The 72,089-nt window shown below is 41.1% G+C and overlaps 2 protein-coding genes across 2 annotated transcripts; both read left to right on the top strand.

Moving 5' to 3' along the window:
- Positions 1-9,962: 9,962 nt before the first annotated feature.
- On the top strand, positions 9,963-10,523 carry LOC105701086. The gene has a single exon (XM_012427518.1). It carries the CDS (start codon positions 9,963-9,965, stop codon positions 10,521-10,523), a length of 561 nt encoding a protein of 186 aa, XP_012282941.1.
- A 28,961-nt stretch (positions 10,524-39,484) lies between these two features.
- LOC105698953 lies at positions 39,485-64,915 on the top strand. Its single transcript, XM_023432997.1, has 3 exons — positions 39,485-39,675; positions 62,428-62,563; positions 64,840-64,915. The coding sequence occupies exons 1-3, from the start codon at positions 39,538-39,540 to the stop codon at positions 64,869-64,871; spliced, it is 306 nt and encodes a 101-aa protein (XP_023288765.1). The 5' UTR covers positions 39,485-39,537; the 3' UTR covers positions 64,872-64,915.
- The last annotated feature ends 7,174 nt before the right edge of the window (positions 64,916-72,089 follow it).

Raw genomic sequence — 72,089 nt, 5'->3', positions numbered from 1 at the left:
CCTACATTTTGACGGTTGTTCCATGAAAATTGGTCGAGTGCTTCTATATGAAACAGCAAACTCACCCCCTTTCACGGCCAACTTTGAAGCCTGATTTCACCCCCTAAAAGTGTTTATCCGCCGATAAAAAAAAAACACGGGTCCCTTAAATTTTAGTCCTCTATAACATATTTAAAAATGAACAAAATCGGAGGGGGACACCTCAGGTACCTTCCTTGTAAGTTGGGCGCCAGGCCTCCCCGGAGGCCAAAAATACTCAACGGCAAACTCTCAATTCTCGAAAATCTCAACGACTCAAAATTTTAGAACTCTCGAACGAATCTCGACAATCTCAAAATTAACTCAACGGACAAGGCTCGAACGATCTCCGCCTCGACGATCGTCGCGGCGCGGCCGACTAGCTCAGAGCGCGCACGCGCCAAGGTTTGGAGAGGGCGAGGGTAAGACCAAGATGCGGGGGAATAAGGGGAAAACCTCAACAAATTTGGGGAATTTATCATATGCTCGGGGGAAACAGGGGAATTCAGCCACTCCTACCCAAAAGAAAAACCAATTCCAATCTGGTATCAATTTGTGACAAATTTATTCTAACAATAAAAAGAAATAGAAAACAATTAGATTAACAAAATGACGTGAGAAAACCGAAATGTGGCGAGAAAATAGGGTACGGCGGAAGGCCGCCCAAAAGACAATTAAATTAGAAAAGTAATTTTCGCGAGACAATTGGGCGAGAAATAATTAAAGCACAATATGAAAAATCAATGGAATATCAGATATCTTAGGAAAATAACTAGTTTTCTCGGTTTATCGCCGGGAAAGACAATTTAACGCGAAATATTCAAGAGGGGCTCCGATCAACGCAAAGTGGAGCGTTCGTCAACTCCCAGAACTTTCTATCTCAATGGGCTCCAATTGGCCACAATTCAAGAACAATTCTATAATCCCAAGGTACTAAAAATACGCAAAAGGTTCGCTGTAATAAACAATATTTGTCGCTTAAATTCAAATCGTACGCAATCAAAATTACAAATTTCTATAATTCAAATATAATTTGCGCTCGCGTTCATGGACTAATTACCTCAAAATTACACGACATATTCTCGACTCTAAATTTCCGCAACTTTACGCAAAAATTAATCGACGGACGAGTCGCAAACCTACTCTCAAAATTATTCTGCAACATAAACTCAACGATCGCAATTGACAAAACACCGGAACAAAAGCGGGTTTTCCGGGGAAACAAAATGGGTCGCGGACGCGGGCGACTACGTGGTCGTCGCGCGGTTTCTCCGCCTCCGACCCCGAGGGAAAGATAATGGACGCTCCTACGACTCGACTTCTGACCGTGACAAAGGACTCTAAATTTACACTATCACAAGATCTCCGCGCCGAAAACGAAAACCATTCACAGATTTTCGGGGGACGATCGCTTCAAAATATCTCGAAAATGGCACTTTTCCCGCCGCGGGCCCAAACCATTCCCAAACCGGCGTGAGAAAAATGACTCTACTAGACTCGAAAACTAGTCTCCGCGGAAATCAAAACCGTTCACAAACTGCTGCCAGACAAAGAAAATTACTACGAAGAAATTCGAATTTCACGGCCAGACAATAGAAAAGGGGACTCGAACAGCGCGCTTTTACTCAAAAGAAGCGCGACCAAAAATTACGAAGAAATTGGCGAGAAAATTACGGGACAAGACTCGAAGAAAAAGAAAAAGTCGCTCTTGTATCCGCTGGAGGAACCCCGCGGTCTCCCGAGAGGCTAACTGAAAATCCGGTTTTTGCGAGTCGCAGGCCCCACCAGGGCAAACCGGAAGATCGTCCACGTGAGACTAACGAAGACCGACTACGAGGTACGCTTCTGCTCACCGACGCGACATGATCCGGGCCCTACGACTTCGCGAATTTAATCGGTGACTCTACCCGGGGCCAACCGGAAGATCGCCCGCGTGAGACTAACGAAGACCGACTACGCGGTACGCTTCCGCTAACCGGCGCGACACGATCCAGGCCCTACGACTTCGCGCATTTATGCGGCGACTCTAATACTTCTCCCCCAAGGAGACAAAGAACACGAAAAGTGGGTCCTCGAGTGAGCACGTGCCACTTACTTTACTACAGAAAATTCACCGCCGCTTGCCGGCCCCTCGGCTAAGTCCCTCGACGAGCCGGGAAGGTCTTCGGGTCTTCAAACACGGGAGACAATTAGATACACTCAGATAATCTTCCTTAGACACAGGTCCGGTAGGTCCGACGATCGTAGGCAGAGAAGGTCGGGGCTCCCTAGACGCTGTCCTATATAGGTCTTCGGCCGGCCAGTCCGAATCCCAATCGGCGCCATTGATTCGCTGAGATGCCCCTTAGCACCAGATTTTCGACGGAATCGGCGTGCGCCGGCTCGATTCCTAGGGCAGGGGGTTGCGGCGGCGCGATCTCCGTGCGCGGTTGTTGGGCAACGGCGTTGCGCGCCTGGCGCACGTCGAGCCGCCAGCGATGCCACGGCCGTGCCGAGCGGTGGTCCGTCGGGTCCCGATGGGCCCTGGTCCTCTGGGCTCCCCATGTTTTCCCCTCCGGGGGATCCTGGCTCACCCGGGGACGGACCCTTGGGTAAGCCCCGGGTTCACTGGCGAGGGCGTAGCATCTACGCCTCGCCTCGTCAGTGGCAGCCAGGGTCATTAGAGCTCCTGCGTCCTTGTCTGGCTCCTGGCCGGGTAGTCTTGCTGCCCCTGCGGGCGGCCGCACCCGAGCCTCCAGGGCCCGTCTACGGCCCGCCCCCGCAGGCAAGGCCACCCGGGGGTGTAGCAGGGCCGACTTGCCACCCGGGTGGATCCGACCAACGGGCCGTGGCACCACGGCTGATGAGCTCGGTCCTGATGCTCTTGGCCGCCGAGGCTTCTTCGACGGCTTCTTTCTTCCCGGTCGGGGCGACGAGCAGTAGCGCGCGCGCGAGCGCGACTTCCGAGAGGTCGCCGATGTTGATACTCCGGCCTAGCGACCGGAGTCTCGCTACGCGATACAGAAATTTGGCGAGCTCTCTATCACCTCGCCAAATATTCATTCCGAATATTTGCGAGTGCTCGAGAGTACGCCCGGGAACTCGAAAAACAAATGAATGACCCCGTATAGGAAATTGGGAAGTTCCCGCGGATCGCTAAATTAGGCTGCAACAAAATACTAAACTTAAATCGGTTATTAATTAGGCATGCTTTCCCTCTCCCCCGGGTCGGTGACCGTTGGACCTCGGACCCTGCAACTAAAGAATGCAAAAAAAAGATGTCGGCAGAACTTGGGGTCGCCGTGGGGTGGCAAAAATATACCACGTCACAATACGTAGTTTATCCATATTGTAACGGTATGCAGTTTGATCCGTGCCTATGCACCGAAAAACTGCATCTTTCGAGGGTTCGAGCCTCACGATTCCTGAGACCGAAATTAATTTATATTCTAACATATAAAAGAGAAAGAGACTGGCGATAGAGCGAGGAGAGCGTTCACGAACGATCAGCTGAGCGCGTAAATATTATGCGAGTCGGCAGGCCTGTCGACCGAATCCGGATTTAGCGAGTTTTTCTATCGTTGGTGCCTTTGCTTCCGCACCGTTTCGCACGAACTGGCGATTTAAATTTCTCGGAAAATTATTCACCGTTCCGGATCACTTTAATTAAATTAGGTGCAATCCCAATTCTATTATCGTGGTTCCGGTTTTTCTGAGGACGGCTGCAGGGAAAGGAAGGATCGGAGTTTGACTCTCAGTGAGAACGGCTTATCCCGTTATCGGTGCGTTCTATGGTTTCATCATTGAGTCATCAGGATTTGGAAAAATGGAATTTCAGGTTTTAGGATAAATTTACACTGTTAAGAGTTTAGGGAAGTTAATCCCTACTCTTTGCCCTAAGTTTGCCGATGTTTCGTTTTTCTCAATCCGCGCGCCGAAATCTATTTCTAGCTCAGGGCTAGTTGACTCTAAGGGAGCGAATCTGAGGTTCCTTTTTGAACCTTGGTCTGAAAACGCTACTCGGCCTGTGGGAATGGCTGATCAGCCTAAACGAAATCTAGCTTTATTTAATGAGTTTTAATGCTTGGGCCGCGGACTAATTGGTTCCGCGAATCTATGCGTCTTCCCGGAGTTGTGCTCTACGGGGGTTAGTATCACTTATTCTAAATTAACCAGTCGCGGACATTGACTGGTAATTGGGTTTGGTTTTTGGAAAAAGGTGTTCGCGAGTTGGTGCAATACCAAGACCGATGGGATAATGAAGGAGTCTCAATTGGAGGAATTTGAGGGGTGAAGGATGCAGGAGTGGCGATTGTGCCAGACCTGTTGGATTTTAAGGTTCCTGTAACAGAAAGTACTCACCTGGAGCATCAAATTCCCCGATCGCAAACGGACGCTTCCGCAACGGACAATTCCGATTATCAATTTGTACGCGCTGCGATCGAGCCGAAGGTTCAGATCTAGGAGAGCGTTCCGTCCGCGGTGCTTCGCACTCACGGTCCGTGGCCCCCTCTTCCAGGGCCTCCGTACTTGGTCTCAATTATTATCGCGCATGCTCGAATAGAGCCGAATTACTCGTCCTTATGTACAGTAGCGCATGTTAAACACCTGAGCCGATACAACTGTCCCCCCGAAGGATTTTAAAGTTTTCCGCAGGAAACTTTAACTTCCTTCGTCTCATAACAAAAGTTCATCTTTTAGGTGTAAAAAAAATCCTTCTTTAATCTTAAATTTTCTTATTCTAATTCTATGATTTGGATTAATTTGTCCTTCTTGGGTGGCACGACTCGTGTTCGTTGGTACGTCCGCACCGTCGGGTCTCCTAGCGCCGTTTTCTGATTGCCACAGCCCCGTCCTTCCATCTCCGCATTTTGTGGTGGCGCGGCTCGGCAAGTCCTCCTCTACCCATTTAAAATCCAGGAAGATCCCCTTTTGAATGCTTTTTATGCTGGCGGTTGGTCGCTTCGGCATGAACTTAATAAATTGGATTTTTGTCCTCCTGCGCTCGCCTTGTGCTTGGGACTCGGGGATGCCTAGCGCTCTCGCGATGTTGGTGTTCTCGCGTGCGAGGCGAAAGTAGGCTTCATCGGTTTGGGTGTGTTTATATCTTAACTGCAAGATTATCACTGATTACTGTTTCATCTGTGTTGATACATCGCTAATGTCTATTCCCTTCTTTTAATTATTTCTTCCTAGTACCTTATTCCATTATCGATTGTCTTTTATTTTTATTTTTCTATTAATAGCGTGTTTTAACGGTACCTTTTTGTTTCGCGGCGGATTATTGTGTATCCGTGTTTTCTCCGCCGGATGGTACGATCGCGGCTGCATTGTTTCGCCCTGCGGTTTCCCTACCGTCTGCGTACTCGCGTTCATATCTTCCCAGTACAGGTTTTCACTTCGTGGCTAATTACGAACTGTCGGTACCGGTTTGAGATTGGGCTCTCGAAGCTGTCTTTCACGAATTTGTCGCGATGTTACGCGTCACCGGGAGATGGGTTATTGTTGTTCAATCGATTTACTTTGTCGCGATAGAACCCGTTATTATTCGCGAGGTTTATTTAACAGTTTGACCATCATTAATACGACCGCGCTTAAAGGCACCGCGCGCTCAGGCTTCCGCACCCGTTACGGATTAGTCCGGGGCGACCGAGACCGTCTGCCGCAAGGGATGCGCTCTTTAGTTCCTTTCGGGACCCTCCGCGTACCGTACTTTACCTTTCCTACGGGCGCACTCCCTTAACAATTTTTACCGTAAACTGCCCTTTTCTGCCATTATTTTCAATGCATGTCGATTGCTTTACAGCATAATCCGTCGCTATTTAATTTCGGCACGTTCAGTTTATTACTTTATAGTTTAACGATATGCTTCACTCCATCGTCTTGCCTTTCTTAGAACGGCTCCTACTTCGGATTGTTATTAACATCCTTTCTCCTGCTCGTGCAGTTTCCCTCTCCAATATTTTTTGACCAATTGTCAAATTTTTGCATTAACATCACCGTTCCTAACTAACCAATCCGCGGTGTTCAAATTGCTAACTCCACCCTCGAAGAAGCCGTTCGCGAGCTCCCGTTTTTCGGACAAGCTTCACCGAGTCAGATCTTCTACAAATCTCTGACGGACACTACCTTCCTTCTTGGACACCGAAATCACACGGGTTTATCTTTCAAATCCGCTACTTCACTTCACGTGCGCTCGCGTCTAGTCCGTCGTACTCAAATCATTCGCGTGTGTTCGTTTCAACCGATCGTAACATTAAGTTCGCTATCAAGGATTACTTATTGTAATAAAAATCTGTATACCACGGTTAACTTTCGCACCCGGCAATTGCTCTCTTAATTTTTCCGTTCGTGCTCCAAATCCGAACATTTATTGGTCCTTCGAGCCGGATCCGCGAAGTGTTAATTCAATTCATTAGCAACCGTACGGCCACTTCCGGTGAGTGACGACGCGCGTGGCCATCATCATGTCCGAAGAGCAGAGCACCTCGGCGACCCTGAAGCCCGCCACGCAAAAGATCATTGCGAAGCAGACGGACTTCATCGCCTACATGGATTGCTGCATCGTTGACATCGAAAGCAGCCGAACTCCGACGCGCGGACTCCCGAATCAACAGCTTCAGGACATCACAACGACTGCTGCCCTCCTCAAGCAGAATCATTTCAAGATTCTAGAGGACTCGCACGCGTCCGCATCGTCGTACGTCACCGAAGGTTGGTTGCAAAAGTTTAAGCAAAGGCACTCGCTGGTGTCTGATATGATTTACCAGCATCTCGAGTCACGTGGATCTCCGACGCAAAGTACCTCGCCGGCCCCCACTTCCGCGCCCTCAGTGCACCTCCCGCGTATTAATTTACCGCGATTTAAGGGCGTTTACATGGAATGGGAATCTTTCCGCGACATTTTCACGTCTGTGGTTCACGAAAACCCGTCTCTCTCTAACGTGCAAAAACTGCACTATTTGCGTGTCTTGAAGGGGAAGCTTTATCTCTTCTCGACGGGACTCCAATCACCAATGATCAATACGAAGGCTCGTGGCTCGCTCTCAAAGCTCGAAACAAACGAGTTCTTCTAGTAAATCATATGGATCACCTCTTTAAACTCCCCGCGGTGAAACGAGAATCCGTTTCCGACCTCAAATCACTTCGCGACGAAACCATGAAAACCTTACGGTGTTACGTCTGGGAGGGAAGAAATAAATTGATTATATTACGAAATAGACAAAGTTGATTTTTATTTCATTCTACGGTTATAACAAAAGGCTTGGATTTTCTGGGGTCCCCTGGTACTAACGCCTGGGCGTTATAGTCGCTGGATTTGGGAATATCGATGGGAATAAGTTCCCAATTGGGGGTACGCACTTCGACGCTCGTGAGTCGATGCGGTTTGGGACGAGGAACTGTCCTCGGAGTGGAGGTTTTGAGGAGCGCCTTGATGATCTCGAGGCGTTCCGCAGAAATTAAAAACACCCTCTCTGGAGATGAAGGGGGTGCTGCCGGGGGTTGCTTTTGGGCCCTTTTCCTTGATCCTCTGTGTGGACGCCTACGGGTTGTGATTTTAGCCCTACCTTCTGCCTTAGCGAAGGTTACGAGGAGTTGATATTTCCTCCCGGATCGTCTGACCATTTGTGTATTAGGTGAAATAGGGCTTAATACTAATATGATTGTAATATATGAAGTATTGAGGAAACTAGGCCTAGGCCCGGACTCATTTTTGAAGATAATAGAAATTAGTTGAAGAGGGGAAGCTAGACCAAGCCCCGCGCCCTCTTATATCCAAGGGGATAGTAGAATTTCTGATACAGAGGGGAAGCTAGACCAAGCCCCGCACCCTCTTGTATCAAAGGAATGGTAGGAATTAGATATAGAGGGGAAGCTAGACCAAGCCCCGCGCCCTCTTATAAATGCGAATGATTGATTTATTAGGACATAGAACAAATGCAGTACCTTGTATAACAAGAAGATTGGCTTTCTTCCTCGCTCGTACTTGTAAAAATTTGTGGTGTCGCGAAATGCTCGTTGTCGTGAAAAAGTTCCCTGAGGACTGACCGTGAAAAAGTTCCTTGAGGACTGACATGAGGGTGCATAGGTGCGTCCCTTTTTATACGGTTCCAAAACTGCGTTGTTTCAAAATTCTAGTAGAGGGAGGACACTGCCCTCAACTTAACATTATCCATTTCTATAAGCTTTCTTACTTGTGTTAACAATATAAGTTCGAAGCCCTAAGTTGGGCTACCACTGGCCCGGGCCATCGTTGTCCTAGAGGATTATGAACAAGGGATTCTAGTTCTTATCACCTTTCGCATGGTGACGGTTACCTATTGTGAGCACGTTGCTAACACGTGATCGCTAGAAAATTGACAGTCGAGCGAGGATGATATTACACGATATTAATAACATAATATTTGGGAAAAGTAATAATTACGGCGCTTAACTTAATTAATATATGTGGTTGGAGGGGTGACGTTACGTGGGACGTAACAACGGTCCATCGACTTGCTCGGCCGTAAGGAATTTTTCGGAAACGACATACGAGTCTATCTCACGGTGCAGAATCTCAACCCGGAATTGCGGAAGGACTGGGAAAAGTCGCTTGGCGACACTCTCTCCCCATCGGCTTTCGAGGAGCTCGTCAAATTTCTTGACGTTCAGATTCGCGCTCTCGACTCTTCCAAACCGTCGAGCGCGGTCTTACAGCCTCCCTCGCGCGGTCTAGGAGCCTCCAAGTCTCGCACTCCGGGCGTACGAGCGCACCTTTCCACGACAAACAATAAAAAGTTGCGGTCCTGCCCCTCCTGCCAAAGGCAGCATTACATCGGCTTCTGTCCGGAATTTGACGCCGATCTCCAGAGCAGCGCAACGAACTGGTCGCGCACCTACAACTCTATTACCAATGTCTCGCAGGGGGGCATTCTCTAAGCTCCTGCAGATCGGAACGCCGCTGTTCATCCTGCAACGGAGCGCATCATTCGATGCTGCACATCGCGCCGAGTGCTCAGTCCTCGGAATCGCGACAAAGTTCTCCCGTCAGTCAAAAATCTGACGACGCGCGTCCAGTCGATTCTCCTGTTGGACCATCGAAATCCGCAGTGACTTCTCATTTCGCTGGACGGCAAACCCGCGACCCATCTGTATTGCTCGCCACCGCGATGGTCACTCTGGAAGCTCCGTCCGGACGCCAGGTCCGCGTTCGCGCGCTTCTGGACCAAGGATCCGAAGCGAGCTTTCTCTCGGAATCAGCCGCTCAATGTCTGAAACTGAAGCGCTCGCGCATTCAAGTACCGATTCTCGGCCTTGGGTCATCTCCCGCCGGCACTGCCAAATCTGCCGTACAATTCCGTCTCCTCTTGTCGCACGATCTCGAGTTTTGGAGGCCCGCGCTCTCGTTTTGCCGCGACTAACCAGCGCAGTCCCGCCGCGACAACCGCAACCCCTTCGGTGGCCTCACTTGGAGGACTTGCCGCTGGCCGATCCGTAGTACGCGTCCTCAGCACGGATCGATCTCATCCTCGGAGCCGACATCTACGGACCCTTGCTCCTCGAGGGTGTTCGCCACGGAGGACTCGGCGCTCCCATCGCTCAGCAGACTGCGTTGGGATGGATCTTGTCCGGGCCCGTCGCACAGCCTCATGAGATCGCTGCTGGACCATGTTCGTGAGTCACGCCAGTAACCTCTCTCCACAGCACATCTCACACCGAACTAAGCACGACGCTTAGACGTTTCTGGGAGCTAGAGGAAGAGGCTGACATCCGCTTTCCGACCGCCGAGGAAGAAGAGTGCGAGAGGCACTTCCGTCGCACTCACCACCGCGGTAGCGACGGTCGGTACACGGTCCGACGACCGGTTAAAACCGCGTCACTGCCCGATTTCCGGTGGTTCCGAGGCCATCGCCCGGAAACAGCTCCAGCATCTGGAACGACGCCTGGAGCGGTCACCTTCTCTCGCGACCGCTTACGCGGCGTTCATGGAGGAGTACCAAGCGTTGCAGCACATGGAGTCTGTCGATGCTACCAGGTCATCTGACATCAATTCCTACTACATGCCACACCATGGCGTCATTCGCGAATCAAGCGTCACCAAGAAGTTACGCGTGGTTTTCAACGCATCTCAGAAAACTGCTGCAGATACCTCCCTTAACGAATGCTTGCACACAGGACCAGCCCTTCAGCAAGACCTGAACTCCGTCGTCATGAAGTGGCGGAACCATCAGTTCGTGTGCAACGCGGACATCGAGAAGATGTACCGCCAAATCCGCATCCATCCCGAGGACGCGGATCTTCAGCGCATCGTCTGGCGAGCATCCCCGAGTGACCCGATGACCTGCTATCGCTTGACCACGGTCATGTATGGAACTGCCGCTGCTCCGTATCTAGCGATCCGAACGCTTCAGCAACTTGCTGAAGCTGAGCAGGCCAGGTTCCCACTCGGGGCGGAGGCGTTGCGCAACGACTTTTACGTCGACGACGCGCTCTTCGGCGCCGACGATATAGCCACAGCTCAGAAGGATCCAGAGGCAGCTGATTGAAATACTGAACGCTGGTGGTTTTCAGCTTCGAAAGTGGGTCTCTAATTACCCGCAGCTGCTGGACCACATTCCAGCCTCCTTCAAACTGTCATCAGCGCTCATCTCCTTAAAACCCGACGAGCACGTACGAACACTGGGAGACTAGTGTGGAATCCGTCCACTGACGCCTTTCAGTTTCAGATCACTATGCCTCAAACACCCGCTGCACCAACCAAACGGACAATCCTCTCGGCTATCGCGAGATTGTTCGATCCACTGGGTTGGCTTGCTCCCGCAGTTATCACAACGAAGGTCATCCTGCAGAAGCTGTGGCTAGCTCGAGTGGACTGGGACCAAACCCCATCAATGGACATCGTCTCCGAATGGTCTCGGTACCACGACCAGTTGAAGCAGCTGGAAAACTTCTCTATCCCACGATGGACCGGATGCCGCGCATCACTAGTCACATGTGAACTGCACGGATTCTGCGATGCCTCTATACACACATACGCAGCCGTTGTATATCTGCGCGTCATCGACGAGTCAGGATCAGCTGCCACCTCGCTCATTGCGGCGAAATCCAAGGTCACCCCGTTGAAGTAGGTCAGCATCCCCAGGTTGGAGCTGTGCGACGCGGTGCTCCTCACTCGCCTCATCAAGTCAGTGCGACAGACTACAGGTCCCACAGGCATCAGTACCTTCGCCTGGACCGATTCAAAGGTTGTCCTCGCCTGGTTACAAGGACATCCGTTGAAATGGACCTGCTTCGTGGCAAATCGCGTTGCAGAGATCCAAACTACAAACCCGGACCTCATATGGCAGCACGTAGCCTCTGCCGAAAATCCCGCCGATTGCGCCTCCAGAGGTCTCGATCCAGCGGACCTTCCCAACTTCGACCTTTGGTGGCACGGTCCGAAATGGCTCGAGCAGCCAGGGTCCAAGCGGTCCCAACCGCTCACACTCACCGGGTTCGTGCTCCAAATCCGAACAATTGTATTTACTTAGTTTTTCTGCGATCTTGCTCCAACTTCGCGCGAATTTCTCTGTGATCTTGGGTCGTCTCGAATTTTAGTTTCGATTATTCCCTTTGATTTACTCTTCTCGTTTAACACTTACAATCTTATTTTATTTTACGTTGATTCTAACACATTTTTTTTCAATTATTTTACTGGCATGTCTAGTTTGAGCTTATTAATATGAATTATTTATAAGTATTGTTATCCTTAGCATTTTATTCAACGTTAATTCATTAAAATTTTTTTTAAGTCTATACCGTTGATTCGCACTTATTTCCTATTAGCGATTTCGTTTCGCGTTCTAACCTATCTCTTTAGACCTGTAATAGTACGGATTAGGCCGTGCAATATGCACCGTCTNAACGGCCCCTACTTCGAATTGTTATTAACATCCCTTCTCCTGCTCGTGCAGTTTCCCTCTCCAATATTTTTCGACCAATAGTCACAATTTTTCACTAACATCACCGCTCCTTACTAACCAATCCGCGGTGATCAAATTGCTAACTCCACCCTCGGAGAAGCCGCTCGTAAGCTCCCGGTTTTCTGACAAGCGTCACCGAGTCAGATCTTCACCAAATCTCCGACGGACAACACCTTCCTTCTCGGCCTTCGAAGTTACTCGGGTTTCTTCTTCAATTCCGCAACTTCAATTCACGTGCGCTCGCGTCTCATCCGTCGTATTCGAGTCATTCGCGTGCGGTCGTTTTTAACCGATATTACAATTAAGTTCGCTGTCGAGGATAACTCATTGTAATAAAAAACTTTATTCCACGGTTAGCCTTCGCACCCGGCAATAGCTCTCGTTATTTTCCCGTTCGTGCTCCAAAACCGAACAGAGGCTTAGAATCGAAAATGAAAAGTTTCAGAACCTAGCTCGAACAATTTAGAGTACCGTAGAAATGGAATATTACAGAGTCAGATTGAAAAATATGGAAAATACTTTCACCAACGATTGCAAGAGAATGCTGGCTTGTCCGGTGGCTAAGACGTGTTTTTAGAGGAATAATTTAGTTACAGTTAAACGTCACAGATGGCGACGTTGGTCCTAAACAGTCGTTAGAATAATGAATTTACGGGATTTCGATAGTTTTACATCGATCTCTTCATTATTGCTTTGTCGAAATGACATATGGAACGCTTCATTTCATATAATTCTCAACGTAGACTGTAAAAGACTTTAAGATAAATATAAATGTCGGTAACGCGACGCGCCAGATTATGTTACCAGTTGAGTATTCAAAATGACGTTACCACCAAAAAGGGTATAGATTAATTTTAATTTATTGACTTCGACTAAATTTCTCAGCGCCTTTTATATCACCATAAGATGAAGTGAAACACGTCGAGGAACTTGGTCGACGTCGATAAAGAATATTTTTCTAAATGCCTACGTTGCCGACGTTCATTTTTATATTGACAGCTGTGTCGAATTATATTGAGTATTGTACCAAATGGCATACTCCACCTGTCGTTTTCGTACAATAATTATACAGAAATCGAAGTAAAACTCCAGAAATCTTCTGGATTCATGCTTTCTGGGGCCCTAATAGACTGCAGAGGGACGCCCTGCGTCATCTGTGATTTCCAGGTCAATTAAATTTTCACTCCGAGACCTTGTATTTCCATCGTTTTAGCATAGAAGCGCATAAAATACTTTTTTTGCCTTTATCCTGTTAAAATGCGAGTTTATGGATTACCAGAGTGTTCTAAATTGTCGTAAAATTGTCCCGACCCTTTTGTTTCGCATATCAGAGTCTTCGATAATTGTATATTGATCGAAATATGAGAGCTCGACGCCATTTTGGTTCTGGTCTGGGCTAAGTTAAAAAGTGTTTTCCAAAAATCCTAATTTTGAATATATCAGGACAGCTGTCAGATGATCACGGGTCATGTTTCAAAGCTTCGGACAGTTTGGTCCAATACTCTTAAAAAAAAGTATTGTATTCGAATCGACTGATTTGAAGGGGGTTTCACTTCACCTTAAACCTTTCGGAGCCGTTCGAGAGGACTTTGGAAGCGGAGGGGCAGATTTCGGCGGGGCTCGAAATGGGTCTCGGGAAGCGAAAGTGGTTCGGAAGGAGGCAGGTTATCCGGTAGTTGGCCCCATCCTCGTGGCAAATCCCACGCGTCCATTCCTAGCCCCTGAAACCGATGCGGATCTAATCCGGAGGTGTCCACTCTCTCGCGCTTGGGGTGGGCATCGATTTCTTCTTTTCCGGCCGGCTGGTTCGTTGCGCAACGGCGAGCTTTCGGCCTCCAGAGGAAAGAATCGCCCTGGAATCTTAAACACTCGCCGGAGCTTGGGCTTTTTAGAGGGGCAAAGCGGGAGAAAAAGAGCGAGGTAACCGCGGCATCGCTCGGCAGGGACTTTGATGAAGAGGAATTTGATTTTTGTGGTGGGAGGGCTGGAAAAATAAAGATACGGAGGGAGGATTAAAGAGGGGGAGAAGGGAATTTTCCGAAATTAAGGCGATTCGCCGAGAAAGCCTCTCGACGCTGGCAGGGCCTTTGAGGCGAACGCCTAGATAGGAGAGATTAAAGTTGTTTAAAAAGAGCCAACCTCCTGCACACGGAAAAAAATTGTCTTCAATTAATATAATCTTTGATGGTTTAACCATGGAATATGGCTATTATACGGACAACCAGGTATATCATTTACGTCACGAAATTGTTTGGTTAATGACTTTTGGTTGATTAACACAAACATTGTAGAAGATCTCCCCAAATATGAAAGAAATTGAGGACGTTTAACCAAAGTATTTGGTTCGTTCAATAAAATATATTTGACATTTAACAAAACCATCCGATTAAACACTTTATATCTAAAATGTTTCAATTACCTAAATCTATCGGAATATATAAGTTTGGTCGAGTGAACTTAAATTCGGTTTACTCAACCACAACACTTTTTTAAGTTAAGCGATTTTTTGTTATACGCGTGCCCAGAAAATTAGGAAAGACTTGCGAGCGAACGTCAGTCAAAAATAAAATATAAATTGTTGGGTGCACGCAAAAACAAACATTTAATTCGTTTACATAATCGTTTGATTGGCTGCATTTGGTTCATATCAGAAAACGTTTTGCTTATGTGAACCGAATTTTAGTCCACTTAACCAAACCGATGTGCTTCGATCAACGGAAGAGTTTAATTAAACTGTTTTGTCAGTTTTAGAAAATCTTTCACTTAATAAACCAAATATTTTGGTTAAATGTGCCAAATTAATACATGATGTGGTCCCCCATAATGCTTGATGCAATCAACCAAAAGTTGCCAACCGATGAATTATGTCATGTCAACCAAATATTTACTTGTCCTTATAAGAGGTACATTCTGTCGTTAAACAAACAAAAATTGTATTGATTTAATCAAATTTCTTGTTGCGGGTGGACGCAATGCGCGTGCGAAATGAAACTTCTAAATTGAATAGAATTAATAAATATTATTAATTGTTCTGCCCGGCTAATTTGTCGCGCAGTTGTTGTATGAATCCCGATGGTTTTTGCAAGTGGAATTGCAAAATGAGATATTCATACAACTGCTCACATGAAGAAGGAAGGTACCCGAATGAAGAGTGAGACTGTCGCGAACAAAACAACTTAAGTTTATTATAATATTAAATTAGACGACTGACTTAGAATTTTGTCAGCTCTTCACGCGTGAATAAGGATAACTGTTACAGAGATGATGGTGAAGGCTGACGAGAGACGTGTTAAATTATCGAGAGACGGAGACTGACAAGGAAGGTACCTGAGGTGTCCCCCTCCGATTTTGTTCATTTTTAAATATGTTATAGTGGACCAAAATCTAAGGGACCCGTGTTTTTTTTTATCGGCGGATAAACACTTTTAGGGGGTGAAATCAGGCTTCAAAGTTGGCCGTGAAAGGGGGTGAGTTTGCTGTTTCATATAGAAGCACTCGACCAATTTTCATGGAACAACCGTCAAAATGTAGGGAATGAAGAATTATGAAACATGCATTTGGAATTTTTCGAAAAAATTCATTTTTAAGGGGTGAGCCACCCCTTTGAATACTTCTTTTACCCCTTACGCGAGCAGTAATTGTTCTATCCAAATGAAACTTTTTTTGTATTGTTCTGGTCTATAAATTAACCAAGTTTCATTTGGATAGAGCAATTACTGCTCGCGTAAGGGGTAAAAGAAGTATTCAAAGGGGTGGCTCACCCCTTCAAATTGAATTTTTTCGAAAAATTCCAAATGCATGTTTCATAATTCTTCATTCCCTACATTTTGACGGTTGTTCCATGAAAATTGGTCGAGTGCTTCTATATGAAACAGCAAACTCACCCCCTTTCACGGCCAACTTTGAAGCCTGATTTCACCCCCTAAAAGTGTTTATCCGCCGATAAAAAAAAACACGGGTCCCTTAGATTTTAGTCCTCTATAACATATTTAAAAATGAACAAAATCGGAGGGGGACACCTCAGGTACCTTCCTTGTGAGTGACTTTACAGAAAAAATACAGAATTCCTCCTCCGGTCGCATTACATTTTTTGAAGAGGTGGTAGCATATTTCTTGCATTGCGATTGGCTGACTGATTTTAAGAAGGGCGGTTAAAATCGAATTGTCAGCCTCGTGATTGGTCGGTAGCTGTCCAATACGGTTGGGTGAAATCGGAAAATTTCTCGTTGCCGTGCAGATGGAAAAACATACTGTATGCACGTGTGCATGTTGCGTGCACGTGTAAGCGGTAAAGTTAAAAAAGGTATGACGGTAAAGAATAGAGACGGTCAACCCGAGAAAATTCTAAAGAACCCTAAACTTTCTCGATGGGACGTACAGGGCAATATAACCGTATCGTAGAAAACTAAAATTTACGAACCGATTTCGGCGTCAGAAAATTGTTAAATTGGTAAATGGCCCGATGGGCCCAAGCGGGCAGTAAGTCCCTTTCTGGGAATTTGTTTGACATTCCAAAGTCCGCGATAAATTTATATATATGAGTGTCACGCACGGAACATTAATTATTCTTACTTTCTTTTTTTCGAAATGCCCTTACGCGTCCGATACTGCATGTTTCGTATTATTTTTATTTCACTTTAAATGTCAATAAGTGTCTAAGAGAATAACGTATTAACGATAACGGAAGCGTTTACGCAAATCGAGTTATTACTAAAATGCAAAAACTAATGTAAATAGTAATTAAATATAAAAAAAGAACAGTGTTTCACTTTCGAAGACTGGCACCTTTCATGCCCGATCTTACCCGTACTACCGTAATATAAGAAGTCTCACTTCAAAAGCTTTAATAAGTTACACTTGAAATAAATTTCTTGCGCTACTGTTACTATCACAAATAAACGAAATAATGCGTAAAAGCATAAAGTACGGTCTCCCTTTACTAATTTTTATCTCATCGAATTCGTTTAATCGAAGCTTTTATTTCGAAAAGAAATTCCGTGCGCGATGTACTTTACGAATTCTCAGTTTTATGACCAATGATGATTAGGAATTAATTGATTCGTAATAAATAAAGAGAGGAATTGTATAAGTAAATTTTTACTCGATTATGGCTGCAGAGCTGGTTGGTAAGACACGTAAAATCAGATTTCAACAAATTCAAATGAAAAATGGAAATTGTGAAGAAAACACGCAATGCAAAGTACGCTACTTGAATCATGCTCACTTTGGAGATAAATTTACGGCTTGAGGGCAAAACCGGCTTTACATCTCGGAAATCTAACAGAAATATACATTCTTATGGATTTATGGTTCCCTCTGTGTCGTTTATCAAAATGTGTTGTTCCGACCGGCATCGAGCACGTTTCCTTCGGAAATTTTTATTGCTTTCTCACATATTGTTGGAATGTTATACCTTCATCGATACAATGGCAGCCAGAGGCGAAATAAACCTTTATAAATATTTTTATTAAAAAATCAGCGAAACAAATTAAATTACAGTAGATCCCGCGTAACGCCATTAATATGTTACGCGCTATATTATTTCGCGTTATAGGAAATCGTGCTGTACGGAAACTTTTTTCGTATAACGCGCATGATGTGTTCTGTTATTCGGCCCTTTGTACGAAGAAACGCGTTATGTGAAAACAATAGTTTCCCGTATAACGCGGTTAATACGTTACGCGCTATATTAATTCGCGTTATAGGAAATCGTGCTGTACGGGAATATTTCTTGTACAACGCGTTTAATGTGTTTTGTTATTTGGTGCGTTGTACGATAAAAACGCGTTTTGTAAAAACCATAGTTTCCCCTATAACGTGTAACGTTACGCGCTGTATGAATTCGCGTTATAGGAAATCGTGCTGTACGGGAATTTTTCTCGTAGAACGCGCTTAATCTGGTTTGTTATTTGGCGGTTTGTTTGGCGTTATATGAAAATAATAGCTTCCCGTACAATACGGTTAATACGTTACGCACTATATTAATTCGGGTTATAGGAAATCGTACTGTACGGGAATTTTTCTCGTACAACACGCATAATGTGTTTTGTTATTTGACGCTTTGTACAAAGAATCGCGTTATATAAAAACAGTAGTCGCAATATCTTTGCTGCGTTGTAGAAATTCACGTTGTAAGAACTCACGTTATACAGAAGTGTACTGAACAATAACTCCATTCTTAATGCATTACACTAAGGCAAATTGTAAGATGATACTACATGAGTCGAAAAGTTTAATCGACGTCGGTAAAAAAGGTTCTTCTGACTGACACACCATCTGAGGTAGTTATCGACATTTATATTTGTGCTGAGTGTTGTATTGTACAATGGTGAGTATTGTACAAAATGGCATATGTCGTTTCGGCAGAACAATTGCAAAGAAAACAAGGAAAAAAGTCCTGGATTCATGCTTTTTATATTTTAACGACCGACGATGCCATCTGTCGCATTTTGCGGCTACTCAATTTTGGTTTTAAGAGAACGTGTTTTTCAAGGGATATATCCGAGAGTTTCACTGCACTCATTAATGAAACTTTCCTATATATTCCCCACATGAGTCTGTAATGTTGAGTTACTAGAGTATTTTAAATTGTTATGCCTAAACCCTGGAAGTTTCCACTTCCAATTTCAAGCTATAAAAGGGGAAAATATAAAAAATATGCGTTGACGACGCGATCTTGGTTCTACGTCGGGGGAAATAGAAAAATCTTCTTTGAAAAATTAAATTCCATGCGTGCTAGAACCTTCCTTATGATCACGATGATTATATTGACACGGTAAAGTTTCAAACGATTCGATGTCAGTTCGGAGAAAAATGTTATAAATAATTTGACGCCTCGAAGGCCACTTCCATATCACCATGTGATATGGAAGGGTCATTCTATATATATGAAACGTAAAGGTATTTATAAAACTTTTCTCCAAACCGAGGGCACTGAATCGTTTGAAACTTCAGCACGTGATTATGAAGGCCCTAAGGAAGAATTTGTTGCTCATGAAATTTAATTGAAAAAAGAAAAATATGTATTCTTGGTTCTAATGAGGGATAAATAAAACAAATTTTCATTAAAAATGAAATGTCACGAGCACCGCGTTCTTCCTTAAGGCCTCCATAATCACACGCTGAAGTGTTCAACGAATCGGTGCATCTAATTTGGAGAAAAGTTTTATAATTATATTGACATTTAATATATATAGAATGAACCTTTCATATCACCTTAAATCCGGCTGGTAACTTAGTACGTATGTTTGCGCCGTTTGAAAATGAGCGCTGAGATAAGTTCCTGGCGGATAAATTCAGAGTTCGTTGAATTTACACCACGCATAAGTTTAAATAAGAACAACGATAACAATTTATTGTACTATTAAAATAACGGATAGAGAATACAAATTGTCGATATGAATTCGCGGTGCAATCGCGGGTCCGGGTAACGCCCTAAGTCCCAGGGCAGAGACGAAACATCCGAATTGTTCGAAGTCCTAGAGTTCGAATATTACAATATATGGAAAGTTGCATTCTCGATGCACTTTCTTCGCTTTCCTCGGTCGAAACCTAGGAAGGGATGCACTTGGAATGCTGAGCCCTGATTGGCTGACTTTAGGCTAGCTGTTCTTTGCACTGCACGCCAGAAGGCGAACAGCTCCTAGTAGTTCTGATTAATTGTTTTTAAACCAAACTTCTACTGGGATAAAGCGTACGGAGGGATGCAGCTTCGCGTTACGTTGTTTTAAATGAGAATCGAGGACTTCCTTCGTTCGTTGTAAAAAGCAGAGTGTCCTTTTGGAGTCACGCAAGGACTCGCGGAAAAATGCCTCAGAAAAATGTTGCCGCGTTGTGGAAGGGATACAAATTTTTTCTAACTTTTACGTGATTGGTTCGTTGGCGGAGATGCCCAAAAAAGTCGCCTCCCACGACTTCGGCAACGGGGGTAGCAAAAGGGTAGCCAGGTCGAGTACGGCCTGACCATGCCTTTGTAAGATCACGTATCGTCCAAGGGTATTTTTTATGGTCTTGTTTACCCAACCCTTCGCGAAAGTTCGGTTCCTTCGCATAAAGGCAAACAACATTTGGCGGCCAAATGCACACCGCGAGAAAACGGAGAAAGTCAAAATTCCCAGGATGGTACGAGGTCTCGTGAAGTTATAACCATGTACTCTAATTACTACACGCATTTTTCTTACGGACGTAACACTAGCCTTTCCGATAGGTTCGTTTCTCCAGGACGGCACAGATTTCTTCGAATCCTTGAGAAAATCCGCGATGTCTGTTAGCCATACGATACCCTTTGGAAATGCGTCGCCATGGTAGACCCTGAAGTGGCCACCTTGAAGACCTCCCTGATCGGGATCATAAATTCCGAGTACTTTCTTTAACTATTTTCTGACCACGTGCAGGACACTCCTTCGAGAAAGAATCCCTCGCATTGTCCATGGCCAAATGTTGCTCAAATGTTCTGCAGGCCGCCTCACTCCAATCACATGGTTTAACAACCTACGCTCAGAAAATCGTACATAGTGACCAAAATATGTAGGCGTAAATAAGCATTTAATTATCGTGTTCATCTGGATGGACTATAAACATTAATCTGCAAAACGCATACGATTAACGCTACCTTTAATCGGGCGATCATACATCTTAAAACCCACTTGTAATGTAGTGCCTACGCATCAGAGACAAGCATACGTATTGGCCAAAATATATAGGTCCAAAGTAGCCGTTTAATTATCGAGCATCCGATCTATATTCCATTTGGTATCGCGCTTGGACCAGCGGCATTCATGGGTTATGGGCTACGGACGAGAGCAAAACCGGAGGCGGAATATCGATCGGACTGATTGAGACTATCGGTACGACTATTGAACACCCTTACACGGGCGTTATCGTCCTTACTTTGAACACGAGTATATGACGCGCAATAAAGTTTTTATGGGAATCATATAAAAGCTAGGTAAGCGATTCGAGCTCGTACTCCTCTACTCCCAGCGTCTGCCAACTGGGGAGGCTGATCACTCGCCTTCCCTCGGGATTCTTTAAAGATTCACCGAGGCTTCACCGAGGACCTGCATTGTTAATCAGCCCGAGCATCGAATTGCGCGGACCGCGTTGAAAAAGAAATGCCCACGTTATCAGGCCGACCGGGTGCGAGTTTTCCCCGGGGCCGAATCAAAAGTTCGCTCGCTGGAAAATTGACCTCGATAATAAACGGTTACAGGACCGACCGTTAAATCAGCACGTCAATCACGGGCCCAATAAAATACTAACGACGTCGATCAAACGACGGCCAAGGGTCTAAGCCGGCTTTGGATAATCCTGCCACCTGCATTTTTCATTTCGTGATTAAATGTGACGTCGACTGATCCCCTTTTAAAACGAGACCGCTTCCATCTTGTACAACAGCGATTAGATATTTCGTATTAGCAACTTCGCGGAATGCGAATTACATTATACGTCAAATGTTTAAACTGGTTGGGTGAGGGAATTTCGATAAATGAAAAAGTATCGAAAGAAATATTTCATTGTTTAAAAGCTCCGCTGAAGAAGGCTGTGTTTATTAATGGTTATGACAACTATCAGAAAGAATACCTCATGAATACAGATTTTCGTTGATGTACGCCTTAAATTGAAGACAAGTCAAACTTTTGAATGATAACATGACTTACGTAATATACGACATAAGTACATAATAACCAAACAGAATTTTTCGTTACGTCCTTCGTTATGGCCTATCTATTTATATGAAAATGGCGTCAAATGTGTCTCGTTTATGAACATTTTCTCCGAACTGGATGTACCGAATTATTTGAAACTTTACAATGTAAATATAGCGGTTATAGGGAAGGTCCTGGTACCATCTTTGCAAATTGCTCTTGAATATCATTTTTCGGAGAAGGCTTTTCTATCGGCACTGTGGATAATTTGGAAAATATTCACGCAAATCCTAAAATATTACCCAGATAAAAACAGATAACTAAGACATGTAAACGTTGGAACGTTAGATAACATCTCAAAACGCATAATAGCTATACTTCTCGGTACAGAAAGGAAATAATGCGTTTTAACATAGAGAACAATTAGAACACGTGTTCTTACTATTTTGCCAGGTTAGTTTGTTGGGCAGTTGTTGTATGAATCCCGATTGTTTTTGCAAACAGAATTTCAAAAGAGAATCTTCATACAACTGCTCACGCAAAGAAGAAACGTACCCGAATAAGTGAGACTTGTCTTGACCAAAACAAAACATGAATTTATTGTAACATAATCGCTATACTTCTCGGTACAGAAAGTACATAATGCGTTTTAACATAGAGAACAATTAGAACACGTGTTCTTACTATTTTGTCCGGTTAGTTTGTCGGGCAGTTATTGTATGAATCCCGATTATTTTTGCAAACAGAATTTCAAAAGGGAATCTTCATACAACTGCTGTCCAATACCGTTGGGTGAAAACGGAAATTTTCTGGTTGCCATGGAGACGGAAAAACATGCTGTGTGCACGTGTGCATGCTGCGCGCAGATGTTGGCGGTAAAGTTAACACATTCGCGAGCGGCAAATTTTTTCCGTTTCAAATACTGAGTACCGTCGAAAATAATGAAATTCTGAAACTGGTTGCCGCAAACTCGTATCGTTAAAGCAAGGATAAAAATGATAAAATTTGTGCGCCGCGCCGGCTAACAATTAGTGAGCCAATTAAGCAGGACGTGATTCACGTCAGCGGCAATCAGGAATAGAATTTAAAATGATGTGAATTCACGTCAGCGGCAACCAGGAAATGAACTTGAAAAGACGTGAATTCACGTCAGCGGTCGCGAATGTGTTGAAGAAGGTACAACGATAAAGAATAGGGACGGTCAACCCGAGAGAAATTCTAAAGAACTAAACCTCCTCGATGGGACGTACGGGACAATATAACCGTATCGTAAAAAACTAAAATTTACGAACGGATTTCGGAGTGAGGAAATTGCTAAACTATTAAATGGCTCGATTGGCCCTAGCAGACAATAAGTCCCTTTCTGGAATTTTGGGCTTCGATATTTCGAAGGCCGCGGTGAATTAAAACATATATCGTCGCGCACGAAACACCTACGACGATAGAAATGTCAGTTGTGACTCTCATTTCACGTGAAATAAAGTCCCTGGTGGTTCCAACCACCCAGAAACGCGGTGAAATTTTGTAAAGTGAAACAGTCTAGGGTCATCCTAAAGTTTGAGCTAGAAACGTTCCCAAATGTCCTCAACAATATTTGAGCCAGTTCTCGCCAGGGTCTCGGCAATTCCCTCCAACTAGACCATTTTGAATGTTTTCAGCCAATTTCTCGCGAAAAGGGGCAAAAACCAGGGAAAATGTCTACATAGGGCATTTTCCGATTTTGGTAAATAGTCGCTTTTGCAGCGGAGAGACGCTTACCGCAGTAAACTGTCGTTTCATTACCTGCTTTCGTAGGATACTCGTGTCTGCAGTGCTTACCTTTTACTACTGTTGAGTGTGCGCTACCGCATGTCTGGTTAACCGCAATCAGTTCAGTGTAGTTCGTACGTTACATTTACCAAGTTCGTAGTAAACGGCGTTTAAAATTGACACAGTAAATACCCCAACATACATATCGACTGCGAACATATTGCGCAGTGCCAAATGAGGTAGCAAATTGCCGCTTTATGTAGACATCGGATCGTTCAATCACACTCATTACATACACGGATACATACAGGGTGTTAGGAAAGTCAGAAACGGTCAAATATTTTGAAAATGAAATATTTTCGAGGAAAAAGTTTCAGACCAACGTTTTAAAGTTAAAAATCCGCTTGACCTTGAGTGGACAACTCAAGGTGATATTAAGGTCAACGAGATTTTTTAACACGAAATATCTCATTCTTTATCAGGCAATGTCCAAGCTGATGGTGCGGTCTTTCTAAAACACTGGTTGATGATCTAGCAGGTTATCGGATAAATCCGTTCGATTTTACTGCAGCTCCCGAACGGACTTATCCGGCAATCCAAAATTTCTGTTAAGGGCGCTCACCACTCCAGCGATTTTGCAGGGCCTCACGGGGACAACGATTCCGAACGTATTTCTAAACCGATCGAGCTTAACGAGTGCTCATATCGAAGATGAAATGTTGACCTGTGTTTATATGGGAGCGATTTTCGATAAGTGGTCATTTTCATATAAAAAAGTGCAACGACATAATTTCAATGCCCTTTTACCTAGGAAGGAGGTGCTCGATCGAAAATCGCTCCCATATAAACACACGTCAACATTTTATCTTTAAAACGAGCACTCGTTGAGCTCAATCGGTTGAGAAATACGCTCAAAATCGTTGTCCCCGTGGAGCACCTTTTTCAGGATTTTCAAGTTTCTCGCGAGGAATTTGGGCATTCCTTAGCAACCGTTGCCGACTCTAGGCGGAGCGTCCAACTTGCGTGTGCGTGCGGCCGAGGGTCACACACGTTTCGGCGCCTAGTCCAGAGGCGTCTAGCCGTTGTGTGAGTTGTATACGTGCAAAATACGCACACATTTTTCGCCCGTTGCTAAACACTGCCCATTATGCGTCGCGTCTCCCTCATCCGAGCGAGAAAGTACGTTTTGGTTACCTCCCACCGAATTCGATGCTAATGCCATCTAGCGGTGGAAGTTATCGTCCCCACTTGGTGGTGAACGCCGTTAAGTATTGCCTGAGTTATGAACTTTAGAATTTTCGGTGCCGCCAGCATTAGCATTATCGTGCACCGCGTGGAGGCTGCATGGTCGGACTTAAAGTGATGTGAAAATGGCGTCAAATGTGTCTCGTTTATGAACATTTTCTCCGAACTGGACGTACCGAATTATTTGAAACGTTACAATGTAAATATAGAGGTTATAGGGAAGGTCCTGGTACCCATAAAATTTCACTTTTTTAATTTTGTTTATGGTTACTTTACAAATTTTTCATAAAAAATCGAATTTCATGGGTGTCAGGACCTTCCTTATAGCCTCCAGGGTGTTAAATTTGTAGCACAAGTAGGAATGTACAAACTGAAGGCACGGCAGCGTGCAGCGTCGCCTGAACACATGCTGCAAACTTCACGCACACACGCGCGCGCGTGCGCACACGCACACAACAGAGAGGAATGTTAAGTCCGACCATGCGACCTCCACGTGATATCATGGATAATGCTAATGCTAGCGGCGCTGTAAATTCTAAAATTCATAACTCATTCAATACTCAAAAAAGTAGGACATCAATCAAGGTTTCGGAAAGACCTTACCATTAACTTGAACACTGCCTAATAAAAACGGGGTTTTGGGCTTAGGTGTGGAATGATGGTGTGTGTGCCCTGTTTGTTGTGTTTCGTCCCGGGTCTGCCTGTGTGTGGACTCGTCAGTAAGGCTATCCGGCAGACCCTGCCTTAGACACCGAAAAATCTCTCCTGAGCGGGATTTGAACCCGAGAGACTACATGGTATGAGCGGTGAGCGTAACCGCTGGGCTATCGAAGGCCCGTGTCGAAGGAAGAACTTCTAATATATATATGCTATGACCGCCACAGGGTATTCCATTTAAAAAAATCACGTTCATCTTAATGGTTACCTTGACCCCTCCACTCAAGGTCAAGGGAATATGACTATTCCACAGAACTCTTGAAACCTTACAAAGCTGGTCTCAAACTTTTTTCTCAAACATATTTCGTTTTCAAAGTATTAGATCGTTCCTAGACTTTAAGACCCTGTATTACCGTAATTATTACTGTAGATGTGATTACATTGTCCTCCAGCCATTTCGGCTATAGCGATAACTGCGGAAATCTTGCAAATTAATTATAGTTGTACTTATAGTTTTCAATGTTACGTATATAACATCAGACATTAAGAACTATACTTGTAAAAGCACGTGTAAGAATGGTCGTCGCAGGTGCAAAATTTAAAAGAAAGACCTCTACCGAGAATGGTAAATTTTACTGCAGCACTAGTATTTTGACGTAGAACTACGAATTTTCTTGAAATGTTGTAGTTAGTATGTAGGTTGCATCGGGGAATTCAGTGTCACAACAAAATGTGCGTGGAACGGCGTGCGACAAAAGTGAAACTTGTCTTATTGTTTCGCGGATAGAGAATTAAAATAAATGATTTATATTTTTTGACGTTTGTTTTTTACGGTCGACATACTCTCGTGCGCGTTGATCCGGACTTTTTGAGTTTCTTTATCTGGTATGGTTACATTAAGTTACGCTAGGTGAAGGGTCGTCGATGCATACTATATAAAATAAATAAACACACTACCTATACTTAACTTTTTACCAATTTTTATTAAAAAGTAAGGCGTACTGTATAGTTTTACCTCATTGGACGTAACCCCATTACACACACGCACTTCGATTACAATTTTGTGACGACTAAAAGCAATTTCTCACACACTTCGTAACGCCTCAACTCAATTTTACCGTCAACGCCCCCAAAGAAGTTCCCATTAAAATTCGACTCAATCGAAAAATTGGTTTAAAAATATAAACATTGAAAGTGTTGGGCATTTCTCAGGTACACGGAATTATACTCGAGTTGTCTTAAGGATTTCACAATTGGAATAAAATGCTATCTGAACGGTCATTCGCGAATAAAACGTGATTCGACCGAAGCCCAAACTTTGGGAAAACTTCACCGAATCGTGTTTGTATGTATGATGATCCGCCTCAAAGGACCAATACATATGTCGACACTGTTCGTGGAATCGCGAACGTCAACGGAGAGAGCGGGGTGCCGGGGGCGAAATGAGTAACCGTGACAATAAGATTTATTAACAAATCGAATTTAATAACCGAATAATAACAATCTGATATGTGACGACGAAACAACAACGATACAATGCTTGAATTCACGCGGTGCCGATATAAGATCGTGATACGAGGTGGAGCAGTGAGGACTTCAGAATTCTCACTGTGGCGGTCATAGCATACATATATCAGAAGTTCTTCCTTCTACACGGGCCTTCGATAACCCAGCGGTTATGCTCACGCTCATACCACGTAGTCTGTCGGGCTCGAATCCCACTCAGGAGAGATTTTTCGGTGTCTAAGGCAGGGTCTACCTGATAGCCTTACTGACGAGTCCACACAGACAGACCCGGGAGGAAACACAACATAAATGGGTACACACCATCTCCACACCTCATCGAAACCCAAATCATAAAGTGGAGCGGTCGAGATCGGTGATCTCTGCGAACCGGAAAAAAGATGATTCACGCGGGAGATATTGGTAGGATCTCGAAAATACCGCGGACGCGTGAACTCGCACGGTAGACCGAAGGAATCTAAGATGCCGGGACGATACTGGCCACGCGGCTGTTAATCGAATCTGTCTTTCTGGAAGGACAATCGGTACAGAGGAGCTTCAGGATGCTGTCCTCGAGGGCGGAGTTTTTTGACGGAGCAACTCCGATAGGTTTAAGGAAAGCAGGGTTGCATTTACTAATCAAGGCGATTGGTGGTAGGAACTTTGGGAAAGGGAAAGTTATGCCCTTTAGGAGTCGTAGGTGGGGAAAGCTGAAATAGGCTACAGGACGAAGAGTTCTAGGAAAGACATGAAGAAGAGTCAAAGGACCGAAGAGATTAATTTTCCTAATTGCGTACGTGATCGAGAAGGCGAAGAGAGTCACGGGAAGATGCGAAACGTATGTGAATGTGATAGAAGGCAGCCGTGGACCCGAAAGAGCGGAACACCCGGGTCGCTGGGAAGGATTACCCTGCCCCGGGTGTCGAGGGTCGCCATTTACCCTTAACGGACGGCCAGGCGCCAGGATGTCCGAAGGGTCGTCTGGGCTGCTCGAGGGCCTCCGTGACTCGATATCATTTTATCAATCGCTAATTGACTTTGCAATATAGATCTTAACAAAATCGTTTCATCCAATTTCTAAGAATTTCATAATCTGAGGTAACCGCGCGAGACACTTAGAGGAGAGGTTTGGCGCGACGAAATGCAAAAAGAAACACAGCAAGGAACCGGAGCCGGGGGAGAGGTAGAGAACTCGCGGTTAAAATCTCGCTGCGGCGTTCGAGTCGACCTTACATTGACGGGCGCGCCGCATGAAAAAAGCCCACTTTCGACCGGCGAGGTTGGTTACGTCGCTCGGGGAAATTTCACCGCTTTTTCGCCCTTTCACCGAACAATAAAAGCTTCCGGCGCTACGGGGTGGCGGCTTTTTCATTTAGTCGAGTTTCGAAGGAAGAAAGGGATCTCATTTCGGAGCGCGAGCTTTTTGCGCCTTTGGCTTTTTCCGGTCTCGCGGCCGCGGGTTATCCACTAAGGATACGCATAATGGTCGTGAGAGGGCGAGAGCCTAAGAGAGCTCACTTCGCGGCCGCGAAAGGGAACGGAGGCGCCCCGGGAGCAAGGGGCGCCCTTTTAGAGAGCGCCGCGCCGGTTTTATCATGCAAATAGATAAGTAATTAAACCCCCTGTAGAAATTCGCGAGCCGACCTCGAGTCCGGCCCGTTTCGACTAGAGGAGAAACTGATGATGCACAAGCACCTGCCAAGACGTTCGAGTCAACCGAGTGGTTGTTTGCCTCCTCACCGAGCATGATAATTTTCACCCACACCGGCAAAATCTGAGTTGACACCAGCTCTGATGATCATTTCACGTAAGATTACATAAAAATCGGCAAGCCGATCGCTGTTCGGGCATCCGACTTGCCGAGTTCAACATCGACGTGGTGAATCGGACGACCGGATCGGCGACCGAGCCGAACCGGAGATTGCCGGAATACGTGTGCAAGCTCCCATTTATTTACACTGCATCCGGGAAAAACGCCGGTACCGGTTTTATAGGTACGTGTGCAAACGGCCTTAGCAGGTCCTGCTCGGGTTCGAATGTGTCTTTTCCATATCATGAATAAATAAGGCTGTTTTTATCGGAATCTGATAAGGATCCTTTCAAGAGAGCTTTGTATAAGAATAAAACCGAGCATATAGAAATTGACCCGATGTTATTAATTATTAATACATACCGACCTGTCAAGGCGTCCTTTGGGTTAGTCCTAACAGGGTAGGCCTTATCCGGTTCTGATCGGGTTCTTTTCCATATCATGAATAAATGAGGTCATTTTGATCGAGACCTGGTGGATTGCCTTTCAGGATTGCGTTATAGAAAAATATTCGAATATAATGAGGCTAAGACTAACAAGGAAACATTCCCAAGTGTCCGCCTCCGATCTTATTGAGTTTCATATATGTTGAAGAACACAAAAATCTAAGAGACACGTGTTTTTTTANATATTGTGTTGTCACAGTCCTTATACAGAATACGTTTATACAAAGTTTCGTCGAAATCCCTCCACTGCTTCTACGAAAAATATTTAAAAAACCGATTTTTCACTAAACTTTGGGGGGTTGTTTCACCCCTTAAATGTGGACCATTGCAAATATAAAAAAACACGTGTCTCTTAGATTTTTGTGTTCTTCAACATATATGCAACTCAATAAGATCGGAGGCGGACACTTGGGAATGTTTCCTTGTAAGATGCATACATGCCCCAAACGAGACCCGGCGAAGTCGTACCTTTAATGTATTAAGGTACCTTAGGGTCATAAGGTCCATGTGGGTAACAAGCCCCATGCTTACTGTTCACTATAAAACAAAATTGCTAAGTTTGTGGCTCCCTCTCCCAGGTAGGGTTTAGCTTTTACAAACCTTTTAAGTTATGGTGGGTCTTATTAACCTAACGTAAGGTACCTTATGAGACTCGCTATGTACACTGGGAGAAAAACAATGCCCTCCCATCCTGCACAGGCGATGTCGTATCTGCAGGGGAGGCATTCATGTCTACAATGTACACTGGGAGACTTCAATGCCCTCCCATCCTGCACAGGCGATGTCGTATCTGCAGGGGAGGCATTCATGTCCGCCATTGTACACGTGGCAAAAGCTAGGAAACTGTCATAAACAGTTAGTCAATAGCACTAGCAACAGCCCGTTTAATAAAGTTCATTCTTTCAAAAATTCTCGGTTATTTCCTACATCATTTAAAACAATTTCAATTGAAAGAAGATACTTTTGAAGCTAACGATCCTCGTATCATTCATGTGATCATCGATATCCACAATGGGTTACCTGAAGATTCTAATGATGAATAAGATAGTATATCCGACAATGACTCAATGAGGATCTCGATCATATAATTAGGGTAAGTTCCTTAAATCGGTTCCTGACAAGGACACTGCGTTAACAGTTTTCTCAGGTCCCGATAATAACTTGAATTTGGCATGATCTGGTCTTGATCGGAGCTTCATTTTCGAAGTATGAGAACATCCCTTATCAGGATATTATAAGACCTCCCGATCGGGTCCTTTTTAAAATAGAGAATAAGAATCAAGGTCTTTTAAGAGCTCTTTAACCAGTTAGTTGTTTTTGACGAGTATAGTCTTGACGACACACTTTTCAGAGTTCAAAACAAATAACTCTTTAAAAATATTTGCACGGAGATCCATAGAAGAGAAACCGGCAAGACTTCGGTTTCCGTGGTGCTAAGGTTTGACACTTGATTACAGTTGTGTATAATATGAACAAATATCATCTGAAAGGAAACATTGATATCTCAATTAGTTACGGAGATATTAATTAGTTTCTTTGATTTTAGATATTTTAATTATTTTAAATATCTCGAATACTATGTGAGATACGATAAAAATTGATATGGCCTTTTCGATAGAAAATATGATTCCCTACAAGAAAGATCATATACATTCTTATCGTATCTTGCATAGTTTTTTAGATATAAAGAATTTAGTTGAAAATGGCTATTGACAAAGTTCCTATCAATTTTTTTGAAAAAATATGTAAAATTCGAGTGAACAACATCCAACCTTTTTTATAAGAATTTGAATTTTCTACAAAACTACTTCTATGTATTTCTTTCGTATTTGTTATAGTTTTATAGATATTGCAAGTCGAATTTCAAAGGAACGTGTGTTTTACAAATTTTACAATCTTGATGCCACCTTTGAATTATGGTCTATGACGTTTCAGTCCGGCTAATTTGCCCTGTTCAAATCAAATTCAAATTAAATAATAGATAGTACAAGAACAAAATGAAAATGACGAATAATAACAATTAAAGAGAGAGAGAGAAAGAGAGAGGGGCTTAACTTTTCCTTTTGGTGTATGTTATGGAACAACGTCGGCAGCAATAAAATAAGTCGGCTTTGTATTCCTCTGCCGATTAAAATCCAATGGCCAATACTTGGCCAGGCCTTCTGAGAGAAATATGGCAACTACTGGCCAGATCGTGCGTCAACGATCTTCCTCAGAATTTGATCACGGGCCTATTATCGTGGCAGCCGACTTGCTTCTCCTCAACGGAACACCTTTGAGTCTCCTGGTTCCCTCTCTCTTCAACTCTCCCTCCATCTCTCTCTGTTTCTCCCTCCATCTCCCCCTTTACATATATTACTTATTATATAGATTCATTAAGAATTACCACTACAGGTTATACAAAATTTTATTCTATCTCGCACAGTATTCGAGATATTTAAAAAAAAATTAAAATATCTAAAATCAAAGAAAATAATTAATATCTCCCGAACTAATTGAGATATCAACTTTTCCTCTGAGATGATGTTTGTTCATGTCAAACACAATCATAATTAAGTGTCAACCTTGGCGGCACGGAAACCGTAGTATACCCAAGAAACCGCATTGAGTGGAGTAACGCGCGTATCAAAAGTACCAAGTCGCGACACCTCGGGAAGCTACCCAGTTACACTTACTTGCTGCTGTTAATCCTCTCGTCACATTCTGGCACGATCCGTTTCGTTTTTTTACTACGTTCAACACTCGAACTTGCATTCTTTGGCCACCGAGAGCTTACACTTGTTTACCCTTCGCTGCCCTGACCTGTAATCCGCTTCCTTACCCTTCGTGGCGTTCTGGTTTTGGTCAACAAAGCGTTTGTACTTATATACATTGCATGACCCCAGTACCCCACGGTTTTCGACCAATCACCTTGTCACTTTCTTTTTCTCCCCCTGTTGTCTTCTTGTTAGGACTAATCCATAATCTAGTAATTATAACGTTAATTTCTAATTTGAAATACTCTCTGCAGTGATCTGGGTGTTCTATTCTTCCTTAGTTCAAGTTCCGTTTATTTCCCTCGTGTCTCTCCATGTCACATGGCATCATTGATTCCGTCACTTACTCATACTCATAACTTAAACTGATTTCTAAACGGTAACTCTCGCGCTTCGCTCCCTTATCTACCACCGCGGTCTTTTAGCCCTTGATTCGTTTCTTTCTAAGAACCCCTGGTCCTATAGCCCATTTTTACATTCCCCACCTAAGCCTCCTTCAACAACGCTATTTTTTCCCTTTCTCAGTACTCACTAACCAATCGCCTTCGATTATCAATCCCACTTTGATTTCTGGGTGCCTATCAGCGAATGCTCTGTAAAAAACGCCGCCCTAGAGGACAGCATCCGGAAGCGTTCTGGACCAAAGTTCCTCTGGACATCTTCGGAATAAAAACATCTACCGCGAGAAACGGACATCTGCTCTCACAAACAATCAAGTCTCATCGCGACTCCAAATAGTCACCCGCTAAATCGTACTTTGCGACCGCCGCTTTTAATAGTTTCACATTAGAAAATTGTAATCCGAATTGACTGTTACTTTTAATAAATTATCTTTGTTACGGATCAAAGTCATGTGCTCGAAATCGTAAAACCGACCTGACGCGAGATTTCGTCGAGAATTGACGGGTCTCCTAAATTTGGCTTTCGCATCCAGTGCAACTCGCGTTCGGACTTTCTTTCGAACATCCGCAATACTTCCGATTACCTGAACCACACGTAGAAAAATGTAGCGCCGTCATTAGCACAATTACGATGACCATATAACAAGAACCGAGTATACAAGGACAGCAGTTCTGCAGAATTATGGTTCTTCCGCTAAAAGTGTAAAATGTAGAATTTAATTAAAGTATGTATCGTTACAAAAAATGATCATAATTACAACAATACGACGGTTATGATTACGATAAAAAAGGCACGACTAGTCAACTGGAGTATTAGTTACCACTTGGCGTGTAATGTGATGTAAAAAAATGTGCACCACATACGTTCTATTTTAAAAGTCTATTTTGTTAAATCCTATCCATGTAATAGCGAGTAATTACACAAAAACAATGAAATCAGCTACAATTTATTTACAATTATTTCGCAATTATCGCTTCAACCACAATGGCTAAAAAGGCAAAAATTGCAGTTATATATACAAGTGTTGTTATGGTATCAATAACAGTTTTACACATGAGTACATATTTGTTATAGGAATATTTTTCTGCGTGCAAGTATCCTTGAAAGTGAGTAATTTCTAACATTCGCGTGGACACGAATTTTGTATCGATACGCAGTCATTATTTCCGGGTCTGCTATACAAAATGTACAGGTATAGTTTCCTGTTGGTTAATCTAGAATCCGTGTTTAACATTTGCGTTGCCAAGGCGGACCTTGCATAAATCCCTGACTAGCATAACTTGGTTCTTGCAAAGTATCGCATCGAATTTCTAATTATTAGAATACAAAATACATGATTTGTCCGAATGGAGACGAATACATTGGTCAACAGATAATCAGAAATTATTGTTTTAATCATTGATTTTTATTAATAACAGATTCTGAAGACACTTGATGGTTGGTGCATAACTGTAGGATCAGATTTCAAGTGTCAGATTTAACATGAACGGTTAATTTATTAATAAAAAAATTAATATAAAGAAATTGAATACATTTTAGAGTACATCATAAACACGTCAGAATAGGGACTTGATTTTCCCTCTGACTTCACTCGAGCTCTCCCCAATCAGAACTAACTCCCATTCGATCTTTCTCATCCAGACTCACTCTAATTTCTTTCTCTCTCAATTCATATTCCTCCCTCTCTCATTCCCACACTCATCAATACATTTCTTAATGGACCAAAATTCTCACTCACTGAGTCACACGGCCGCCCTTCACGAACTCTGAACCACGAATGATTAGGCGTGGTTCAGAGTTCATCTCATCACCTATTGAATCATCAGAGTTCATCTCATCACCTATTGAATCATCAGAGTTCATCTCATCACCTATTGATCACCTATTGAACTGTCATTCAATCTAAATACTTCTCATTTCACACCACAATCATACAAACATTATATTTTATTCTACCTTCTATTTAGTCTTACTCTTAATCTTTATTGCCTTATTGGCGGCGAAACTATTCGTATAGCTAAAGTCTTTCAATTTTTTTTACTCTTTTAACTTTATTGGACCGCACCGAGCACTGACACTACATAACCTAATTAAAATATTTATCCACTGGCTGAATAAAAACCTCTAGAGATTTCAGAACCATTACGGTATGAAAATATCAGTACTGTCAGGAATTTTAAAATGAGATCGCAAATTGTGTGTCCAAGTCTACGGACCAAGTCGAGACAAACGTAAGGTAGAATCCGAGATCGAATTAATCTTAATACCGAAAGCAATTTCCATGTAGCATCGCAACATTATCCACGGTCCCTCCGGGGACTCATCCCGGAGGAGAGAATAAATTTCCTCATGCCCTGCCACTTAAGGTACCATTCATATGAGCGACAGTGACGAGCGGCAGAACGACAGCACAGAGGCAGTAGGCTGGAAACTAGTGGATTTGAAAAAATAATTAGAATACATTAATCGTTACGCAATTACGGCCTCGAAGTATACTACTGCCACTCATTTTAAAATGATACCTTTAAGGTGAAGTGAAACCCCCTTCAAATCAGTCGATTCGAATACAATACTTTTTTTAAGAGATTCGACCAAACTGTCCGAAACTTTGACACATGACGGATCATCTGAGAATTGTCCCGATATATTCAAAATTTGGATTTTTGGAAAAAACTTTTTAATTCAGCCCAGACCAGAACCAAAATGGCGTCGAGCTCTTATATTTCGATCAATATACAATTATCGAAGGCTCTGATATGAGAATCGAAAGGGTTAGGACAATTTTACGACAATTTACAACACTTTGGTAATCGATAAACTTGCATTTTAACGGGATAAAGACAAAGGAAGTGTTTTATGCGCTTCTATGCTAAAACGATGGGAATACAAGGTCTCGGAGTGAAAATTTAATTGACCTGGAAATCACAGGTCGCGCAGGGGGTCCCTCTGCAGTCTATTACGGTCCCAGGAAGCATGAATCCAGAGGATTTCTGGAGTTTTACTTCGATTTCTTTATAATTATTGTACGAAAACGACAGGTACAGTATGCCATTTAGTACAATACTCAATATAATTCGACACAGCTGTCAATATGAAAACGAACGTCGGCAATGTGGGTATGTAGAAAAATCTTCTTTATCAACGTCGATCAAATTCCTCGACGTGTTTCACTTCATCTTAAAAATATTTTACAATTCATTTTAAGATTATAATTTGATTATAAAGAAATCGAAGTAAAACTCCAGAAATCCTCTGGATTCATGCTTTCTGGGGCATTAATAGACTGCAGAGAGACCCCCTGCGCCATCTGTGATTTCCAGGTTAATTAAATTTTCACTCCGAGATCTCGTATTCCCATCGTTTTAGCATAGTAGCGTATACAACGCAAGGCAAAAAAATGCCTTTATCCCATTCAAATGCGAGTTTATCGATGACCAAAGTGTTCTAAATTGTAGTAAAATTGTCCTGACCCTTTCGTTTCTCATATCAGAGCCTTCAATAATTGAATATTGATCGAAATATGAGAGCTCGGCGCCATTTTGGTTCTGGACTGGGCTGAGTTAAAAATTTTTTTTCCAAAAATCCAAATTTTGAATGTGTCAGGACAATTCTTAGATGATGACGAGTTATGTGTCAATGTTTCAGACAGTTTGGTTCAATACCCTTAAAAAAAAGTGTTGTATTCGAATCGACTGATTTTAGGGGGGTTTCACTTCAACTTAAGCGGGGTCCGAGTGGCGAACCACAGATCTGCACTCGTGCGTCAAACCTCGAGGATTGCGACTCCCCGCGGAAACCACGCGAGTAATTGTCCGCCCGACAGTAATTAGGATATAAGATAATTGCAGCATGCAGCGATTTAAATTTCTCGATGATACTGCAAAAGGGCGCCCCGCCGGGCGCGTAACCGAAGACATGAATGCGCGCCGGATAACCTGTAGAGTATGCAGCCTATTTTTTAAGCATAAACGAAGAAATGGGGTTACTATGCCGAGTAGAAATTATGATGTCCCCAAATAATATGAAAGGCGCTGAGAAATTCAATCGGGGTCAATAAATTAAAATTCATCCATACCCTTCTTGGTAGTAACGCTATTTTGCATACTTAAGTAGGAACATAAGCTGGAGCGTCTCGTTACCGATATTTATATTTATGTTGAAGTCCGTTACACTCTAGGTTGAGAATAATACGAAATGAAGCGGTGCGTTTGCCATTTTAGTAAAGTAATGACGAAGAGATCGACATAAAACTGCCGACATACTGTGAATTCATTATTCTAACGACTGTTTAGGATCAACGTCGCCATCTGTGACGTTTAGCTGCAACGAAATGTTTGGTATAAAAACACGTGTTAGCCCCGAGACAAGCCAGCATTCTCTTGCAATTGTTGGTGAAAGTATTTTCCATATTTTCCCATCTAACTGTAATATTCTATTTCTATGGTATTCTAAATTTTTCGAGCTAGATCCTGAAACTTAATTTTCGATTCTTAGCCTTCAAGAAGCGTAAAACATCGAAAACGTGCACAGACCCCGCCATGTTTGTTCTAGTCCATGATGAATGTGTGCGTGCGTGCGTGCGGGTGTGTGTGCGCGCGTGTGCGTATAGGCTAACTCTTCCATATCACCTTAATTAGAACCAGATCATGCCAAACTCAGATAATGATCAAGTCCTGTTGATTGCACCGATCGGTACCCGAGAGTATTACAGTACAGGAACCGATTTAGGGATCTCATCAGGGTCTGATCGGACTGCTCTATTCCTACCCTAAATATATTGTCAATATCCTCACCGAGTCAATGTTGAGTAGACTAGTTTATTGGCATGTAGAATCTTCAAATAACTCGTCACGGATGACAATGTTGCAGTCACTGACAAAAGAAACGGTAGCCTTAGAAGTATCTTGTTTTGATCAAAAGTGTGGTAATGTAACAAAGAACCTATTATTTGCAAAAGGATAAGCTTTATTAAGAGAGTAGATCCTACGCAAGAAATCTGCCAATTGACTAGCTGAAGCGAGACAACAAGTGAAATCTGTGAACTCATTTTACACGTGGCATTCTATGAAAAGAACCTTAGTAAGGATGAACAATATTCGGAGTTTGCGACCATCAACATATTTGGCGACGTAATAACCTTCTACTGCAATAAATATGTGTTGTCACGTAATAAACTAGAAAAGGAAATACTTGTGCAGTATTCGATGAGCAATTGTTACAAAAATTTGCCCGAACTCGTTTGAATTTCCATGGAAAATAGAGAAAAGTGAATAATTAATCGCAGCACTGCGCGTTGTTTCTAGAGTGGGCGTCGGCACGTTTCCTAATTTTTTCCATGGAACGTCATAACAACCCGCAATGCTGCTGTCCCATTTTGCTTCGTTGCCCAAAAGGTGCTGGGATCGATTCGATTTTTTCTAGCGACTTTAGCACCCTCTTAATCGAGAACACGAAAAGTTCGCAACGCGCGGCCCAATTGCAGCGTCCTCTGATTACGGCTCCATTTCTCTCTAATTTCCTCGGTGAAATTCACTGGGTCACCTATACGCGCGACGATTACCGCTAAAAGCCGGCCAGCTAATTTGGACAAGAGTCCGGAAAAAGGAACAGAAGAAGCGGGCCATCGGCATTCCGCGCACGGGGGTGCGGTTCCATTCCGCTGCTCGTTACGGCCTATCGCGGCATATCGCGCTCCATCGTGGAGCATCCCTGAGCCTCGAAATCATCCTGGAATATTGACATGAACATGTCTCATGACTGTTGTTCAGTTAAAAATTTGCGACACAAACTTCGCGCTCCATCGTGGAGCATCCCTGAGACTCGGAAATAATCCTGGAATATTTACATGAGCATGTCTCATGGCTACTGTTCAGTCAAAAATTTGCCACACAAACTTCGCGCTCTATCGTGGAGCATCCCTGAGCCTCGGAAATCATCCTAGAATTTTGCCATGAACGTGTCTCATGGCTGTTGTTCAGTCAAAAATTTGCGACACATTGTTTTGTAACGCGTGCTTTGTCATCCTGATTATCTGATACTTTTTACTTACGAGTCCGTTGCTATACTTTTTCAACCTTGTTACTTTCCGTCCAATTTGGCTGATTCTTTTTGCAATGCGTACAGCTGAATTCTTGTACCACTCTAACGTCACTTGTATCGCTGTGGCTGCATCGGGAGCCGATTTACTCGCATGGTTATTTGTCATTATTGGCATGATTTTGTGAACCATTGATTTTCTTTTCGTCACCCGTTGCAGTATATAACCAGTAACTACCTATTAACCTAGTCAGAAACGTGTATTGTGTTGTGTCCCTAAGTATATCGCGATGATTCATTTAGTTAATCAATTTAACCGCTAAGACAGGGAACTCGTTTCCGTTTATAATCCGCTTTGACATTTCGTCCTCCGTAGACAGTTGTTGCAGGCTCAATTTTGTGTACTATCATTGTGTTCCTAAGTGTATCGCCAGAATTAAAAATTCAGGTTCATCTTCGAAATCTGCAGTCCAGCGGCAACGGGAATATCGTAAACATAAACGCGACGAAAAAGAATGGGAACAGTTTAATTAGTTTTCTATAAATACTCCATTTATGTCGAGCACGTCAGATAAAAAAATTGTACAATAATGCCAATAAATGTACATTACCTGTCGGTATTTATTAAATAAAGGCTATTTATTAAGTAAAACTTCCTGCGTGGCGCCCGAGCCTTAACCATTTGAGGAGTAAAATTCTGGGAAAGATGAGATGTAACGAAAAAGCATTACGCATTGGAATGTATCCCCTCTCTCTTTCCCGCACACCAACCCTGTGACGTCATTTATCCCGTACGTGTGGGTATATATATAGTATATGGCGTGTTGCGTTCGTCGTCATAGCAACGGGGCAACGTAGCGCTATCCATCCTAACTCGAGCGAGTCTGAGTTAGTCTTCTTCCTTAGTCGGGCGAATGTATACATCCGGGAGTACTGAATAGTATATTGTATCGACGTTCACATATACATTGGTGAATACATCAGTCTGTATATACATATGCAACGGAAAATAATATAAATGAAAGTGAAGAGGAAACAAACCCGATAAGTTGCGCAGCAGGACCTTTCAATTTGGGAACAGAAGCTCCGTCTTTACATAATGTAAATGAATTGTTGAAGTATTACTTCGGTCGTGTGTCCCGCGAGCTGCATATTTTTTCTCTTACTGGATTGACAATGAGACCAGAACCGAAATCGTTAAAGAAAATCAAGATTGAACCAAAACCGTTATTACGTTTCAATCCAAGTCCTTGGTTCTGAATTTGCACCCCTGTTGCAGGTGTTCGGGGCCTGCGGAATGTGTCGATAAAAATACCACTGGCGGTGGCCACCAACTCCACGGTCAGCATGGCCTGTCTGTACGACCTAGAGTCCGACACCCTCTACGTCGTCAAGTGGTACAAAGGGCAGCAGGAGTTCTTCCGATATCTGCCCAAAGAGATGCCACCAATGACGGTGTTTAGCCCTCTTGGCGATAAGGTCGACGTAAGTATTCGAAGAAGGCCAATTCGTTCAGGATACGCGGTGCAGTCTACATATGTAAGCGATTAAATGTTTAATCCTTTTGCTACGACGGGTGACTATAGTCACCCGCCACAAAACGCCACTTATACCCGACGGGTGACTATAGTCACCCGCCACAAAACGCCACTTATACCCGACGGGTGATTATAGTCACCTGCCACAAAACGCCACTTATACCCGAAGGGTCACTATAGTCATCGGCCACAAAACGCCAACTTCATACGAACTGAAGCGCGCAATGGTTACACTTTTGTCGCGACGCCCCGTTCTACGAGAGGGATTCCGCAACGAGGCCTGCAGTAGCGAAAAAGGTTAAGACCTTCACCGATACCTCGCTTATGAGTAACCGTAAGCACAACAATAAGAAGGGGTCAATGAAATTGCAGAAAATTGAATATGACGTCGGTGTCCGACAATTTGATTAACTAGTTATATCTATTGTGCTTACGGTCACTAATACATTATAGAACCAGCACACTGATTTGGCTATGAAGATAGCAGAACCGAAAGAGAGAGAACGAAGGAACTGTTTTCTCGCTCATCTGTTCCCAGATAGAAATTCATAATAATCATTTGACGAGGAAAATCGATTTACAAACAATTTGCAGGCCATTTCCTGCATGGAATGTCTGCAATATGTGTATGCATATTACGCAATAAATTTGAACAAAAATTCGCGGTAAACTTGTCATAAATGGTTGTAGCAATATATTTATCGCATACTTCAGTCATATTCCATAACCAACATTTATGAACTGAAAATTTGTGGAAAATTTAACAGGAGATGTAACATCATCCCGTGACATTAATTTCCGGACCTTGTATGAAGTTAATGTTACAAGTGTGAGTTAAATATGACATTGCTCCATGTTCCCGTTTCCATGGATCAAATACGAGCTATAGACGCTGCACTTATTTATCAGCAATGCGTGAGATAAATTTACCTGTATGTGTACGTACATTGAGACATTGCACATACTTAACTTTGTTTCATATTTAAGTATTTTTGGTTCGTTATTGTGAAACTGCAGATATAAGTTCCAAATGAGAACTCATAAGCAACTTTGGGTATAGGTGTGGAGATGGTGTGTGCCCAATTGTTGTTGTGTTTCGTCCCGGGTCTGCCTGTGTGAACTCGTCAGTAAGGTTATCAGGCAGGTCCTGCTTTAGACACCGAAAAATATCTCCTGAGCGAAATTCGAACCCGAGAGACTACGTGGTATAAGCGGTGAGCGTAATCACTGGGCTATCAAAGGTCCGTGTAGAAGGAAGAACTTCTGATATATATATATATGCTATGACCGCCACACATTCTCATGACTCGTTTCGCGATTTTTTACGAGGCAAATTTCATGCAAATTTGCATCACTTTGTCTATCTGGGTCGACGTTTCAATTAAATAGTCGCACAGCGCAATGTGGCGACACCTATCTAATAGTAAGAGAAAGACAGAAAGGGTAGCTTTCGGTTCTCGCTCTTTCCTTTTCGCTGCCTTCGCAAAAATATCAGAGGAATATTTATTATGCATTGGTTTGCGGGATCCAATGTTCGCAGTTGAATTAAAGTAAGCATCCCATACTTTTCAGGAATTGAAGTCAATGGATAGGAAACTCACCGATAGATACTTGATGGTCCATTTGAAATTGAATTGTAATCACGGCACGTATTAACACTAGAACTAGTGGCGGATTTTTTTCGGCTGGAGTTGGCCGTTTAAATCCAGTCATTTTGATTGGACTTGGTAGTTCTAGTGTTAAGCACCCGATATCTCTGTAAATATTGCAAGTCAATAGTATGAGTATATGATAATTCCTTCGTAATATAAGAAAGAAGAGGTTTCTATACCAGTAATGTGGGAAAAATAGGTTTTTTGGGGTTGTTGAATTCAAACCTAATAACAGAATTTCAAAATTCAAAATGGGGTATCCGATATGACCGATAAAATATTTGATAGTGAACAAATTTTTATTAAAAAAAAAGTATATTCCAACGTTTTTGGAATTACTAAATTTTTAACTAAAATTTTCATAATATAGAAAATGTCTGAAAATTGATGAAGATATTACAATTAAAAGATTTAAGAATGCGACCATCGCGCCTTTTGTGAATTGCTCATTTGCCCTAATTGGCTTTTTGATTTATGATCCGAGCACTGCATGTGTATATTTTTCTATATTAATATTTTTCAAATTCTAAATATCTTCATGATTTATTCGCCATATAAAATTTTGAAATTTTTATAACAAATTTTGACTCAGCGGCCCCAAAAACCTTAAGATATCCATTTTTATAAAAACAGAATAGTACAACCCCATTTTTGTTTAGATGTCCATATACAGCCACCAACCCTGCTGGCACGACTTTATTTAGGCCATATACGTTAATAATAACGTATACTGCCTATAATATATAAATATTACCTATCGTGAAGGAGTTATGTTTGCGCCGTTTGAAAATGAGCGCTGAGGTAAGTTCCTGGCGGGTAAATTCAGAGTTCGTTGAATTTGCCCCACGCACAAATTTAAATAAAAACAAAAATAACAATTTATTGTACTAATAAAATAACGGATAGAGAATACAATTTGTCGATATGAATTCGCGGTGCAATCGCGTGTCCGGGTTACGCCCTAAGTCCCAGGGCGGAGACAAAACATCCGAATTGTCCAAAGTCCTAGTTGAGTCTAAATCTTAAAAGATATTGAAAGTTGCATTCTCGATGCACTTTATTCCTCCTTTGTCGAAACCTAAGAAGGGGTGCACTGAGCCCTGATTGGCTGACTTTGGGATAGCATCTCCCAAAGGTTCGTTTCTCCAGGACGGCACAGCTTCCTCGAATCCTGGAGAAAGTCCGCGATGTCTGTTAGCCATACGATACCCTTTTGGAAATGCGTCGCCATGACAGACTCTGAAGTGGCCATTTTGAAGACCTCCTTGATCGGGGTCATAAATTCCGAGTCCCTTCTGTAGCTATTTTCTAACCACGTGCAAGACCCTCTTTCGAGAAAGAGTGCCTCGCATTGTCCATGGCCAAATGTTGCTCAAATGTTCTTCAGGCCGCCTTACTCCAATCGAATGGTTCAACAAGTTACATTCCATGTTTTCAAGTTTTTCGACAACAAACGTTGTAGTGGCCAATGAAATATCACTATTTTTACTACCTTATGACCGGATCTACCACTTTTAAGGAAACGTGTGTACTTAAATTCTGAGAAAGTTCGTATTCCCGAAGTTTGGATTAAACTGACTTCATGTATGGTTAGGTTTTAGAGCCCGATAATATCGAGATATCTGGAAACGAACGAGGACGCGATAGCTACGACAAAGTTACAAAGTTACAACCGCATACGTCCGACATGAAAGTTTAAGAAGTCCACAATTTATCGAGTTTCTTGACCATTTTTAAGAACCTTGACGACTATCGAGCTCTAGGATTCTTTCTCTGGTCATCTAAGCCAATCATAAACTCAAATATATATAATTTTCCATAATTGTTTCGCGCTGTGATATCAAGAAGTTACGTACATTAGGAAAACATGTTTCCATGTAGGCACGCGTTCAACTAATAATTGCAGATGTGAATCTCCAAATAGTTTAAATTAATGCAACGTTCTAAATTGTCCTAAAACTTGTTTAACGTGCACACTTAAAACTACTATGCTGAAAATTTCGAAACATATTTAGTGAAACATTATTACGTTAAACTACATTTTCTGTACATTTTATTAATGATGTGTTAAACATTCCTTTATATATTCTGTTAAGTTGTGAGAAAGAGAATTTTGGGATTCGGCGTTATCGAATCGTTTCCTTCGTCGCGAAAGCACGCCAAATTAATTTTCTACGACAAATTGTTGTAACATTAATAAACGATTTTATTATTACTAATAATGAATATAAAAATAACTGTGCAGTTGTGAGAGTGACGAGTTATGCAGTTAGAATGTATTGTAGCACACACGCACTAAAAAATCTAAGTTTGCTAGGCGGAATAAAACAACTTGGTCTTAATTCTATTGGTTGACTAGGTGGAGTGAAACTATTCTATCTTGAATTCTATTGGTTGCCGCAGAACACTAATCCGAAGAAATGGCACGAGGCCCATCTAGCCTGTCATAATTTAAATCTTCCAGAATGCAATTATTTAAGGTGAAGCGAAACGTCGAGGAACTTGATCGACGTCGATGAAAAAGATTATTCTAAATACCTACGTTGACCACGTTCGTTTTTATATTGACAGTTAGTGGAATTATATTGGGTACTGTACTAAATGGTATACTCCATCTGTTGTTTACGTACAATAATTATAAAGAAATCGAAGTAAAACTCCGGAAATCCTCTGGATTCATGGTTTCTGAGGCCCTAATTGACTGCAAAGGGACCCCCTGCGCCATCTGTGATTTCCGAGTCAACTAAATTTTTACTCCAAGATCTCGTATTACCATCGTTTTAGCATAACATCGCGTAAGACACTTATTTGCCTTTATCCCGTCCAAATGCGAGTTTATCGATTACCACAGTGTTCTAAATTGTTATACAATTGTTCTGAAATTTTCGTTTCTCATATTAGAGCCTTCAATAATTATATATTGATCGAAATATGAGAGCTCGACGTCATTTTGGTTCTGGTCTGGGCTGAGTTAACAAATTTTGTTCAAAAATCCAAATTTTGAAAGTGTCAGGATAATCCTTAGGTGTTACGAGTCACGTGTCAAAGTTTTGGATGGTTCGATCCAATCCCCTTAAAAAAAGTGTTTTATTCGAATCGACCGATTTGAGGGGGGTTTAACTTTACCCTGAGCCAGGACTGCCTACAAAAACGTACACAGACATCTCCGGGAACATTTGTCAAATTTGTTTGTCTGCAAACAAAACGTTTGAAATCAAGTACGGTTAAACACAAATTGATATGTTATAAAATTATTACACATATGTCCCACACGTGCATCGTGATTTAAATTGCATTTGAAAATATGTTACAAAGTTAGTATACCACGTCTGAATAAAACTTCCAACAAAACTGTTATATAATTATAATTTTTTTTTTAGCAGGGTAAAACATAATGTAGGGACAATATTTCAGTACGCGGAGAAGGTAATTTATCGTCTGCGGAATTTTTGTTAATTTAAATATATTTCGACTTAGTGTGTGCCAGATTGTGTTGACATTTTAAATGCCATTCCAGTTGCAACATTTAAATTAATTCCTGACTGATACGCAGTGCTCACAATTTGAGCACTTTTTCGTCGATCGCGGCCTAGAATTATCCTCCGGCGAAGGCGTACCGAGCTCTATAATTTACATGTTAAAGTCTCATACGACGGATGTGTTGCGAGAGGCACTGAAAGGTTGATTATAGTGCGGTCCCTCTTTCGATTTGGATGCAGTTTTTCAACTCGCCTCTTCGGTCTTCATCAGGGCTCGCTTGGTTCGTCCCTCACCGTTATTAGGTTGTCCAGAAGGTTATTGTGCTTTTTGAAGTTTAAGATTTGACGCTTTGTTTTCAAATGAAGTTGACTTTCCCTTCTAAACTATTTTCGAGCATAACGTCGCTCTATATTTTCGTAAGAAGAATAATGATTCTAATATTCATTTTTAATTTATTTCCAGTGCGTCAGTGACCGCAGTCACCCAGAACGCTCTTCATCTTCGAAACTCTCGTTTCCGTCACGACATTTTTAAAACCGCCTTGCATCGCGCGTTCGTTCGCGGTACATCGTTGATATTGCAAACCACAACTACTGTCTTGTGGTCGATTTTAAAACCAACAAGAAAAGCGTTCTTCTTTATCTTTAATGAAATGGTCTAAATAAAACAGAATTAAAACGTACAACACAATTATTGATATGAGAATGTAGAGCGAATCTGCGCTTTAAAATGATGTATAACATAGATATAATATGAAAACAACTTTACTTGAAAACCAAGCACCAAGTCTTAACAAAAAAAACATTGTTCACGGCTGCAAAAATAGCTCTTCATTAGAACATTGTTCCACCCTTGTTAATCAGGTAGATAAAGAAATATTTCTCAATGGAATTAGTCATCTTACGAACTGTTAACATATATTTTGTTCAATTAGATTAAATACATTTTTATTGTGGTACGAATTTTGATTCTGTGCTGCTCTGTAGGCTACGCAAATTCCATCGGCCTTGCACCTAGAGTCCTTAAGGGCGCTCACCACTCCAGCGATTTTGCAGGGCCTCACGGGGACAACGATTCCGAACGTATTTCTAAACCGATCGAGCTTAACGACTGCTCATATCGAAGATGAAATGTTGACCTGTGTTTATACGGGAACGATTATCGATAAGTGGTCATTTTCATATAAAAAAGTGCAACGACATAATTTCAATGCCCTTTTACCTAGGAAGGAGGTGCTCGATCGAAAATCGCACCCATATAAACACACGTCAACATTTCATCTTCGATATGAGCACTCGTTAAGCTCGATCGGTTTAGAAATACGTTCGGAATCGTTGTCCCCGTGAGGCCCTGCAAAATCGCTGGAGTGGTGAGCACCCTTAACCAGTTAGCTGTGTTTACGAGTATACTCGTCATAAAAACACACGTTTCAAATAGGTCGACACAGTTAACTGGTTAAAAGTCATCTGAAATAGAAGAACCCAGGATTTTCTTAAAGTACATGAATACAGTTCCAATTAAGCGTGTGGATTTGTTACGATTATTAAATGACGATTGTTCAACTTTTTTTTTTAAATGACCTAACTAATTCCATACAAAAACGATTACTTATCTATCTGCTTTCCGGGAGTCTTCAAGGATTCTATTAAAAGGGCTGTTTTATCAGTCGTCACCCTGCTCACTTCTCTTAAATTGCAAATCGGCAATAACTTTCTGAACTGCCCAATAAGAACGAGCGTTCTTCGCCGACAGTCTTGAGCTGTTGATAAGAAAATTATACTGATCCCCTAAAACGGGAGCGGCAAATAAAAGTAGCTTCAAGTAATTCCCTGGCCGCGATGGAAACGCTCGCAGACTGGTGAACGGCTCCTAATTTAATGCAAACCCAATCGAGCTAATGGCTCAAGTAAAATCACCTACGGTAACAGGGCTCCTCGCTAGAACCGGAAGTAATTTAGTGTTTAGACACGCGGCAATAAAGAGGCAGGGCCGTACAAAAGAGACAAAATTCAATTTCGGCCTTCCAGGCCCAAAATTTTTGAGACACCCCAACTGGCTCTTACCTGAATAATCATTGGCGGCCTGGAGCCTGGTAATCGAGCCTGAGGAAGGGAGAGGGAACCTCGTTCCCCTCGATTCTTTCTCAGTTCCCGAAAGTACGCCAGACGGCCGCAGGGCGCCACGTCGCTTGCGGGAAAAACACACGTCACGAAATAAGGTTTGTTCGCGTTGACTGTCCCACTGAACACCAAACATAACAGTTACGTAACTTAAAACTAACAAATAACATAACGTTTGTTACAATGTAATAACCTAACAGTTACGTAACTTTAAGCTAACAAATAACATAACGTTTGTTACAATGTAATAACCTAACAGTTACGTAACGTAGAGCTAACTAGTTACATGACATTTGTTACAATGCAGTAACTTAACAGTTATGTGACATGGAGCTAACAGGTGACATAACATGTGTTACTATCATATCTATATACATGTAGCATTACTTTGTTACTCTCATCTGACATTATGTAACTGTCCTGATATTACTGTGTATATGCAGCACATATTTGTAACAAAACGGAACTACATTGGTGCTAACTGTCATTTACTTTATTACATCATCGTTATCGTCATTGTCACAATTCATTGTCAAATGTCACAAGATTAATATATGTCATATTTTGTTTACTACTCGTATGAAAAAATGTGACATTAATTCATACGCGCATATACATTATCAGTCATTATTTGCTAGTCGAATGAAATCCGAATTGTCTTTAAGTAAAATCTGATAGTTTATCATTACATAATTTCGTACCAAAAATAATTAAAAGTAAAAAATTATATAATTTTTGATAAAATTGCGTGATCTTATTTATTAAATGTATGAAAAATTAATATTATTTTAAGATAACTGAAATTATAATATTAGTATAACATGTTACATAACTTGTTACCTTACTGAGTGGGAAATAATAACTAACATCTAACTTCCATGTTACTTTTATGCTACATAACATGTTAGTTTTGAAAACGTAACATTTACCCAACAGTTATATAACAGTGTTCACTGGGATACTTTCTACACTCGAGGGTAACGAGGGTACTACACTTTTCTTGAAAAGTGCAGAAGGGTAGATACACTTTCATCGACGTCCCAAACGCCAGAAACCTGAAGAAAATCCAAGATGATCGATTTAGTAGAGAGGTACGCGATTTTGAGGTTATCTGTATCGGACGACAATGAATACGAAAATGTAATGCTTCTTCCAGGCTTCCTTCTTGAGCTGTCTTCGTTTTCTTCAATTCCTACAATTCGTTCTATTACCTTGTAATTGTAGAAGATGAAAATTCCTTTCACGATTTTCAGATATTGAGGATCAATAAGGGTCAGAATGTTATTGTAGTAGAATGAAAAACAGTTTAACTACAAAAATTATAGTTTAGTTCATTCCAACCGCGGTTACGTAGTAATACATAATGATTGTAAATTTTGTCAAACATTATGTACAAAACTAAAATGCTAAATCGTTCTGTACATGAAGAAGATCCGTTAATAATTACTCTTATTTTTATTACGTTGAGATGTTAGCATACATTTTGTATTTTCCTGTTTGTTGGCCTTTTAAATTTACAAATTTGCCGCCAAATTCGCGGGACACCCTTCTTGCACTCGTTCGGGATCGAGGGTAGAAAGTGTAGAGAAAGTGTATACTCGGAGTAGATGCCCTTGCAAACCACACAGCGACGTCTGCGTCACTTCCGTCAAACCGAACGCCCAAATGTACACTTTTCGTAAAAGTGTAGAAAGTGTAGGCAAAACGAACAAACCTATAAATTCTCAACTCCGTAATTTTAGACCGATTTGCCTTTTCAACAGCTCATTTCAAAGAAGAAAAATCGCCGAGGACTATCTTTTTAGAATTTTCGATTTCCGTTTTGGCGGAGTTCAACGCGGAGTTCTACCGAGTTCCTTGAAGAAAGGCAGTCGTTATGGCAGGGACTAGGATTATTAAATGGAAAAATACTAAACAAAAATAACGACCGAACAAACAGAAAAAAATGTATCGATTTCTCTATAAATTTGTTGACTCGAAACCACTGCAAAATATTTTCTTTTTTATGAATCGGTGAAATCCCTGTTGACTTTGTAGAATATAGGCATTTGCAAAGCGAATAAAATTTATTTCGACTCGGTCGATTCATTATTTTTTTTAAATGATATGGCTACTAACTGGATGAATATGATTTTGAAAAAACTCGTTTAATGTTTTCAACGGAGTTTCTGTAACGAAAATAGAATTCCCTTACGTACCTCTAATCACCAATTCCTGCACCTGCTGTTGCATCATGCTACAAGGGTTCCACCATTTTTCATACAACAAACAACATGTAAACGACATACTCTGCTGACATGAGAAGCACCACGCTGTCAAATGAACACCGGCGTGTTTCGCCATAAATTTTAAAAACCTTCAAGGTTTTTAAATTTTTCGGCAAAATTCTAAAACGTTCATATTTAAGAGAAGTCATCAATGAATAAGACATAAAAACGATATCAACATTTTCTATTAAAAACATAAGATTACCTTCTTAAGAACATATCAGTAATCGACGCACCTACCTTATCCCTAGTAGCATAGAATAATTTCTAAATATTTCTTTGTAATCTTTGCTAAATATCTCAAGCGACAGATTTTTTAAGATTTCTGGTAGATTTCATTCGAAGATATTTCAAATATTTGTTGAAAATCTCAATGACATATTTAGTTTCAATAATTTATAAACATATGGAGAAATTACATTTTTTAATTTATGAACATGTAATAAAAATACATTTTTTACTTCACGACTATTATCAGACACTTCATTTGGTATCAAAAAACACTAGAAATTTTTTTAATACTTTCGTTCCGTTATTTCATTATGGGAGCAAAACGTGTGATTTTGATTTTAAATATTTTTAAAACGTTTATAATGTATTCGGCAGATAATATTTAAAAAATACTTGTATTAAAATGAAACGAAATGTTTTGTATATCTGGTAGAAAAATATTATGAAAACACATGGAGCTAATATTATATAAATATTATAGGGATAATATTCTAAAGTAAACGCTTTGCAAATATCACAAATGTATGGTAAATATTTACAAAATGTACAATATTCGTTAAATATATAGAAAATATAGGACAAATATTTTGTGCTACTAGGGATGTTTGTCAAATGGACATTGTACCCAGAAGTTTGCTAATTAAGATTGCTTCATACTTTGAGAAGTGCCGTTTCGAAAGTAGAAAAACGGAAGGAAGATGTACACAGATGACAGATACAAAACCAGTAGCCAAACGGTTCGTTCCACTGGCACGTTTCCATTGAGGTACTATCGGCTGATGTAACGCGCAACTCCACTTATCCGCTACTCGCCAAAACATCGGCGAAGCTGGGGCAGCAACCCAGCAACACCCGGAGGGTCTGTCGCGAGATAGCCGCAATTTCCCAGCAAAGCCGTGACGAGGTGTACGCGGATGACATTTACGGATGGGCGAACTTACGGAAAACTGACTGTTATGATTTACGTTGGCTGCCGGTAGCAACATACAATTAATTGTAGTCGCGAACCATTGTTCGCTTGGGCACAATCGATTTGCAATAAATAGCACTTAGCTCCGTATGCCGGGCCAACTCGGCGCCAGGATGATCGCTAAATTAAGTGAAAATACAGGCCAGCGTCGTTACTTGGAACGCTCGTTCAAGTTGAGTAGACAATTCTCGGTAATGGCATTCTACAATCGTATTGCTCTCATAGCTGTTGAAGAAGAACCCTCTTCTTGAAGGTGTTAATCAGTGACGTTATAGTGTATAAGGTGTACTTCCATTTTGCTGAAATTATTTCAATAAAATTATTAACACGAGCATTTCTGCACGAACGGAGACTCGACAGATATTGAAGTTAAATATGCAATATTTTGAAATGTCACATTTTTATGTAGTCGATTTGGAATGCGATGTTCTACTTATAATGTCTATTCCATCTGTGATAAACAAGATTCTAACAGAGAATCGATACTATGAATGATCATTTTTTTATCCGTTACTTATCTAATATTCCTTACGATTATGACTTGTACGAAGATCCTTACATCTTCGTTCTCCATTCAGAACATGTTGACATAGAAAAAATTCCCTCGTGACTTCTTATCGCGTGATTTCTCAACCCCGAAGTGGTATAAGGAGATACAACGCAATGTATCGAAATCGTTTCCACCTTACGGACCAAGATCTTCATATTTTTTTCCAATTTAGTGCCGAGAACGTCTGCTCGATGAAGTTTTGCAATTAAAAATTATCGTTTGCTAGTGTGTTCGCTAGTCTTTATCGCCTTAAGGTGAAGTGAAACACGTCGAGGAACTTGATCGACGTCGATAAAGAAGATTTTTCTAAATGCCTACGTTGCCGACGTTCGTTTTTATATTGACAGCTGTGTCGAATTATATTGGGTATTGTACCAAATGGCATACTCCACCTGTCTTTTTCGTACAATAATTATAAAGAAATCGAAGTAAAACTCCAGAAATCCTCCGGATTCATGCTTTCTGGGGCATTGACTGCAGAGGGACCTCCTGCGCCATTTGTGATATCCAGGTCAATTAAATTTTCACTCCGAGACTTCGTATTACCATCGCTTTGGCATAGATGCGCATACAACATTTTTTTCGCCTTTATCCCGTTCAAATGCGAGTTTATCGATTACCAGAGTGTTCTAAATTGTCGGAAAATTGTCCTGACCCTTTCGATTCTCATATCAGAGCCTTCGATGATTGTATATTGATCGAAATATGAGAGATCGACGCCATTTTGATTCTGATCTGGGCTAAGTTAAAAAATTAAAAAAAAAATCCAAATTTTGAATGTGTCAGGACAATTCTTAGATGATCAGGAGTGATGTATCAAAGTTTCGGACAGTTTGGTCTAATATCCTTAAAAAAAAGTGTTGTATTCGAATCGACTGATTTGAAGGGTGTTTCACTTCATCTTAAAAACGTCACATTCTATATATCATGCGCGGATTATCGTTTCGCTTTGCGTATCTTAATTGCAAAATTAAAAGCATTTTAAATCATTTACATCGATAGGAAATATTTTGGTTACGTAGGATTGGAGTTTCCTCATTTTCCGCAAGTAGCGCTCGCATCGTTAGATCAGCGAAAATCTGAGATCCTGGGTCCCGATTCTGGGGTCACTTTCTGTGGAACCGACCATTGACGTTATATCTCCTAATAAATACTACTTCATGTTCTTAGCCTATCTTATTTGACACCCTGATTTAACCACATTTGACACTTCTTGATGATAGTTTTACCGGTTCCGTTTAACTTCAGATTTCTAGCCGCCGGTATAGGCAAGGGGAGTTTTTCATTCTAGCGGAATAGCACCGCTGGCGCCATCTGCCGTGTTCAAAAGAAAACGGACGTACGAAGATGACGAAACTGCAACTGACCTTGTCAACTATCAAGTGCTTGCACATATCATTAAACATGTCAATGAAAACCGATTCAGGATACTTTAATTGGGATCGATATAGTCGTTGACATGTTCTGCTTTATAATAATTTGTTGAATACTCGTTTTAATAAAGATATTGAGAAATATTTCGTATATAATTATGCCGGTCGTCCAGCCACCGAATTCGACAGTCCATTAAAGGCCTATATAGGTGAAGTTGTTTCGAGTAAAGGAGTCTCTCGACCCACCGGTACGCGTAATGGTCCGTACTTGGCTTCAGACTCGACCGAATCTCTTGACAAAGGAATACGTTTGATTATATTTTTGTTGCGCGTCTAATACTCATCGCGCGAAGCAGTCGTGTAGTGACATGCACCCGCATTAATTGCACGTTTCCAAGAAACGTCAATTCTGTTATGAGTTTGTTAACCGTGTCATTCGGTAATGTTAAGTTTCTGTATTTATTTAAATTGAGTTTGAGCTTTTCGATTCAGTTTACTAACTCTCATGCCTGACTTTGAAATCAATGATCTCGTGAAGCATAAACATCGAGAGGATAGGTTAGAAAACGTTGTTATAAATACTACATACCATGTCCGGACATCTAGCCTTTGAGTGTATCTAAAATAGAGTTCATATGTAAATCTTAAGTACGTTCAATAAACATTTATATACGATTAATTTACGGATATTCCACGTTCCGCGGTGCCTGGGACGGCCTAACCGTAGGTGGTCCTCACTGAACACCAAACCTAACTGTTACGTAACTTAAAACTAACAAATAATATAACATTTGTTACAATGTAATAACCTAACAGTTACGTAACACAGAGCTAACTAATTACATGACATTTGTTACAATGCAGTAACTTAACGGTTATGTTATATAGAGCTAACAGATTACATAACATTTGTTACTGTCATCTATATAAATGTAGCGTAACTTTGTTACTATTATCTTACATTATGTTACTGCCCTGATATTACTGTGTATATGCAGCACATATTTCGAATGAAATAATAGTCTTTAACCCTTTTAGTGCCGGCCGAAGTCGTTAGCGCTTGTAAAACGACGATATATCGTTGCTCGGCACTAAAAGGGTTAAGTAAAATCAGATATTTTATCATTTACATAATTTCATTGAAAGTCTGACTTGTTATTTAATATCTAACTATTGTCAAGTACCAGATTTTTCTAAATGCCTACGTTGCCGACGTTCGTTTTTATATTGACAGCTGTGTCGAATTATATTGGGTATTGTACCAAATGGCATACTCCACCNTCCCATGTATATAGATACAGGGTTTAACCGGAAGCTCTTGAGGGAACACGCCAAAGGGAAGCTGGAGCGACGATATCCGTTCTCGTTTTCGCCTAGATTCTTTTTGATAAAATTGCGCTATTTTTTTAATTAAATGTATGAAACATCAATATTATCTTAAGGCAACTGAAATTATAATATTAATATAACATGTTATACAACATGTTACCTTACCGAATGGGAAATAATAACTAACATTTAACTTCCATGTTACCTTTATGCTACATAACATGTTAGTTTCGGAAACGTAACATTTACCCAATAGTTATTTAACAGTGTTCACTGGGTCACTGTCGCCAGAGATCCGGTAATGGCTCTCCACGACGCAACGCTAAAGAATTCTACTTAGGAGTTTGGAGGATGAAAACAATCCGATGGGTAGAGAGTATGGTTAAAAATGGGAGAAGGGCTTTTGCGGAGAAAGGTTTTGAGGGTAATAAATTCTCCTGAGCACGTTGCTTCGACGAATACTCTTCGCGAAGCAGCATATACACTTGTTAAGTGTTAACTAGTACTCTAATTGACCTAGTTTACGTCCTGACGATTAAAAATACAACTGCCGTGTTGTAATTGTAATCGTTCTTTGCAATAATATATACTTTAATTAAATTGTTCATTTTACATTTTTGGCAGAGTATCCATAACTCTGCAGAACTGCTGTCCTTCTGTACATATACCCGCGATTACTGTCATGGTTAACGCAACTGTAACAGTGATAACAATTGATTTTTTCTTCAAACGTAAGCTCGGAAGAAGTGTGATATACCGATGAATGAATAATTTCCCCAAGTCTATTTGAACTTAGGTTGATATCAGAGAACCCACACTTGGAAATGGCTTGAAGAGGGAACGAACGCGACCAGAGGTGAGAGAACAAATGATGGGGCGGGACCATAATTACTGACAAGATCATGGAACTAACGGGAATGTGTAAAGTCATGTCGGTGGAATGACCTTTCACGGATCACGAGCCATTTACATGTCGAGAAAAAATGACAACTGTTACACGTAACAGTACAACAGTGTTAATCACATCGAGATACCAATCTACGTCTTATTTGTTACCAAGAAGATCAGGAAAGGTATTGCAGGCATTCTAGTACAGTTCAAGTAACCTCTTCGGATCAAATACAGAGCTATGATATATCGACATCAAAAAGTTATATCTGACTGATTGCAGCGGTTAGGTATTTGCATAAACTTCAAAATGCATAATACGTGGGACATCGTTACATAATTAACACTTTAACGACCGCCCTTCTATCTATCACACTATCTATCACACACATGTTGTGTGAGCGGTCGTTAAAGTGTTAATAATCACTTCAGCTAAAAACGAATAGCTATTAAGTTTCTAAAATCTGATATACTTATAATCATATATCACTGCAAAATCACCTTCGGGGTAAAAAACAGTTGTGTCAAGTAAATTGCCTCCACAATAACAATCATAACAATCATATTATAACAATTACTCTGATAATAAATTAATAATTAAACAAACGAAATTAATGAAATCAGTCAATTTGCATCTTTTGTTACAATTAAAATAAAATCTTTCGAAAGCACGCATAAAGTAAGAACTGAGCTCACGAAATTAATGAAATAACATTTTCCGAATACTTGTTTTATGTTACATTTTAAATAAAGCGTAAATCAAACACGAACAAATATTTTATGGGAGCCGCAATAGAACTTATAAATATCGTCTCAAATTAGAAAAATTGCGACACGTACAATTTACAATGCCAATTTTTCTTAACATGTTACTAACAGGAATCAAACTGATTATTTTATTCATGAAAATCTGTATTCTTTTTTTCTGTACATGTGACCTGCACAACGTAGCGATAATGACATACCTGCAATTTCTGCATTTTTGTTTTCAATTTCAGTAAATCCCTCTATAACTGACATTCATTAACATTATTTTGTACTTTACGTAGTAATTTGTTGATACCAAACTGTACACAAATTGGCCTATATTCAAACAATTTAATCTCGTATAACATAAAATGTAAAACAAGAATTAGATGCCTTTTTACTGGATTCTTCATTTTAACTTTCTTCACTTCAAACGATGTTATCTTAATTAGCTGAGAGAATAACGCACTAACCCTAACGAAAGCGTTGATGCACATCGTCTCGATACTAGCATACAACTATAAAAATAAATAGTAATGAGCTGTAAAGATAAAATTCGGTTAATATTAAAATACAAAGATGAATGTAAAGAATAATTAACTGTAAAAAATAATCGGAATGTGATACCAGCGGTGACGAGTGGCGATTTTAATGTTAACCTCGCAATGCCGGAAGATCAATCGCTAATTAACTTGTGTAGGATCAAAATTCAAGTGTCAGGATTAACATGAACGGTTGATTTATTAATACAAAAATTAATATAAAGAAATTGAATACATTTTAGAGTATATCTTAAACATCTCAGAAAAGAGACTTGATTTTCCCTCCAACCTCACTCGAGCTCTCCTCAATCAGAACTAACTGACATTCGATCATTCTCATCCAGACTCACTTTAATTTCTTTCTCCCTCAATTCATATTCCTCACTCTCTCATTCCCACACTCATCAATACATTTTTTTGTGGACCAAAATTCTCTCTCACTGAGTCACATGGCCGCCCGCCCTTCACAAACTCACAACCACGCATAAACAGTATCACCTATCGAACTGTCATTCAATCTAAATACTTCTCATTTCACACCACAATCATACAAACGTTATATTTCACTCTAAAATGCAAAGGTGAATGTAAATAGTAATTTTCTGCAAAAAGGCGTTTCACTTTTCGAAAACGTTCCCTTTCGCAATATGCTAACTTACACATAGGTACTATCGTTCTATTAGAAATTTCATGTGAAAAATTATCAATTGAGCTTATAAATGAAAATTCGATTTTTTCAAACTTCCATCAAGACGTAACCCCTTAAATTCAATTATAGCGATGAGATTTTCGACATAAACTCCCCCAAGGGATTCGCACTCAAAAGGAGATAAGTATAGGAAATCCCATGTATATAGATACAGGGTTTAACCGGAAGCTCTTGAGGGAACACGCCAAAGGGAAGCTGGAGCGACGATATCCGTTCTCGTTTTCGCCTAGATTCTGCCTACTTTACGTACCTTTACACCCTCGTAAATTCCTCTTCTTAACTTCCCATTATCATTGTCCTCTCATTTCCTCCGGGACCTCCACCGACAAGGAAGTGTACTGACTAATTGACCGTTCCCCTATTATCTGTAAAATTAGAAAAATAAGTTCATATATCATAACTAGCTCCAAAGTACAGGTTTGCTCGGAAAAACCAAGTACAAAGATATAACAAAATCATCGCAAAATGCAACAAACTAGAATCAGAGAAAGTTTTGCAAAATCGATGGCATACAATTTCTATGAAACTAACAATAATAGGTACATCTTTACAGCTTTTTCTCCCGTTTTAATTATCGTACGAAGACGAAATGACTGCAAAACATTTTCACTAAATGCTAAACCAGAATCAGAGAAAATTCGACAAAGTTTATGCCATGAATTATTTTATAAAACTAAGTAGTGCATTTTCGTAAAGTTTTTTCCTGTTTTAATTAGCGTAGAAACAATTAGCAGGCTCTGTAAGCGATATCGGGGTTTAAAAGGATCTACGAGGCGTTTACATTCATTCTATTGAAATTGTTACTTCACATCCTCGTATATACACTGTAGATTTCCTTCGCTGTTCTCGTTTTGCATTGTCTTTTTCACTGCTGCGAGGATGTCGTTCCTGCAGCGATCCTAGAATCCCCATCCGAGCTGAGCTTCCTACAGCTCTAGACTTTACGAGCTGATCCCAGACGACACTTTTTGGATTTAAGGTGATGTGAAAGTGGCGTTGAAGAGGTTTTGTTTATAAAACTTTTCTCCCAACTCGATTTACCGAATAGTTTGAAACGTTACAACGTGAATAGGGAGACTATAAGGAAGGTCCTGAAACTCATGAAATTTCAATTCTTTTCAAATTTGTTTATAGGTATTTTAAAAATACATTATAAAAAATGAAATTTCGCGAGTTTCAAAACCTATCTTAGGGTCTCTATATTCACGTTTTACAGTATGAAACGAGTTCAGACACCCAGTTCGTAAAAAAGTTTTATGAACGATTTAGCTTTCAGATGCCACTTTCACATCCCCTTAAGCGGCACGTCTCTTTTGCCCCGGGTGAAAAGTTCCCATATCAATTGATAATCGGCCACACCTATTCGTAAGCCAAAAAAATGTTTATCTTGCTATTTAATTTATAAGCGTAGAAAAAACACGCGTTATCATTACCACAATTATAAAAACCATTACAGTAAGCGCTCTTAAAAATTAGAATAGCAGGTTTGTAGAGTTATGACTACTAATAGTGTAAGATGGTGTAAACGGCGCTTTTGAACGTTTAGGTTACTCGGATACACTTCTTTTTAAGATAGATGTATTGGTTCGCCTCAAATTTTAACAATTTTGTATATATGTGACACGAAAAAATGTAAATGTAACGATAGTTTATTTACAAAAATTCTGCAATTACCGCTGTAACCGCAACGGACAGAAGGGCAAAAACTTGTAATTACTACTACGACAATTGGTACGGTTCCAACAACAGTTTTACACGTGAGCATGTGTAATGGTTACAATAAAATTTTGCACGTGTAAATCTGCATTGATAATAGAATTTCAAAATCTAGGGAAAGTACTTGAAAAAATGTCTGCCCGTAGTAAATCCGGTTCATGGGTACAATATCTTGAGAAATCAGAGTGAAAAGCCGACAATTGTGACAATATTATGTATCTCATAAAGTACCTCGGAAATTTTAGAAACGACTTATCTGTGTGCTGCTATTGGATGGACATAAGTCGACATCTAATAGATATTTTGTGGAATTATTACTGCACATAAATTGTACAATTCATAACACAACATTAGTGCTAAAATTATACCCAAGAAACTGCATTTTAATCTCTGGTTAAATAACATTAATCCCGTCACGACTTAAGAATATATTGAAAACATTCAATAATTTTCCGCCAACAATTAGTAATTCAATGATGAACAGACATAAAGATCGAGGACTTAAAACACTTTTTGGTCATAACAGAGTGAGTTCCAAAGTATTATAAATTAAGATGCATTCAGTAATCGATGATGGCCCTTTTTTTGTCGGAAAAAATCGGCGATCAACGTGTATCTAAATTTATTGACCCGCAGATAATAATATCGTACCTGCACACAGAAAAATATTCGGTTGAATCGATACAATTTTCATTGGTTCAACCATAGATTATGGTTATTATACGTACAACCAAATATTTGATTGCCATGACATAATTCTTTGATGAAAAACTTCTATTTTATTACATTAAATCGTGGTAGGTCACCTCAAACATTAAAGTAATTTGTTAAATTTAATCAAAATATTTGATTTATTCATTGAAATATTCTCTAAAATTAACACAACGATTTTATTAAGGTGAAGTGAAACACGTCGAGGAACTGGATCGACGTCAATAAAGAAGATTTCTCTAAATACCTACGTTGCCGACGTTCGTTTTTATATTGACAGCTGTGTCAAATTGTATTGGGTATTGTCGTAAATGGCATACGCCACCTGTCGTTTCGTACAATAATTATAAAGAAATCGAAGTAAAACTCTAGAAATCCTCTGGATTCATGCTTTCTGAGGCCCTAATTCACTGCAGACGGACCCCCTGCACCATCTGTGATTTCCAGATCAATTAAATTTTCACTCCAAGACCTCGTATTTCCATCATTTTAGCATAAAAGCGCACGAAACACTTTTTTTGCCTTTATCTCGTCCAAATGCGAGTTTATCGATTACCAGAGTGTTCTAAATCGTCGTAAAATTGTCCTGACCCTTTCGTTTCTCATATCAGAGCCTTCGATAATTGTATATTGATCGAAATATAAAAGCTCAACGCCATATTGGATCTGATCTGGGCTAAGTTAAACAATTTTTTCCAAAAATCCAAATTTTGAATGTGTCAGGACAATTGTTAGATGATCACGAATCGCGTGACAAAGTTCCGAACAGTTTGGTCCAATACCCTTAAAAAAAAGTGTTGTATTTGAATCGTCTGATTTGAAGGGGGTTTCACTTCACCTTAAAACACTTTAATTTATCAACGTGAAGTAAAATTCGGTTCACTCGACCATGTTATCTGAAATGAACACAAATGCAATCAATGAATCGATTTTGTTCAATGAACAAATTTTCTTTTTGCACGAAAAAAAATAATTTGGTTACAATTACTATAGTGACATGGCTAAAATACTGTGCGAAGTAAAACCACATAAATGGTGAAATTTACCACATGGAATGGGAAATGTAACCTTGCGAATAGGTACGGTATCAATGGCGTTGTACTTAAAAAGTGCAGGAGTGATCACCATTTGGAATGGTAATATTATCTACATGGAGAGGTTACAAATGCGCACAGTAAAATGGAAGGTTTATCTGGGAGCTGTAACCACGTATTATAGTAAGGTTATACACGTTGTAAGGTTATTCTAAATTTGCCTATGCGATTGCAGAAGAAATACTTTGGCCCCATTAGTTTCGACAGCGCCGCCAGGTGGCAAAACTTCTCGCAGGCGATGCAGACTGCGCGTTGGCATATAAGACTCGTTACTATCTCTTACGTTTACGATACAATGACTACTCCGTCTCAAAGAAGAGGGAAAAGGGAAGTGATCGTCGAGAGTCCACATTTTTAAGCATCAACTGTTATTTTACTACTTCAGGTAAAAATGTATAAGAACACTGACAGAAACGTAAGTATAGCGTTCGTAATCATAATAATTGAATTTTTTATGTCAGCGGTAAATTTTTAAGTGAATATTCAGAACTATGTACAATGTGGGAACCGCTCGTTCCTTGTAGTTACATTGACTAAATCGTGAAGTAACCCTTACTGTGTTACGCTGGTTACATTGACTAAATCGTGAAGTAACCCATACTATGTTACGCTGGTTATATTGACTAACAATAAATGATGAAATAACCCTTCCTATGTTCTTTTTACTATGTTACGCTGGTTAATGCAACCTTCTCCCAAGGTTGCCCCGTATGTTGCCTTGCAATAGGGTTACGATTACCACAATTGCAGTTTTCCTAACAATTCTTTTTTTTTTCCGTGTGCATTTGCGATACGTCATCTGCGGCGAATCAAGTATTTCAAGACCTTTATGCATGGAACTGTAATTTCTCATGCGTCTTCTTTTATTTCCGTGAATTCTTTGACATAGCTCGCAGCACATGCGGCGCCGGATGCTGCAATCACTACTTCGAATCGCACCGGAAAAGCGTTGCACCTTGAAAGCAATTAAAACATTACCCATGTCAGAACACGGTCGTGTCATATTATCTGCTTTTGTTGCATTCTTGAGGAACACCGTCCTAGAGAATTGAGTAAGTCCCTCTCTTCCTCTCTGTATTTCTTTTTACGTACCTCCTTCTAAAGAATCAGCGTTCCGGATCAGAAATCTCTGAAATCTGGAGTTGAAAAGAAAGGCATCTTTAGAATGTTGCAGATGCCGTCTATATACACGTTGTGAACACCCCATACATTTTCCCTCCTGATATAAAATCTGTGTTAAATGTACATTATATACGATGACCTAGTTAAAATAGTTCCTTAAGTAAAAAATGTCTGCAACTGCATACGCGTTCAACGTATAGCTCGAGATAGTCTTTATTGGCGATAAAAGACATTATTAAATTAAGTGATTTATATTCAAAATCAGTATATGGCTGCCATAGCGCGTTAAAAGTGAAATTTTATTTTAAACTTTAGAGAAACACTGAAACTGCATTTACAGTTATCAATGAAAAGCCCTCCATGACTTCAATTCCACACTTACTTCCTTTTTCTTTAACGGCGTTCACCACCAAAATGGGGACGATGACTTCCACCGCTAGATAGCACTAGCATCGAATTCGGTGGGAGGTAACCAAAACGTACTTTCTCGCTCGGTTGAGGGAGACGCGACACATAATGGGCGGTGTTTAGCAACGGGCGAAAAATGTGTGCGTATTTTGCACGTACAGGACTAACACAACGGCTAGACGCCTCTGGACTAGGCGCCGAAACGTGTGTGACCCCCGGCCCCCGTCGCCTAGAGTCGGCCGACTCTAGGCAACGGTTGCCAAGGAATGTCCAAATTCCTCGCGAGAAACTCGAAAATCCTGAAAAAGGTGCTCCACAGGGACAACGATTTTGAGCGTATTTTTCAACCGATCGAGCTCAACGAGTGCTCGTTTTAAAGATAAAATGTTGACGTGTGTTTATATGGGAGCGATTTTCGATCGAGCACCTCCTTCCTAGGTAAAAGGGCATTGAAATTATGTCGTTGCACTTTTTTATATGATAATGACCACTTATCGAAAATCGCTCCCATATAAACACAGGTCAACGTTTCATCTTCGATATGAGCACTCGTTAAGCTCGATCGGTTTAGAAATACGTTCGGAATCGTTGTCCCTGTGAGGCCCTGCAAAATCGCTGGAGTGGTGAGCGCCCTTAATGTTTTTTATCTATAAATCTATCTAAAAGGAGAGGCCAACTAATGCAAGAGGCGGAGGACCGCTGCGCAACCGCGTTATACAGGGCCCTTTGATGCGCGCGCAATTTGAAATTAAATAGACATTCTTCACAACAGAATTCAATGTTCTTTCAGACGGCGCAGAGCAACAACCACCACGTAGTCCTGACCAACGTGCAGCCCGATCTGGCTGGCAAATACCGTTGCGAGGTCTCCGCAGATTTTCCGACATTCCATACCGAAATGGTCTCCAGTTACATGCACGTAGTCAGTAAGTATACTTGTCGAGGCAATACAGTGGTAACTTTATCGGACGCGAGTCCAGGACCCGGAAGAACGATTTCAAAATGGTCCAGCTTGCAAACCGTTACCATCTGCAAATTAATCGCCAGATGAGATGGTATGGCGTTCTGAAAAATGAACTTGCGGAACTATGTTTTCGTTTGTCGCGTTTAGAGGGTATCTTTCCTCATCTAGAGCTTCCAATACCAAGTGATCTTTATGAATCCTTATACCGGTAAAAAAAATACCTACACCCTGGTACTTTTCAGTACATGTTTGTTAATCTTTCAACATATTGTGTTTAAAATTCGGCGAAAAAGAATTAAATATTTTTGCTGCTACATCATTGAGACCCTAAGCAAACGAAGTATTTCCGAGGTCATGGTTGACATGACTCCACTCCTTCTGACAATGAGTATATAAATGGAATGAAATTGTAATTTCCCAATCAATTTCGTTACTTGAGACCACTACTGAATTTGTTTCGACTTATTGTCAATCGAGGCAATATTATTTAAGATATGTCAACTACATTTTATCAGTTTAAAGTAGAGTGTAATAACAGATATTACAATTCCCTTGCATACCTTTAAGGTAATGTGAAAGTGGCATCAAAGCGGTCCCGTCTATGAAACTTTTCTACAAATTGGGTTTACCAAATCGTCTCAAACTTTACAACGTGAATATGGAAGTTATAAGGAAGGTCCTGACACCCACAAAATTTCAACATGTTAGCAATTTGTTTATAGATAATTAAATAATTTAAAAAAAAATGAAATTTCATGGGTGCCAGGAGCTTCGTTATAGCTTCTACATTCACGTTGTAAAGTTAGAACCGATTCAGTCCACCCAATTCGGAGAAAAGTTTCATGAACGACTTCAGATGCCACTTTCACATCCTCTTGATCAACAGTCCCTACATCTACACCATGTGACACTCTCACAAGGAAGGTATCCCAGGTCGATCTCTCCGATTTGATTTCTTTTATAATATGTTATAGTAGACTAAAAACTAAGCGACACGTATTTTTTTTTATCTGCCATTAAACACTTTAAAGGGGTGAAACCACCCTCCACAGTAAGGCCTGTGAGGGGTGGCTTACCCCTTAATTTCTTTTTTTATTTGAGAAAATTATATTCTTCATTTCTCGTTATGAGAAAGCTTTTCCAGGTGGATTGGTTAAAAAATATTATGTTCTTATGGGTGAAACTGCCAAATCGCCCCTTGACATGCCTTACTTTGGATGGTGGTTTCACCCCCTTAAAGTGTTTAATGGCAGATATAAAAAAAATACGTATTGCTTAATTTTTAGTCTACTATAACATATTACAAAAGAAATCAAATCAGAGAGATCGATCTAGGATACCTTCTTTGTCAGAGCCATATCTATGGCGTGGCGAGGACAGCGCTTGCCACAGGCGCAAGAGGGACAAGAGCACCACGTAAAATAAATTATTTTCGTATTTACTCGTAGAGATAATTGCACGGACCACACGGCGCCACATCGAGAGCGCAATTGAGCGAGTTTATGATCACTAGCACAAGGCGCATAGAATAAATTTGTTTCTTTTTTAAGAAAGAAGTTGTTAAATGGGGGAACGTTCAGTCTTCTACAACTTGTGTTGATACACGTAAGACTCCGAGCACCGTGCTGCAATGGTTCTGGCATTGCATTTTGCACAATGTCATCGCTAGTTTTTTAAGGGCCAGGGGTTATTTTTGGACACTTTATTTTTTTTTTAGCGGAAGAGGGAATATAAATAAAATTAATAAAACAAATAATTGTTCTTTTTTGCTTTATTGATAACGTCGCCCCCGGCTTGGCGTATCGGTTTAGTTTAAGGTGTTATGAACAACGGCACAAATATATATATATAGAATGTGCATACGTGCATATATGTTATATATTTTATACAAATTCTCTCCAAACTGGGTACATCGAATCATTTGAAACTTCAGCATGTAATTATGGAAGCTCTAAGATACAACGTGATGCTCATGAAATATCATTCAAAACAAATGCGTGTCATTGGTTCTGGTCTGGTAATAGTCTGGAAAAATGAAATTTCATGAACATCACGTTTTTTTTCTTAGGGCCTCTATAATGAATTGCCGAAGTTTCAAATGATTAGGTGCACCCAGTTTGGAGAAAAGTTTTATAAATATTTTGACGTTTCCATATATATATATATAGAATGAGCCTTTCTTAATACCTTCAATGTTGAATTGGTATAGGGTAACTATTTTGTCATTATTTTTTTCAGTTACTCGGTCTCCTCCCAGGGCCCCTCTTTGATCTTGTCCCTGTGAGGGGTGCACCCGTTACACCTGACTAATTACGGCACTGATTATCTACATGTAATGCAACATCTTCCATAAAGAAGTTTACGTTAAAGTCGAGAGACGGAAGATAACTCTCTACCAACCCTTTCCTGCCACCTTTACCCTTGCATATCTGCTCCATGTCTCTAAGCTACACTTCAGTAAAGGTCATTTAGATGTTCATGATTCTGAGACATATACACTATCTGGAAGTAATTGTTGCACGTGTACAGTGCAGCAGTTATTACCGCAAAATCTCAAGAGGAGCTAGAACCATTTAACGTGAAAACAGATCAGCTCGGGAAGACCATTTCGAAATGACCAAAAGTCTACAGCGCGGCTCTGGAAGAACCATTAAGATTAGAGATTTCGTAAAAATTTCGCTTCTCAGCCACTCTGCATTTACATTGTGCCCGTTTTAACGATGCTCTTATTTCATTCAGCGACGAAAGCGTCTTGGAGGATGGCAACGACCTCTTTTTGCGGTTTCCTTGGCTTCTCCCCGCTTATCCTTCACTCTTCGCGGGAGATCCGTTTGTAATCGAGCATGGAATCGCGACAGCGCGACCTAACGGCTATCGTGCCCAATTAAAAGACGGTTAACGTCGAACGAGGATCTCACCTCCGCCATTTTGGGTCCCCTGAGAGCGCGTTGCGTCGTTAGGGTCGGGAGTTGGGCGCAAATCGGCCATCTCCAAATTCCGGAACGCCTCAAGTTGCCTCAGAATACTTCTTACCTCCGCGGGATAAAAAGGATACATCTCGGCAATATAGCGAATGAATTCCTGACCTACATTTCGCTGCCTCGGAATTCGCGGCTCTCGTGGTAGCAAATCTTGTGGCATCTTGTGTTAAACTCCGTCCGCACCCGCTATTTGCTGAAAACACGGGACACCGTGTACCAAATGTTATACCGTTAAAAATATTTCCTCGAAATATAGTATACATGTAGTCGTAGTTTTCCCAAGATACGATATTTCGACATTTTCTTATACCATTGTATTCGGGGCTTCAGGGTACAAGTGTAGGATTTTCAGAGGACATGTATGCTAAATTTCGAAATCTTTTGAATACTAACTTTTGATCACATCTGTAAGAATTCATAGGCGATTGCCTACGAAGATACATGTACGGGTGTACGACTGTCATAAGACATGTCTACGGAAACTCGGATACTTTTCTGTGTTGATTTTCGATAGGGTAAACATACGCGATTTTACATGGCTTGAGGAGAACGCATTGTAGGACATTTATTAACATTTGTCTTTGTAAGCTTTTCGATCTGAACGCGGACGCATACACGTGGGAATGCATTGAGAAATAAAACATGATTGCGCTAAGGGAGGGTTAATAATTTATTCTAGAGCTTTGGGTACAATTAACACTAGAACTACCAAGGCCTGTCAAAATGACTGGTTTCAAATGGCCCATCCTACATAAAAAAAATCCGCCGGTAGTTCTAGTGTTAATCTCTCCCATAATCAGACTCCATACGAAGTGACTCATCGTCTCTTTCGGCAATCGAGGAATATCGCGACTCCCCACTCATAGCATCTTGTCCTACCCATTGGTCTTCGTTAAATTTAAATTGCGAGCTCTTACATACTGATTTAGTTTCTCATCTTACAGTTTTTTGTTTTTAATTTTAAATCATTTTGTGCGAATCCTCACGTACAAAAATTGTGTTCTTCGAGATATGTCCGATTTTCATTCAGAGTTATGCTGTTACTTGGTCTAATTTGCAGTTGTATTCGAAGGTGTTCGAAAAAACGAAATAGTTTTAACAGCATTGGTAACATACATTCATGCACCCGAAATAGTCTTTCCTGGTTAACGCCAAGCTAGAACGTAGTCAAAATTTAAGTGGGTAGGATACCCGTGAAATTGAAACAAAAATCGATTTTGAATTGTACGAATGGCTCCATATCTTTCGTAGACTTTAAGCTATCATTTATTTGAAAATGTCAAAAATTGATCGAATGACAGACGGTTCTCTATAAGCGATCGATCACGATCGAGCACACTTGAGGAACTGTGAACGCCGGGAACCATTTTCTTTAAAGAGAACTCAAACAACGTTGAAGGAAAATTAAACAATCGTTTATGGACAACTATACCCTTCGGAAGTATCAAATGCATGGACAAGAATTGGCTAAATTGTTACAGTCAAATTTAGAATCGCAAGTATGAGAAGAATGTGTATCTGAAACTTTCAGCGAGATTTCCTAAAAACTGTTCTCAACGATATAAAATCTCTGTAACAACTTCAACGATTTATTTCAAAATTTTGTCTAAAATCTAATCCTATAGCGTCGTTGGGCGAAGCGAATGAGAGGTTTTGATTAGCCGCAGAAAACGTACAACGGAAGTTCTTCCACTCTGGTGTTTCTCTGCAACCACTCGGACCCTCTCGTTCACTCCGTCGCAAATATTTAAATTCTCACGATTTCTAAAAAAAAAAAAAGGTTTGGAGAAATGACGGATAAGTTATCAGGCATTTCTCATCGTTCGTGACGTAACTTACCGCGTTTAGAACACTAGATATTACACGATACATTGCAGTTCACATCACCCTGCTGTTAAATTACGTACTGCAATGCACACTGATCTCGCTGGATTTTCGGTGCAATATCCAGCACGCGTTGCACAATGAGATGCACATTGCGTTGCTCGGCGCTTTGTGCAGGGTGAGGAAAGAGTTCTCGTACACAGTTGAGTTTTAAAACATTTGAAGACTTATACGGGAACTTTTTCTTCACCCTGTACAATACGCGGAAAACGAGCGAAGTCGAGACAGGTAAAGAATTCGCATCTACGTTCCATTGTTGCGATACAGTGCCATAAATTTCAGGTCTGCCGCAAGGAAACCCTAAGGTGCACGTAGAAAAGCGGCGGTACGCAGTGGGCGACGTCATCAGAGGCAACTGCACCGTGCCACCAGGAAACCCTCCGGCCAACGTCACCTGGACCGTCAACGGACATCCGGTAGGTTCCCGGATACCTGCCGATGCGCGCCGCCGAGGCGGCGCCATCGAAAAGGGGTTCTTCCATCACCCTTATTCGTGGCTACATTACCCCAGTGATGTGGCGAGTCGAATATTCTAACTTGTTAAACTCGAGTCAAGCATGTATTCAAGTCAACTCGAGTCAGGCATGTATTCGACTCAACTCGAGTGAAGCATTTATTCGACTCAGCTCGAGTCAAGCGTGTATTCGAGTCAGTTCGAGCCAAGCATGTATTCGACTCGACTCGAGTCAAGCATGTATTCGACTCAACTCGAGTCGAGCATGTATTCGAGTCACCTCGAGTCAAGCATGTTACGTCCGTAAAGAAAATGTTTGTAGTAAATAAAGTGTAGTTATAATTTAACAACACCTCATACCTTCCAGGGAATTTTTAACTTTCTCCGCGTTCTCACGGTGTGCATTTGGCCGCCGAATATTGTTTTTGCCTCCGTGCGAAGGAACCGAACTTCCACAAAATTTCGAGTACACAGGATCATAAAAAATACCCTCGGACGGTACGTGCTCTAACAAAGGGATGGTCAGGCTGTCCTCGACCAGGCTACCCTTTTGCCTACCCTCGCTGCCGATGTCGTGGGAGGCGACATTGTTAGTCATCTCCACCAACGAACCAATCACGAAGAAATTAGAAAATGTTTCTATCCCTTCCACGGCACAGCAACACTTTTTGAGGCACTGCGAGTCTTTGCATGGCTCCAAAAACGACTCTCTGCTTTGTACAACGATCAAGGGAAGTCCTCATTTGCAACTTTGAACGAACTTAACGTGAAGCTGCATCCCTCCGTACGCTTTATCCTAGTAGACGTCTGTTTTGAAAACACTTAATCAGAGCTACGAGGAACTGTTCGCCATCTAGCGTGCAGTGCAAAGAACACATGTATTTGAGTCAACTCGAGTCATTGTTGTTGTAACTCGAGTTATTGGTACAAACGAATGCGAGTTACGAGGACAAGGGCGAGGCCGAGTTACTCGTATCGATACCAATCGCGACTTACATGTCTCTTCAAGTAATCGTTAATCGAATCATTTTACTCGCCATTGACTCGACGCGTCGGGCCGAGTGTAGGCGTCATTGAGTCGTCGACTCGAGTTAGCAATGTTCGAGTAACTCGTATGGATGTTGGATGGATAGACTCGATGAACTATTCGACTCGTTACGTCGCTTGATTCGAGTCGCCGCTAATCGATCTGTTTCGCTCGCCAACTCGCCGCGTCGAATGTATGCGGCTCCCAGTTATCGACTCGAGTCCAAACAAATAGAACGAGTTGACAATGCTTTCGAAATCGAGTAACTCGGGTTGGTAAAGTATTCGACTCGTCACATCACTACCCTACACCAAGTCGAACTTAACCAGACTAGATGTTTCGCAACTTAAGGTGAAGTGAAACACGTCGAGGAACTTGATCGACGTCGATAAAGAAGATTTTTCTAAATGCCTACGTTGCCGACGTTCGGTTTATATTGACAGCTGTGTCGAATTATATTGGATATTGTACCAAATGGCATACTCCGCCTGTCGTTTTCGTACAATAAATATCAAGAAATCGAAGTAAAACTCCAGAAATCCTCTGGATTCATGCTTTCTGGGGCCTTAATTGACTGCAGAGGGACACCCTGCACCATCTGTGATGCCCAGGTCAATTAAATTTTCACTCCGAGACCTTGTATTCCCATCGTTTTAGCAAAGAAGCGTATACAACACTTTTTTTGCCTTTATCCCATTCAAATGCGAGTTTATCGATTACCAGAGTGTTCTAAATTGTCGTAAAATTGTCTTGACCCTTTCGGTAAGTTAAAAAATTTTTTCCATCAATCCAAATTTTGAATGTGTCAAGACAATTCTTAGATGATCAGGAGTGATGTGTCAAAGTTTCGGACAGTTTGGTCTAATACCCTTAAAAAAAAAATGTCTTCGAATTGACTGATTTGAAGGGGGTTTCACTTCACCTTAATTCAATATGAGGGGTGATCATATGATCGTCACTATATAAAATATCTGATGTAACTACGTACGCAACAGACTTTTCGCCGCGTTCCGTCACAAATAACGCGCTCTGTGTGACGCTCCGTCTTGCTCGGTGAGACCCCGGCCTACGTCGAGATGTTCGTTGCAACCTGGAGCAAGCACCCTCCGACCTCTCCAAGACGTCTCGCTGACGGAAATAGAGAGTAACGAGGTTACCGGCGGCCGGAATATCGAGAGCTTTGTCTTCCGTCTCGCGGAGGCCGCCTTGATTTTATCTCCGGCCGATCACCGGCGAACCCGGGAACGCCGCCTCCTGGGAGAGCTCTAGCGACACCGCGGCGACCTGTTTGAATTCTGATTTCCGAGAGGGAAAGGGATATCGAGCGCGTATCCCTCTCTGCCTCTCATTACCTAAAGGGTATTCCAAGAAGCAATAGAATTTTGAATTGAAATAAAATGAAAACCACAAGAGACAATCAGGTGCTCACTGCTTTACTTTGAAGAACACTCAAACCTCTTATAACACGGTATCGATATAACGCGATACAAAAATTGCAACAATTCTCCTAGAATTCGATACCCTTATAACACGGTTTCCGTAAACCACGACCATATAAACTTGGGCGACCCTTATGTAGCACTAATACTTCTAACAAAAAAGTATTCTACGTGTACCTAGCTGACTTTGTCGGTTCCGAAGTATGTCGCGGTAGATTGAGAAATAAGAGACACGTATTTTGTTATACGTACTACTTCACGACATTGATGTGAAATAGTGCGTATAACAAACAGACCCTTATGTAGCAGTAATACTTCTAACAAGAAAAGTATTCTACGTGTACCTCGCCGATTTTTTCGATTCCGACGTGTATCGTGGTAGATTGAGAAATAAGAGACAGATATTTTGTTATACGTATTATTTCACGACATTGATGTGAAGTAGTACGTATAACAAACCGACCCTCATGTAGTACTAATACTTCTAACGAAAAAAGTATTCTACGTGTACCTCGCCGATTATGTTGGTTCCAACGTATGTCGTGGTAGAATGAGAAATAAGAGACAGGTATTTTGTTATACGTACTATTTCACGACATTAAGGGGCGAGAGCTATCGATAAAGTTGACAGAAACCGTTTTCTGACACTTTCTTGTATACATAATTAAATACGATATATAGAGAATCGCTTGTTGAAATTGAACAATTTGCAAGTGATCCGGACAATTCTTAGATGATCACGAGTAATGTGTCAAAGTTTCGGACAGTTTGGTCCAATACCCTTAAAAAAAAAGTGTTGTATTCGAATCGAAGAGGTAATTGAAGGGGGTTTTCACTTCACCTTAAATGCCCGCAGAGAACTTTTATGGATACGTCTTATGTTTTCATTGTTTTCGGATACTTTTGCGGCAAGAACTTCAAGATACTTTTCAGATATCCGGTTGTTTAACGATTAATTTAAAAGACATTTCAGTAAAATGATGTCATCATAGAACTTAATTTAATTTTCGATCTAGGGCACTTTTAAAAGTTGAGTCATTAACTTGGTCAGAATTAGACACGTTCAAGTAGAGAAGACAAATTACGCATTCAATCCATACAATTGAAGCTGCAGTTCTACTGCCGGGAGTAATCACAATCGGTAGAATGGATTGTCGTTAACGATATAAATTGTTGTAGCATTCCGTAATATAACAAATTCCTCCTGCGCCTTCGGTACAAAAATCTATAAACGATAATCTAAACCAACTCTCAAAGTCAATGAACATTACGGCTTCAATCATGAGCACTTAATGTAAATGTACAAAGATGCATAATTCGTTTTAACGCTAAAACTACCGAAGCGATCATATGGTCGATTTTATTGAAAATTATTCCTTAAATTTTATCGCTTTTCCTCAACGTATTTCACTACTTTTCCTATTTAATCAATGTTGCATTATTCATCTTCTTCCCTCACAGTTTTTCCGAGTTGCATGTGTACTTCACCAACTTATTTCTACCGTGTCCGATTGAATAATCCACTCTAAAGTTGTTGAAACTTAAATGCACATAGCGACGTCCCTTACCCCGAGCTAACAATAGGCAATTATATTCAGCGGGTCGTCCGAGGTCCTTACCGCGCCAATCCGAAAAAGGGGCATTTATGGCCCCTGCAATAAGGGAATTACCGCCCGCGGAACCTTCTAGCTTAAAGTAACGAG

The sequence above is a fragment of the Orussus abietinus genome, unplaced genomic scaffold (genome assembly GCF_000612105.2).
Source record: "Orussus abietinus isolate OABI.00-Male unplaced genomic scaffold, Oabi_2.0 scaffold431, whole genome shotgun sequence".
Taxonomy (NCBI): domain Eukaryota; kingdom Metazoa; phylum Arthropoda; class Insecta; order Hymenoptera; family Orussidae; genus Orussus; species Orussus abietinus.
Note: the sequence above shows the minus strand (reverse complement) of the source record. Positions and strands in the feature narration are given on the sequence as shown.

Coding starts and splice junctions, on each gene's coding strand:
- LOC105698953 (XM_023432997.1), top strand. CDS start 39,538: ATGGCCTGTCTGTACGACCTAGAGTCCGACACCCTCTACGTCGTCAAG. Junction 39,676..62,427: donor CTCTTGGCGATAAGGTCGAC/GTAAGTATTCGA, acceptor ATGTTCTTTCAG/ACGGCGCAGAGCAACAACCA. Junction 62,564..64,839: donor CAGTTACATGCACGTAGTCA/GTAAGTATACTT, acceptor TATTTTTTTCAG/TTACTCGGTCTCCTCCCAGG.
- LOC105701086 (XM_012427518.1), top strand. CDS start 9,963: ATGGAGGAGTACCAAGCGTTGCAGCACATGGAGTCTGTCGATGCTACC.